The 64,293-nt window shown below is 42.4% G+C and overlaps 2 protein-coding genes across 3 annotated transcripts in view; one reads left to right on the top strand and one right to left on the bottom strand.

Annotated features, from left to right (window-relative positions):
• fam110d (family with sequence similarity 110 member D) overlaps nt 1-1,963 on the bottom strand; it is a 17,712-nt gene extending 15,749 nt beyond the window's left edge. The window contains exon 1 of the mRNA XM_076738195.1: nt 1,834-1,963. The gene's annotated coding sequence lies outside the window, so the exon portion shown is untranslated. The remainder of the gene's footprint in view (nt 1-1,833) is intronic.
• Nucleotides 1,964-26,258: 24,295 nt separating this feature from the next.
• On the top strand, nt 26,259-56,420 carry slc9a1a (solute carrier family 9 member A1a). Of its 2 annotated transcripts, XM_076736926.1 has the most exons (13): nt 26,283-27,398; nt 37,595-38,067; nt 39,935-40,185; nt 41,701-41,918; nt 43,100-43,302; nt 47,137-47,226; nt 50,006-50,076; nt 50,290-50,466; nt 51,286-51,412; nt 51,769-51,870; nt 53,136-53,217; nt 53,486-53,542; nt 54,051-56,420. In XM_076736926.1, exons 1-13 carry the CDS (start codon nt 27,107-27,109, stop codon nt 54,344-54,346), a joined length of 2,439 nt encoding a protein of 812 aa, XP_076593041.1. In that variant the 5' UTR covers nt 26,283-27,106; the 3' UTR covers nt 54,347-56,420. The 2 variants fall into 2 exon arrangements, with proteins under 2 accessions (XP_076593042.1, XP_076593041.1); XM_076736927.1 differs by lacking the exon at nt 53,486-53,542 and having other exon boundaries at nt 26,259-27,398; nt 54,051-56,414.
• The last annotated feature ends 7,873 nt before the right edge of the window (nt 56,421-64,293 follow it).

Below are 64,293 nucleotides of genomic sequence, written 5' to 3' on the forward strand. Positions count from 1 at the left end.
TTGTAGCTTTCAGACAGGGATGCCCGCCAGGTCGGAGTGTGAGATTAAAGTTTGAAGGAAAAACAAAAGCTGAAGCAAGGAAAGGTAGGGAGGAGCCTGAATCTACCTCCTCAGCCCTTACACGTCATGTATGATCTGACTTCATTGTAACACGTGCCTTGAGGGTGATTACACATAAACTATGACAAAAGCAATTATCTTAGATTACTTCATCTTTTAAGCCAACATGGGCGGGAACTCCTTAAAGTGCTCAGAAAAAATGGAGATTTGAGCTGTTAAATGCACTTTGCGGTGAGATTGTTTTGTCAGTTATTTATTTTTATTATCACTGTCTCATGCAGGGAACTGAAAGATCATCCTCTGCCTCTGGAAATTCAGTCTTCATCACTGCCAGCTCATGATCTGCATCAGAGCATGCGAATTAAACCTCCTGCTGCTGCACGCACAGGCCAAACCAACACGTGCTCACCTATGAATCTCAGGGTGATGGTGTTTGGAGGACATGTGTGGTCTGTTTAGTCTGGCTCCTACTTTGTTTACGCTCCTGACCCCACACTGATCAAACCAACTCAGGCTGCATGAGCCTTAAACATATCAGTAGAGAGTGAGGTGAGGGGTGGGAGAGGGAGAGGTGGGTCAAGGTGGAGCTGACCCCGAGGCCATGTGATTGTCTCCTCGGAGGAGACAGTCTTTACAGTTTTAGAGTGGGTGTGTTGCATAATGACCCCTCAGGTCCCCAACTTACTTTTGTTCTTTTCTAAGTTCTCAGGTGACACTGTTTTAAGCTTCATAATGAGCATTTGCTCGAACAACTGAGTACAAAACGAGACATGTATTTTTCTTAAATTAACTCATTGGTAGGAAAATGCTTAATTTAGTTTAAGATCACAAAACCTTTCCTCCCTGATTAGATGTTTGGAAGCCAGAGCCTCATTTGAGCCGTTCCCCTGATTTCATCCAGATGTAAATATTTAGTGCAGAGCAGAGTTAAGATGGAATAAACCTGCTGTGCCGGGTCAGCTGTGTCTGCTTTAATCAGAGCGCAGTGGTCAGTCATCTCTCTCTACAACCCTTTCCATACCATGGAGCTATTACTGACCGGACTTCAAGGCTGAGTAAAAACAGAGGGTCCACATATAGGTTTACAAGGCAGATGATGAATTGCTACACTTGTCAACTTCTCAAAAATAATAAAAACACAGTTCCAGGTCGATCCATAAACCTTGTCTGTTGTTTATGGATTATCCATCTACAAAAAGCCTGACATCCATCACAGACATGCTGCCAAGGAGAATTTGCCTTGTAGGGCATCGGCCATAAACACACCATAAAGATCTCAGGCATGACTCTTAAGAAGACAAACTGAAGTAATCCTGCAGTAAATTTCAAAACAGCAGACACGTGTGCTACTGCGTGGGGTAGAGATTTATCCAATTTAGGATTTAACTGCTTTTTAATAATAGTTATGTGATTTTATACCAGGTAGTGTGGTAAAATCGCCAGTGAGTGCCTTAGACACTCAGTACCACATCACTTTATGATCTTTTTTAATTTCCAGGCTATTGGTCATTTGTCGAGGAGGACAAAAATTTCAAGCACACACTTCAGATGAGATTCTGTTAATGCGCAAACAGTCCATGTCGCTAAAATAGTGCTGCCACACATTGAAAACAATATGGAAGGAAAAGTGAAAAATAATCACGCAGGATCACGGGTCATAAGAATCAATTCATACCCGAAGCCACCCTGATCGGTACCGGAAAACTGCACAAAATAACCCAATCTCGATTTACACCTCCGCTTATAAAACATGAAAGTCCGCTCCTTGCTCACCTTGTCCGCTCAGTTTATCCACTCTTGTCGTGTTTGAAATCCTGGAAAGGTGTGGAGATCCTCTCTGTGACAGACGGTCTGCTTCAGCGTGGCGCTGCGCTCTGCGCTCTGCGCGGACTGCTGGCACACTGACGGACCGCTGCATGGCAGCAGCGCGATAAAGAGGGAGTCCCGACCTCCCCGCCGCGGAGGGGGGTGGGCAGGTATAAGGCTGTGTAAACTGACTCCTGTGTAGCCTGCAGGGAGCTGAGTGGAGCGTCGAGGGGGCTGGGGATTAGGGGGAGACTGTAGTGTCCAATACGACATCATAATAAGTGAGTTCTTACAGTAGCAGTAGTTTTAGCGGTAGAAGTTCAATCAAATCACCTAGCTGACACATAGCTTAAAGTAGTCTGTGGTGAAATGTGTGATTGAAGTAAACATTTCTAAAACTTTCCCATGTAATGGCTGTATTAATATTCATATTAGAAATATATGGTGTTAATGCATTTAGGTTATATAATACATTAATAACTTTGGAGTTTCCAGGCTGTGAGAAGTCCATTAACTCTATATACCCTGATTTAATTCATCGGGAAGATTCCTCCAGTGGTACCACTTAGTTACTGGAAAAGAAATTCAAAGAACACCTGCAGCAAAATGTCTTTATTAAAAATGTATTAACTTAGAATTTCTTTTTAATGTATGCTTGGATAAAAAGTTTACTTGCAATGAAACCAAGAATAAGAGTGTACAGCCATGACAACAGCTTTGTGACGCTGTGCCTTGGAGCAGGTTTCATGTTACCATGTGTATTAGTTTAGCGTGTTAGCATGATAACATTTGCTTAGTGGCACCAAACACAAAGTACAGCTGGTACAGGTACTTTGCCATAAACAAAAATATTGGACAAATACTTCAAAAACAACACATGGCTAAGAATCATCTCACTTTACTGGCAGATTACTTCACTTATATTATTCATTTATTTTTAATGACCAAACTAATTGAGTTGCTAATCCTACACTGAAGACTTTGAGACCAGTTTTGTACAGCTTGTTAAGTAATGCCAATCCAGCATGTGACTGACTGATTGATTGATTGATTGATTGTGCTTCAATCAGTGTTGTTCTCCTGTTGTTGATGAATGAATCTTAACGGTGCACTTCACACATTATCTTATCAGACTTTTAGCTTCAATAGCCTCACAAGTACCACATATCATACGTGATCTGGGCAGCTTCAGATGTTACACCCTTTGTTGTTGTTAAAGTCACATGTGATGCAGTTAGATTAAGATAACACCAGAAAATGTTCCTGTTCCCAAGCATTGGAGCCCTTCACACTGCTCATTTTAACTGATTTCTGTGATGCTTTTATTTCTTCTCCTCTACTTATTGCAGCCTTTCTGAGTGAAAATCATTTGTCCATTAGCTGTTAGTAATTGCTGATTTAGTAACACCATAATGGCACCACGCTGTTGTCCTCAACTTGTGACTGAAAGCGCAGAATAAACAGCAGATATTGCAGCTATGTGTTGCTGTGTTCTCAGGGATCATCCTCTTTTCTCCTGTGTTTTCTCTGCTCGCCCTCCTCCCTTCATCCCCTTCGTCATAAAACACAGCTCAGCACGACTGGCTCAGAGAGGTCGGGGGAGGAGGGCGGAGAGAGAGTGAGAGAGATAAAGCAGTGATCCACACATTTCACACACACCTGTTTCTCATTCCCAAGCTCATCACTCTTGACGGGGCCGACAGGCGAGTGAGGAGGCACAGCACACGCAGAGCCACTGGAAATATTTTACTGAGAATATAAACATGCTCCCAAACAGAGCCATGCTAAGGTTCACATGATCCGTACATAGTGCAAACATCACACATTCACTCACACACACACACACACACACACACACACACACACACACACACTCTTTTCCTACTTCTTCTGTGGTGCCCCTGAGGAACAGTTCACACTTAACTAAAACTGTTCCTGTGAAGCAGCTCTGTAGCTCACAGGAAAAGTGTTGAACTGATGTTTCAAGTTAGGAAAGTGTCTAAATGTGACGTATAAAAATAGCAAGCATGCTCAGCAAAGCCTTGAAAGAATAGAGGTTTTGAAAAGAGAGATCAATACACTCCTGTATCGTAGAGGAATGGCATTTCTCAAAATAGAAGTTCCTGTTTCTGCAGAACTGAGCAAGCAGTCACGCTGCATTTGGGGCACCTCCAGACTGGAGCCACGGCCGTCCTGCGCCACATCTGGGTGCAGTAACACGATCTGCTGATGCCGTTCCCTGACCTCTGCCCTCACAGCCACGACTCAAGGAAGCCACGCTTCCTGCTGAGCACTGTGTGCGAGGTGGCGAGCGACCTCAACCTTGTTTGACGCCATATTTGCCCCCAGGAGGACGCTTCCTGTGCAGAGAGTCCTCTCTCCGCTGCTATGTGCTTTTGGATGGCCGATGTAGCAGGTGGCTAATTCCTAGCACGGTTCCTGGTGCCAGTCAACTGTTTAGGCCCCTGTTAACTTGGGGTGATAATCCTGCAAAAGTTGTGAAAGATCACGTACTGAGAGGGCGAGAGACAACAGGGTTACATCCAGGGTCCAAAAGGATCTGTGATGATTCAACTGTGAGGAATGAGACGAATTAACTTTGGGTCATGGACCTCAATAAATACCTAAAAATGAATATTACACAGATTCAAGTGTTCACATTCCCACATCTTTACATTTTATCTCCAGCACCTCCAACAAGTCTTTATTTGATGAGCAGTAATCTTTAAGTATTGGACTTAAACACTGTTTTAGAAATGGAAGAATGAGGCACTAAAATTATGGAAAAACAAGTGTATTTATATTTGTAACAGGTTGAAGAAAACAATACTTGATAAAAAAAAAAAAAATACCAACCTTTGCAATGTGCATCAACCTTCCTCAGTTTACATTAAAGGATCATATTTACTGAAATGTTGAAATCTGTGTGATGTGACTCACACAAGCAGTTTACGACATGGTATTAAGCAACATAAGTTAATGACACAGCTCAAGTATCTCTCTCTGCCACACTCCGAGGGATTGATGCCCATTTGAAATACGTTTTACATCATCTTCATTCAAATACAGCATTTTCCCGTAAGCCCTCTTTGAACCAGTTTCCTCGGGGACAGGGATGAAGGCCCCTCCATGCAGCTTCTGTTTACACGAGTTATTTAACACGAGGAAACTGGATACCCACAAAAAATCAGGGAAATATTAGAAGTAAGGTTGTCGGAGGTTTTATGTACTTTCTGTCTTTCCATGATGCCTAAAAGCCTCTCAACTATGAGCTTCATGGTTGAACACACATTTGTGTGAGTGCTCTTGCACAACTTTGTGAGGCTTTCTTGAAAGTGAGGACATTTTGACTGGTCCAGACTTCATAGAAGGGCCATTTGAGGGTTAAAGGGTCAGGTCTGAGAAATTAGTTCAAGTAAAACCTGTTCCCAGCGAGCTCTATGGATTATTCAGAGCGACATTCATGGTGGCGGCAAACATCTTAGAAACAGATACCTCAAAACCTGACCAAAATGAAACGTGAAATATCTTTGTAGATTTAGGTAAACCAGCCTTTTGAATCGTAAGCCTTGTGATTCTCAACAAATCCAAAGAGAAGACAAACCAGCAATAGACGTCATTGGTTTTGATCTTTTCATGAAATCATGACAGTAAGAAAAACAATAATATCACATCACGTCAAAATGTGCTCACTCAGGATCTTAAATTCAAATTGGTCCTCACAAAAATATATGCGCGAGAACACACACGCACACACACACACACACACACACACACACACACACACACTCAAGCTTGAGGATTAATGACACTTCAAAGGGAGGAAGCCGTACCGTGGCCAGCTTCCTGCCCTGGCCCATCTTGGACCATTTGCTGGCATCTCCATAGCTGATGACAGCCTTGTGAGCCATGTGGTGGCTATTTGGAGGTGCAGAGCTAATCGTCGAGGTATCCACTGATGCAGTAACACTTTGTCTTCTGTAGGTTAAGTTTAACAATGAGGAGCCCAAGGCATCTTAAACTGTTGTGGTATTACTCGACCTTTATGGAGCCCACTTGTCTTTCTTTCCAATCCAGGAAGCTGTATTTATCATTATCGTTCATATTAGCAGTGGATGAGATGATTATGTATAACATGATGAAACTCATAGAAGAAACTCTGCAGCTCTCTCAGCATCTTTCAGCTGATTGTTTTGGTTTTATGGCCCACAACTTTACCATTCTGGTTCACCATAAAAACAAACTCTAAAAACCCGCAGGGTGCCACATGCTCAACACCAAATGGCAGGCAGACACAGTTAGCAGCTAGCTGGTGAACAGAGTGGAGCATTTAGCAGCTGAAGAGAGCTTTCCCTGAGGGGGTGGAGACCAAAACCGAGCTAAAGGAGAGTGACTGTTGGATGGAAGCTCATTAAATCGACTCCAGATGAATGCTAATGTTGTTCTGTTTCATTCAGACCGTCAACACAGTTAACATATGAACTTTATAAGACAATGATGATAATAGTAATATATCCACAGCTTTGCAGCTTGTTTATCTTCCCTGTCTATAAATACTGTTTTATTGTGAGGGAATTATTATGGATTTTGTTGACACAGGTTGCCTCTTGCTTCCAGTCAGCATTGACCTTTATGAATATTTAACCAAGATCTTTCCTGAACTTTCTCCAACCTTAATCATTAAAATATATTAAGTACTGTTATGTTGATTTTTAAAAATGTAATCCAGGTAGCATTAAGTGTTGTCCAAACTAAATGCTGATGGTTATTGTTCAGATGATTGAGACAGCATGATTTATCTGCAGTCATGTCATTTTCACCACTACAAGTGGATCCAGAAGCTTTTATCCACTATAAGATCTGTCTCAGTGATCGTTTTCTCTCCTCCTCCTCTCATCTCTACATGAGTGTGGTGACTTAAGGCCCAGCCCTGGTGGTTGACCTAAACATGCTCGCACCGCCGTGTCCTCCTCTGTTTATTTTGCCCTTTGTGCTGACCTTTACCCCTCTCCCCACCACACTCCTGCCAGTCACGGCGCCTTTTGTTTGCAGTTTACGTCTGTTGGACGAAAAGCATGCTCCCAAATTGTTTTGTTTCAGTGCCCATAATCTTGCCAAAAGAAGACGAAGAAGGAACAAAAAAGAGAGGGAGATATTTGCAAAGTCCTGAATCATACGTCAGAATTGTTGACCCAGCGCCACAGTTGTTTGGACCTACATGAAGCATTGTTTTGTTTCAGCTCCAACATGCCACAGCTCTGATTGATGCCTGCGTTGCAGCTGAATCCGAGCGAGGTGTGAAGTGCTGCGTTGTGGATCGGAGCCATCTGCTGACATGTCTCTGGACAGCTCTCATTGTCTGCCGAAGAAAATATGATGGGAATTCAAAGTGTACGATGAGAATGGCAGGAATGCAGTATGCAATATTTCCTAATATTAAAGATCAATATTTGTGTGAGTACAAAGACAAGCAGCTCACACATAGGGAGACATTCTCTGGGTAGTTCAACTTGGCTCAGGGATTCATAGCCTTTGGCAGAACATCTTTCCTGAGGCGAAACAATACCAGACGTCGAAGGGCCTTGCCAGAGAAGGAACTGGCATTATGAAAAGCACGCTGCAGACAGACTCAGAGGTCAGTCAGCCAATAGGTCTCCACATAAACAACCCAAACCAACACATTCAGGGTTTCTGTGAAAACAAACACTGGAAAGTAGGGGATTAGGTTTTGTATGTGGGTCAGTGTCTGTCAGCTGGATGGCTGGAGAAGTTGTCATGTCTAGATGGCACCTGCAATAATACTGAACACTGTAAAAGTTGTACCGTTTGTTTGGAACAAGGCAAAAATAAGGACGTTGTGAATCTGGTGTAAGAACTCTTTCGTGTTGACCTATTAAAGTCCTGATATTAAAGTGATACTACACCCGAAATCAAACATTTGTCTATTGATTACCCACCTTGTGTAGGCCTGAAAGGTGGCTGTAAAAGGTTTTTGTAGTTTGATCCATCACAAACAGCAGCAGCTGTGGTCAGGTTCAACTTTAAACTTTAATGTACTGAGGAGAGATTTGCCCAGTAAAGCACAGAACGAAGACTCAAACATGAGATACAGTAAGATAGTTTACTGAATAGATTCGATACATAGAAAAATTGCAATTGAATTTAACATAACAAACATATAGTATTTAAGATGAACACATGGTGTTTTTCGTAGAAGAGGAAAAACTCTTCACCTAAATCACCTAAACTAGTGGCTTTTGAATGCATCAAAATGGTTGTGCCATATTTTTTCATCCAATGAGCTCAAGCACATTTTTCACTCTTTCATTTCTTATTTTGCACTTTCTCAGCCTGAAGACTTTTGAGCAGAACTCCAAAATCATTTTGAGGATGTTTTTTGCTGCTAAAATACTAAGTCCTGTAATGGAGGATGAATCTAGACAGTCAGCGCTTACTGGAAGCAAGACAGACTTCAAAGGTCTTAATCACAGAAGGAGAGCCTTCCCATACATACGGAGAATCTGTTAAACAGCTGGCACAGAACAGATGTGGATCTCGATCCAGGCTAATCGCCTCAGTCTGTGAAACATACAACCTTCCTCTCAAGACACAGCAGCTAAAACCTATAAACCAGGGCCTATTCTACATCTACACCACCAATTAGCATCATTATGGAGCAGTCCACATACTAAGCAGGCCACTTCCACTTCAACTGTACCCCTACAGCAAAGGGCCTAGGTGGAATCAAAATGGTTTCCACATGTATTCTGGTTGCCCGGTGATGTATGGCTCCTGTATGCTAGCTAATGAGCTACACCGAGCGATAGGGTCATCTAGGAGAGATGGTCGGCAGATTGAGCCTAAATCCCATGATTAGCAGACAAGCTAAACAAAGCCTCATCTAAGGACAGCCATGCTCCAGCAGCTTTTCCTGTTCATCCTCAGATGAAGTCGACCGAAAGAGGATGTTGTCCATCTCTTTCTAGTCCAATAGCTGTCTCTGATTTATCCTCATCCCCTGCAGGTAGATACAAGCCTCATCACCTGTCCTGTGACAGAGGTGTTGAGCAGGGTAAGTGCACTATTGTCCCCTCAGGGGTGGAAGTTCAGTCTTCCTTTGTGCTTGTCCCTCAACAGGAGACACAGGCCTTTTATCACGCCGGGGTCCCAGCCTGTGGGAACACACACACTCACATTTACCTCGTGTAGCAGCTTTTTGAACAGCGGGGTGGTCGGATGTGAATAAACTGATGCTTATCAACACCTGTTTTGTCCCAAAACACAAGACTAAGTGGACATATCTTGTAGGGACTTAAGGTGCGGTGCCGTGCTGCAGTTTGCTCGTCTCCTGTTCATTCCTGATCTTTCACGCAGTTGATTTAAACTTTAACAGATGATTTAGAGCAGAAGTCTCTGTGTGCTCAAACTGAGAATGGTCTTGGTATTGAAGACTGCAAGTAAGCATTATGATATAATCTGAAACGTGTGGTATAGCTAAACACATTTCAGATTTTAATTAATGGTGGCTTGCAACTGTTTGGATCCGCCATGTGTTCACCAAACGGTGCCAAAGGCTTCACACTCAGGTGCCAACGTGGTCTTTGCCTTTTTTGACGAGGACGGTAACAAGCAACCAGCATCTGTGCCAAGATGTGAGTTGTAATTCAACCAGTGTCCAAATGACCACGAAACCACAAGTCATGGATCAAAGCTGGGGGTATGGATATGACGGATATGAAGCTCTTTAATGTTTCACTCTTGTACTTGCTAAGGCTTAATTTGAAACGACAGCCATTTATCAAACATACCATTTGAATTAACAACTTTTTATGATGTTAATTCTATTGAGAGAATGTCTGTTTGTCTCTAATGAGCTTGTGGCCCCTGGGAAACAAATTTACAGTCGCTTGAAAGATGTGTCCCCACCCAAACAAATGTTTCATGTTAACTTGTTCAGCTCCCACATGTGAATGCAGAGAGGAGAGCGTTTCAGAGTGTGTCCCAGTGGGGCTTTTGTCGGCACTGTGTGCATCCTTGCAGGAGCTCACCGCGCTCACAGATCTTTGATTCTGCTCTTTGGCAAATGTCATCCTGATGCTGGCAGTCTGTGTGATCCCATGTTTCATGGCTGTCAGTCACAGAGGTGGTCTTAGCTTTCAACCCTGTGTAGTTTCAGAGAGAATGGATTTTCCCAGTGCCATCAGCACTAATCAAAATCACATTGTCTATAGTTATTGGCCCGTGGTGAAACTTGGAGGATTATCCTGAATTTAACTTTGATTAGCCTGGGTCCTCGGATTGAGTTGCCCACCGTCCTAGGCTCTTTGATCTGCTAGGGCTCTTGCAGGAAGCCTTAGTACCCCCTAATCAGCAGTTTGTGGACCAGTCCAAGCTTCCCTGAGGGGTGCATGGGGAAGACTGACCCACGGTGGAAGCATTAAGGGGTGAGACAGGGCCAGATTGGCAGACGCACAGTCTGGCTCCAGCCATGGATAACCTCAGGGTGCTCCCACGCCTAATGTCTCATGGTCATTAAATCAAGGAGCCTCCATTAAACTGGACACAACTGCTTTTGACGCCAGGGTCTGACACACTGACACCCTTTATGTGACCATTACAGGGACCATTGCCCAGTGCAGAGTTCTTGACATGGAGGGGAAGTTTGACAGTGCTTGAGGGCAGTGGTGAATCCACAGAACACTCACCTTGACCAGTGGCTTAATTGTGCAGCGTATTGTGTAAAGTGCCACATGCAGTGAGTCTCGGTGAGAAATCGACTTTGTCAAGACACAAGGAGAGATTGTAGAGTTGCTCAGCTAACTTGAAAAAAAGAAATTGTGATATTTACAGATATAAATATATGTATATCCACTGTATTTAGGAAAAAAAATAAACTCGCAGTAACCATTAAACTACCAGTTACAATAAACTAACTGCACAGGGCACATCACCCATCAACAAGTCCAACATGCTTCTCCTGGCTTGAAGTCCAGGTCACATGGTCACATGTGTAGTTACGATTTGTGAGGTGTATGAGTCGGCTCCTGTGCGAGTCTCAGTCGGACATACAGTTACCCATAATGCCCTTCTCTGCAAAGGTACACCAAGTCGCCACTATCTTTGCAGATAGTTGTAACATCCGAAGGCCATGTGTTGTCATTCTGGGTAAAGTAAGCAAGCAGAGTGGTGAAGATGGATAGTTAAGGTAGAGGATCACTGGCTGAATTGATCAGCTTCTGGTTCTACTACAAATGCAAACTTAACCTGAACTGCTCCAAAAAAACAGACAAAGGGTTAAGAGTTTGATTCCCACTCTGAGTTTTTAATATTAATTTTTAATATTGTGAGCTTCTAAATAAATGAAAGCATTCAGATTTTTGCTGATACCCAGCAGCCTGTACTGCTCACAGTGAAGCATCCTACAGACGTTCTTGGGACCAGACAGTCTTGGACAGGCCTTGATTGGAGACCTGAGACCTTAATGACCTCAAAACAGTGTCAAATGGAGCTTGACCTGCATCTCTGCCTTTTGCCTCAGACCTCCCACTGGCAGATTGCTTTCAAAGGTCACACAAGTCTGCTTTGTTCAGTATCTTCTGTCATTTTCTGCAGGAACTTTGTGCTAATTGACCCTTGTTGCACTGTGGGTCACAGAGGAACCTCTTTTTCTTGTTGTATCTGTTCCTGCTGAAACTGTTGTATATGATTGTCCTTGTATAACAGTGGAAGTGAACGTCTATTTCTTTTTTTTTATACTTTGTTTTTCTTCACCCCATCAATCTTAAATTGATTTGTTGTGCTGTGAGGTGAAAAGAAAGGTAATCAAGCACACACACTTGACAAGACTGTAAAAGACAAGTAGCACCGTGTTTACAGATAGTGCTACAAGATTACTGTTGTGATATCGCTAATCAGAGATTAGCTACAGCAGAAAAACACCATCATAACTTCAAATCTGTTTGTCCTCTTGTTATTCTTAATCCTTCCACTGCTCCTTTTATCAGTTGGGGGCTTCTGTGTTGTCTCCGGGGACAAGGCTTTAACAGCAAAGACGCAACAAACAGGAAACAGAGCCCCTCTCTGGTTTCGTATTATTGCTCCCAGGAAGAGACAGCCCTGTTTCAGTGAGCGACACAAACCAGAACACACACACACACACACACACACACACACACACACACACAAACACACACACACAAACACAAAGTCCTTAGCATCTATCAGCAAGTGTCAGGCTTTATTTACCTACTTGACACCTTAATCTGCCCTCTTGTCGACACGGCGGGTGGAAATTTACCTCAAATTTTACAGTAAGTGCCCTGAGAACATTGATTCAGCCTGAAAAAGTCCAAGAGTTCATAATCCTGTTCGACGGAGACAAACATGGATGTGAGACATACCTACTGCAGGCCGCGACTTCTTATGGTGATCAGAATTCGGAGAAGACATGTGAAAGGGAGGAATTTTTAGTGGAAATCTGGTGATTCATGAATGTGGAAAGTAATGCAGTTCTGTTATTACTCCACTTCCTTGTTCACTTCAGTCTGTTTTCTTTTGATTCTCTGGACCTGATATTTTAGTAGAAGGACAATTACTTAAGCCTGAACAATACCTATGAATCAGTGGGAAACTTTTCCTTGATTATCAAGACTTACCTTTGGAAAAGCCCCATGGAAATGTGCTTCACAGATGCCGATAACACACGTCATATGCATTATTTATTCTAGAAAGTAAACTTTCCACTGAATGATAGCGAATGGCAGATTGAATGCCTTTCACTTTTGAGAGGAAATTGTCTCTCTACCTCTTCAGCTTCTGTCACTTGGACAGACACACACACACACATACAGATGAGGCTCGTCAGAGTGGGAGTCCAACCTGACTGACTTGCAGCTGTATCTGCGGGAGTTGGAAAATTCCAGGAGAGAAAAGAAAACACAAGGGAGAGAAGAGGAGAGAGGGATGAAAGGAGATAAGAGGAGGGCTGGAAAGGAAGTACAAGTGTTTATGTTGGCCCGCCTCCTCCTTCAGTCCCTGGAGTTTGATTTGACATATGTGTCAATACGGGTTTGCATGTCGTGTGTGTTAGAGTATTTAAGTGCGTCGATATATTATTTGGCCATATCCTTTGTGTACCTGTACCACGTTCTTGGGTAAGTGAGTCAGTGTTGCAGGTTAGTGCTAATGGGACTGATAGCAGTGAATGATGCAGCGCCTCTAACTGACAGACCGCTGAGGGCTGATGTGTGCAGGACTGTCAGGCATCAGTAAACTGTGAAATGATGACTCATAACTCTTCTGATAGAGTCTGACTTCATGTGAGGGGAGAAAGTCCTGTTTGCTCTTCCTACTACTTTCTTTTTAAAACATTTTGTAGAGAAGTAGGTCAACATGAATTACATGGTGCAGTGTAGTTTTAGGTGGATTTCAGGGATGTTTAAGCGACTGCACGCAGTCTTTTACTGCCTCCAACTGATCACGGACTCTTACCTGAATTCATCTTTATGCTGAAGAGGCTGATGTGTTCATGGTTGTCTGGTCTGGCATCATGTTTGTATGGCTGATCTGCCCTCGGCACATTAGCGATTGTATATATCTCTTAAGCTGGAACGTTGCATGTTTTATTAATCTAGCAGGTTCCCTTAACTTGTACTTCAGGTTTTAATCAGCATTCCTGCTTGGAGAACACACTGCCTCTTTGCTCATAGTGTAACGTCACACCGTACACAAACACAGAACCCAGTGGTCGATTTTGTCAGTACACAGTTTCTGTAGTTTTATTCAAACAAGATGGACTCTTCCTCAGAAATGTTGACAAAACAAGAGAAAGGCTGTGTTACTTTGTGCAACTCTACTTTTAACAGAAAACAAGAAGAAAAAGAAAAGCATGTTGCAGCAGTCATTTGGAAGACGCAGACAATAATATGGTTTCAAGCACAGTCTCAGTCAAAATATTTGAAGCCATAATATGTAAAATATTACTCCAATAATATTAAAACAATCTCACTGGAGTTTGCAAAGGTTTCTTTTATAGCAGCCATGGAGGAAATCAAATCAGGAAGTGATCAAACTGCAGGAAAGGAAACATTAGCGGTCGTCTGTGCTCACTTACATTCTGTCTGTGTGCATTTGAGTACATGTGTGAACAACCGTGAATCTGCCTCTCGGTTGAAAAAAATCATAGCCTGTAATATTGTAATGCAATAATGAAAGTGAAAACATCCACGCTCTAATCTCAGGTTACCAATAATCATAATAATAAAGATATGGAGGTTGTAAAATGGAAATATAAAGCATGCTGAGCTGATCATTTCAAGGCCCACAGTGCTGCACTCCTACATAGACTCTCCTATTTTCACGCGAAGATGTGGCTCATCAATAATTTTGCAACTGATGGTGGTGATAGACCGAGGCTCTTATTACATACACAGACTTAGTTACAGAAGCAGTGACCCGAGAGCAACAGCTGTCCTCAGATAAACTCTGGACGGCTCAGTGGAAAACTCGTTTATCATTGAATGCAGTAGGTCAAAATTAACATTTTCACACAGTTCACGCGCAGAGCTCACATGGAGCTGGAGCCTGTTCCAAAAAGCATGTTGATTCAATTATGTGACTGACTGAACGAGTATGTGTTGAAGATATGTTTCCAGGTTTTATTCAGATAGAAATAAAATATGTTTTTGTCAACTGTTTAGATTCATGCAGAGGGAAATAGAAGCACAAGCCAGCTTACATGGTGATTGTAGTTTGTAGATGATTCTGTAAAACCCTGTAATCTAAAAAGTGTCTTTTTCTCCGACAGTCCTGGGAATGTAATATTTAAATACTGCATATTGCATGTTTATTCACATTTTACTGTGCACGTATGCATAATGTGCTGCTATGTTAGCCGAAGGGTCTGACCCTAAACCAGTCCCTTTAAATAAATAATAGTGTAGAGAGCTTCAATCTTAGCCTGAGCTCAGCAGAAGCATGCTATATACAGTAATGCAGTGATTTCAAATTGGAGACTAGCTGAGCTTTGTGTCTCCAGAACACGAGGTACAGACATGCATACGTTTTCTGTCTGTCAGCTTCTCTGTTACGTAACGCGAACATGCCCATTAAAATGCGTAATTGCTGTTTTTTGTTATAGCTTGGATTGTATTTATGTGTAAATGCGTGCAGACATACATAAAGCTGAAGCTGACACACACAGCCCCACTCCCACCCATCCGAGAACACACACATGAACACACCACATCACACAGGCCCCTTACTCTCTTCAATATTAGGAACTGCGGTTCAAGTTCTACCCCAAACAGGCACCATGACACGTCCCTTTGTTTCTCTGCCCCCCTTTTCCTTATGATCGCTGACGTGGAGAAACTCAACAATCGCTCACTTTTCTCTCGTCTTCCTAAAACAGCACAATTGTTATTTGTTTCCGTCATCTTCCTTTTTGTTGTTGTTGCTGCTGCGGACCACAGACTCAAGACAATGGCTTATTCAGAGCAGGCCTTGTGAGTGTATCTTCTTGTACGAGACGTAGACGATGTGGTCAAGACAAAAGAAAAGTTCCTGTGTTGCTGCAGCGCAGATTGAATACATCTGGATGACCTCTTTCCCGTTTTCAAAGGCTTTTTCTTAATTCCAGCAAACTGGCTTTTAGTCAGTCTTGTCGGAGCACCTTTCCCGTCTGAAACGGCTTTCACACGCAGTTTGGAGATTGAATACAGCACAAAAGCAGCTCGACTGTGGCTGTTCATGTAACAGATTGTTAATCATCTACTTTTCCTGTCCAGACTGAGTCAGCTGCAGTGCTCCAGTCACAGTCCTGTTTCTCCTACCTTTAGGCTAACGTGTCCTCTGTTTTGCACCAGACTAAGTTCCTGTCAACATTATTGTTTTCCTCGCAGACTCGTGTAGTAGATGACATCTTCATTTGGAATCCATCAGTGGGCAGGGCTGATTACAGAGCCGTGTTTGTCTATTGTGTTGCTTCCCCTGGTTGCCAACGTGTCTGGCTTTCCACTGGGCATTGTTAGTGGCTGTGACTCAAATGAACACTCGACACAATGTTGTTTTAAAAAGCTTTACCGAGCATTACGCTTTACAATGCCTGTTGTGGTTAATGGTTAAATCTACTGCACTTTGGGCTTTGTACTCGTGTTTTGTGGCCTTTTTTTTTTGTCCAGTTAGATCATGTTGAGCTGAGCTGCCAGATGTGCCTCCAGCATCTCTCTTTTTCCCATTTCAGAGGTGGTGAACTCTTTTCCTGTGCCCTACTGTGAGCAATATTAGCTTTAAAATGTTGGTATATTTGCATAAGCTAGCTTTGAATCTTTTTTCCCTCCACATTCACTTGTTTCTGGGTCTGAATATCCTGCGCTGATGTTGTTTCCCTCAGGAATTCTTAGCATCTTCCTGATTTCGCTATGCAGATCCTTATCCCTACTCTGCAATCCTGCAGAGTTCAGCTCAGCCCATGCCTGTGTGCTCCCACCCTCGGCCACTCTATATACTCTGGGCTTTGTGGTTTTGGGTTTGGTCCAGAATGCAACTCTGTGGTCAGCCACTACTTAGACAGGCTGAATGAAACAGGAGCTCAGTTTCCCTCTCCTCACAGTAGCACCTACCTAACATGTCATCACATTCACACAGACAGACACACGTCAGCAAACTGTGGCTCACACTCAACCGTAGAGAACTCTTTGTAAAACACTGAGGAAGACTCTGGTCCGACTCCATCAGCTCCAGAGTTATCAGGTCAACTGAGGCTGAGGCTCTGTGGTGCCTTCCCCCAGAATGAGGGTTTAAGACTGGGTTAGAGCTCCACAGAGCCTTGGGGGTACAGGGAGAAAGCTCCAGTGCTCTAATGCAATATTCAAATCCAGCCTGTGTCTGATGTTACAGCGTGCCCCACTGCTGTAAAGCTGTCCTGTCTCATCACCGTCCATGCTGAGTCACGCTCCCGTCGCCCCCGCTGCCTCCACAGCCTCTTGACATTCTCTGTAGCGCTCGAGGGCCGCGGGGGTGAACACACATGCAGGAACATGGACAAACACACATACGTGCCTACATGTGTTTTAAGACAAACATTAGCAAGCAAGCGCACACTTTGTGCACATACACACATGCATGGGCTTCACATACATGACCACATATGCTTTGAGCAGAACATATTAGTTATGAAAGCATGAATCCTGTTTGACCCACTTGCTGAAGATGTACAATAATGGCTTAATGCAGCTACATACAGTGTATGGGCCTAATTTGAGTGAATTGGCAGTGAATGTAGACACAGATTCTTCATAATTGCATTGACCTTAATATGGAACCTCGCCAATGACGACCGTTTTTAGTAGTGCTGGAAGTATTTTAACTCAAGTGCTGCACTTACATACAATTTTGAGGTTTGTCCTGGAGTATTTACATTTTACTTTACTTAAGACTTCACAACATTTCTGAGAGAAATATTGTACTTTTTACAGCCCAGCATTTATTTATCTGTCCGCTTAACTCATACAGCATTTGAATCATATGTATATAGATCAGTTATATAATATTGGTCAACATCTCAGCATATAAGTGACAAGAAATGTCAATACAGAAATCCCACAAGAGGTGCGTTTGAGGTCATTCAGACGAGCTGTCACCATCACAACAAACTTAGTTTTCTGGTACTATAAAATGATGATATCTTGATCACAATTCTTTAAAAATACAAGTTTAAATGCAGACTTTAAGTGTTTATATAAAAACAGCTTTCCAGTTCGCAGTCATCAAAAGTGTAACAAAAATGCCACTTAAATACTAAAGCATCAGTCATAATCAGCTGGTTATGACTGATGATGTTCATTGAGTTATTTTTTCTTGCTCCAGAAAAAGCAGCTTTTCAGAAACCTCCTGAGTGAGCAGTTTGCATTAATGCTTTTTTGTACTCGGGAGGAAGCATAATTCAGATGTACAGTATGGTGGACAGAGATACAGTGAGAACCAGGAAGGATGTGGCCTCTCCTGTCCCGAGCTGAGCCGGCTCACTCTTCCTGCCTCTGTCCACATACTATATACTGTATGCTCACAGGCAGGGTTCACATTCTCTCTCACTCATAAAACAAGTCATCACATTGTAACAGTGAGTCTATAAACCAGTTTTAGGCATGCCCCTGTAGGTCCCATAGCTCCCCTCGGTATAAACGTGCCATCTCCCAGAAATAGTACGCTGCATATTTTATGAGGACCTGTATTTTTATCATTCCTGTGCTGAAATTGGGGTGAAGACGAGTTTTGTGGTTCTTTCTCTGCAACGGGCTGCTCCTTTTATAGACTCAATGGTCACTGTGTCTCTCTCATGTGGTGTATGCTAAGAGGCACAGCGGCAGTGAACCCTGGAATTGACTCGTCACCCTGTGCTGACACAGTGGCAGCGGTTGTATGACTTAAACTGAGAATTGCTGGACTGATTAAAGAGGGCAGCAGAGCACGGTGACATATTTAGCAAAGCAAAGGTAAATGACGGTTTACTTAAGAGTAACAGGGTTTAGAAAGAAATGTACGCCATCATGACACAGTGACCCAAGACAGTCTGTGTATGGGTAAGACTCACATCAGTCAGAAAAATTCACATCTTCCCTGTCCAATCAGAAAGCACCTCATGTTTGAAGAGAACAACCGAAGTGTAACATTGCTGTTTAATGTTATCATGCGCCAAATTGTGCATGACTCATATGCCTGGAGATATGAATAACGGCTCTGACATAAGAAAAAAATAAAGTAAAATTTACTCTTCCTTTTAAAGTGTAGAGCAGGTTGTCCACCAATCTGAAAGCCGGTGGTTCGATCCCTGGCTCCACCAGTCTGCATGTTGAAGAGTCCTTGGGCAAGAAACTGAACCCCAAATTGCTCTTGATGCTGTGTCATTCGTGTGTGAATGGGTGAATGTGGCATGTGTTACAGAAAGTACAAGCAGTCAAAGTAGATTCGAAAATATATAAATACTATATAAATGCAGTCCACTTACCATATATATATAAATTGAGAACTCCTACAAAACAGTCAGAGCTGTGTGGATGTAATTGCACAGTGAAAACAGTTCCGAATCCAAATGACGGGTTATTCCGTTTAATAATACATGAAAGAGGAATTTTTTGCCTGTGGTAAATTATACATGAAAACTGTGGTGGTGAATTACAGAGCCGCCATGTCAAGGTACAAGCTGGAACATCTCCTCCTGGCTGGCTGCACCTAGCTGAGAGGATGATTTGTGTTCACACTCGTAGATTGTGAGAACGACGGCTGAGTCAGAACGCCAACCACTTTGTGAGTGGCGTTGTGTGTGTGTTTGTGGGTGGAGTGTGGATCCGTGAAGTATGAAGAGAGCAGCAGATAATGGGGGCGCGTATTCGGATAAGAGAGAGAGAACTGATGCTCTTTGTTGTTTTGCACTCTTTATGTGTGAATTTCCCTTTCTCAGCCTGTAGAGGTACTGATATATGGCTCATATAACAACTGGCCTTGACTAGTGTAGTCTGAAGTAAGCCAATCACTGTCTCCCTCTCATCCACGGCCTTGAGGATGAAGTCATAACTCCAGCAGATGTTCACGAGCAAACATCACTTCAGAATTAATAGGTCCCTCTACAGGTTAAATAAAATCTCAGCCTGACAAATTGTGGCATAAACAAACTCACTGAGTAAAATAATCCAGTGGATAATCAGTCTTCTGGTGTGCTCTAAATTCTGCAGGCAGTTAAAATATTCATAGACGGCGACGTGTGCCTTACCTCTCAAGTGCTCAATCCATGCTGAATATAATGTCATGTGTGTGTACAGTGGAATACCTCCAAGCAAATTTTACAGCCTGCTTTGAAGTTCAAAGTGGGCTCCCTTCCCCATCTCGTCTATTCTGGGTGGTGCCAGATGTGACCTGGGCAGAATCGCTGAGCGAGCGCACCTTTCATGGTAATGAGGTAAGAGTTATGGTTTGCCCCGGAGCCAAAAGGTCTGCCTGGAACACAAAGAGAAGAACACCTTGGAAACCTCGACCTGACAGCACGGAGTGAAGCCCGGCTCGGGTGCGCTTAATGGCTTTTATTAAAACAGTGTGTGTGTGTGAGGAAAACAACATGTGATGTTTCATTTTGGGGAAGGCCACATGGCTCCCATCTGAATATGATTTACACCACTCAGATATTTAGTGCGTCTTTGCTCCGGGATTCAAGCCTGTCCTCACTCAAGGAAGGGAAGACATTACTTTTATGATGATAGACAATAACTATTGTTTCATATAAGTGTGTATTTTGTTGCTGCTGTCATAAGCTGTCTCTGATTTCATGTTAACAGAGGATACATGACAGGAAAGTAAAAAAAACATTTAGTATGCTGTGATGGACGATCATTAGGAAACGTTTCAGTCTGTCAAGAAGGCCCAGAGTTTGACCTGTGTGCTGTGTCATGTTATATTTCTGGAACGATGGCGCCACCCTCAGGCAGAAAGTCATACATGCACATTTGCACTATGACAAACAATGACGTCTGGTTGACTTTGACTGCCAGGGGTGGCGCTGCATCACCGGAAGACAGTTGGAGTGAGTCAGGGGTTTTGTTTTTTTTTTAGATAAGAATGTCTGTTGAAATATATTCTGCACTCAGGTGGAAAGAAGTGAGCTTAGCAGACCTCTGTGGGAGACGAGAGATGGAACAGAGAACCAGAGGAAGGAGGAGGGAGGAGGGAGGAGGGAGGAAAGTATGCTATCTAATTAATGAAGCTCGTGCCACAGTGGACAGGCAGTGGGTGTTGACCCACGACAAATTAAGCCCACCAACGTCGACGTCACATCAAACACATTAATTTGGTTGATTTTGTAACTTCCTATTCGTTTGCTGAATTTCCTTATTTGTCATCAAATGGTTTCCTCATCTGGCAATTTCACAATGCATTTCTCCATCGTTGAGGTAGGTCTTACAGGTTGAGCCGAGAACTGAAAGAAATACTGACAGACATACAACGTAAACACAGTTTGTTTGCAGATGACTGCATTCTGATTTTATTTACATTTTATACAGCAACCCAAGTTTTTAGGAATCAGGGTTGTAGATTAAAGAAAAACGAGAACAAGACAATGCAACCCACATTTTTTAATGATTAAAAGAGCACTTCACCAATCTAGCATAGCATTCCGATAACTTTGTCATTGACTCAGTGCATGGATCAAAATCCATGTAACAGAACCACAGATAACATCTTTTATTTCTCCACCTTCTTCCTCCTTGTCAAAACCTTGTGCTTACATTACCCACAGTGCACCTTGACCTTGATGTGGTCAGAGATTCAGGTGTGTTACTCAAGCAGTGGCAAACATACACTCAAATTGCTATCCTCAAGTCAACACATGCTCATATCTAAATGAACAAATAGGTCGATTTCCTTTAACTCTCAAAATAACAAATACCACTATTAGAGAATACCAACGACAAAAGTCTACATTTGTCATACGGGGTGTTTTTCAGCCACAGGGATGAAAAATGAAGCCAAGGCAGAAGTACCAAAAACTGTTGTTTCCTCAAATGGCCACTTGAGGCTGACCCCAAAAGCAAATCCATCCCCATAGACCCCCATATTAAAGTGCCCAGCTTTGAAGCAGAAATAAACACTTTTACAGGCTTGTACAAGAAATGGTTTTGGTCTCTTCAGCTAATTTCACCGTTCATAACAACTGTACGGAGGTGACGGAGAGTTTGATGTGTAAAATCAGTGGAGTTACCCTTTACGACAATGCTACAAAAAAAAGAAAATCATTTTGTCAAGTATTTTTTTTTTCAAGTAATTTTTACTTGGTGTCAGGCTTACAGTTAAGACACAGCACCACACTAATCTGCACACACCTCCTGCTGGGTGTGGCATTTCTCCATGCTCCACATTATGATAATTCCTGGTCATTGAACAATGACTGGCTGCAGCATGCTGTCAGCCACCGTAAGCTGCTGAAGATATTCACGTCACACTGGTAATGTTGATTCTCAGCAGCCACCAAATTACACCAGAGACATTATGTTGATCACTGTCTGACCCTTGGCGTGCTTTGACCACATGGCCATAATTATGAAAATAGGCCTTTGCCTTAATCTAAGATGATGGGAATGATACCCTAAGGACACCAGTGGTCTGCAGGAGATATACTTATTGAGCATGATGTGATCTGGCATTAGTTAGAGCAGTGATATTTGCAATGGCTTAGAGTAAATATGGGTGAAGAGGTTTGCAGCAAAGGAACCTATAAGAGCTAGAGACAGAGAGAGTGAGCCGGACGTTGTCTAGATGCTTCAGTTTCATGTCAGAAGTGACTGTGCCCGGTGAATCCTCAAATGACCGCCTCTGCCAAACAGCCTGTGATTAAAACCGTCCAAATATTTTGCTTATGTCTTTGCTGACAGACATGCTGTCAGAGTGCGTCATCATTTACAGAGCTTATGCGAGGAGGCGTCATGTCACCATTAGTTTTTACAAGTCTCATCTCAAATTCCTGCTGGGTTTTTGTCACAAATCCAGGAGGTGACAGCGCTTGATCCTGCGGTGAGCCTCTAATGAAAAGCCACGCTGATACATACAGCCAGGAACACATCAGTGATGCAGACGGTTTCTGAGCAGCAGACTCAATAAAGCAGTCTGCAGGTAAACTGTAAATTTGGTGGATGATTGACTGAAATAATCTGACCTTGTATGTATATGTAAAGCAGGGTTTAAGGTCCCACTCTACAAGGATTCACCGTAAGAGCCTCTTTTTCCAAATGAAACACACATAAAGACAAACAAACAAATAAAACAGCTGCAAACCACAAAGCTTGTCAATTGCCTTGTTTTTAAGTCCAGTGGAAATAATAAAAATTACAGCCAGCTTTTTTTTCCCCCCTGTAGATTCAAATGCTGCCTGGCAATAATTGACTTGTTTTGCTCCACATTGCGTGGTTTGTGGGAGAAGACACAACGACTACTACCAGATAAAGGCAGAAAATAGAAACTTCAAAGCCGACGTATAAACCATCGGGGTCAGGGTGAGCTTGGTGGAGTTTTATGATCTGAAATTGTGTAATTGCACAGTTCAGAGGAGAAAACGGACTTCTATCACTGAGACTGTACTTTCTTTAGCTTCAGGAATATGAAAGACAGCCTCCCAAAAGCAAAAGCAAACAAGCTTTGGACTGCAGGCTTGGTCACCAGGGTTCAATAAAATTGTTTTGGCCCATTCTTGGATGAATACAAAGCTTTCAACAGGCAACTCCTTCTTCAGGCGGAGGATTTATTTTAGTAGAGTACAATTTATCTTTGATCAAATCTGAATTTCTGGCTTCAGCTGCAGGGTGCAGAGCGGCCTCGAGTACAGCACTGAACCCACTGGGCTTCTGGTTCATGTGGCCTCGGAGCACATATTCTACCTTGCTATAAGTAGTCTTAGCATAAAAACGATAGACCAGGCATGTGTTTAGCCCGGTCCTCCTGAGTAATTTCCCTCATATCCACTAACCACAGCACCATGCCTCCTATTATTTTCTCCAAGGGTTTGATGAAGTTTGGAATCATGTTGTAGAAATCTAAGTTCGTGCAAAGCTCTTGGCATCACAACATTACCACAACAGAGCTGAGGGGGCAGATGTAGGTTCTGTATTTATGTGTTCCAGCAGACTTTAGAGAGGTTACCACATCTTTTGTACGGGGAGTTAATTTACAAACTGGTTCGGAAAGTCATGCTTGGTACGGTGCACGCATACTGTTTCAAAGTCACTGTGCAATAGCGATAAGAGCAACAGGAACCTTCCAGATACACTAAAAGGGCTGAAATGACAATGGAAGCATCTCTACAGTTGTTCTTGTTGTTGACATTTATTATCAAACCATTATCTTAAAATCTTACCCTAATAAACACCAGCATAATAGACACACACACAATAACAAGATGAAATGACAAGATGAAAGTGACGGTATCAGCAGCATCATCACAACATCTAACAGCACCCCCTACAAATGACACGCACGAGTGCAGATAATGAAGGCCTCCTCTCAAACAGTGCAAACTGCTGCTGATCCTGCAGATATATGTTTTAGTTTGAAACCAAAGCATGGACAAATTCACGTGATTACAACTCATCTTGAGGGGGACATGAATGTTGTGTGCCCAAATTTCATGGCAATCCATCTGATAGCTTTACTTTACTTTCAAATTGAACGTCTATCTCAAGTCATTTTAAATATACCCACGCTTAATATACACTTAAACTTCAACTAATCCATTTTAACATGACACAAAACAGACAGACAGACAGACAGACAGACAGTATGAATCCTGAAAACCTCTGAAACTGTGCGTTCTGTCGTGGAAATGGTTGTACTACTCACAGCTGAATAAATGGAACACTGCTCCCAGTAAGCCTTGACAGTGTGACAGTGAGGCTCCATGCACAATAGCAGGACCCAGAAAGTGGAGCAGCTAAATTAATCTTCGCCTCCATTCATTTTATTATTTACACCTGTGCTTCTCCAACTGTGAAATGTCAGAATGTCTTAGGAAGAATAAGATTTGAAGAACGAAAGTAAATTTTGATTTAATAATGAAAAAAACAGTATACAATAAGATCACTATGTACTGTGTATCATCAACCTATGGAATGAAATCGTGACCTCGTCTATCAGAGGAGGTACGTGGCTGTCTACACCCACCACAGGACTTAGCAGTGACCACAGTACAGAGGCACTGGGTGTTCCCTCTGTGTTGTGTTTGCCAGGATCACGATGCAGCATCTCAGTGTGGCCGTAACTATGTGGACCAACAGCAACAGGAAGCTGTAAAACACGAAACACCTTAAGGTCATAAAGAGCGAGAGAGACAGAGAGAGACAGAGATGACGAACAGCATAGATACTGATCGCCTTAACTCTGACCGTGATGGTGTTTAAGTGTGTGTGTCGTGCAGCACACTGTTATCACCACTGACCATACCTTATTAATGCTGCACCTCAGATCAGGCTGACAGACCAGACATTATCTAATTTTTTGCTTAACAGTTTTGCCTCAGAACAGTTAATGTCTTTCGTGTTGCCTTCACTGGCCAGAACTTGTCTAAAAGTCCAGAGAGCAGTTATTTGAGCTCAAAACTGTAATCAATCCATGTGAGTCTTCATTTCTGGTCTTGCAGGCCAAATGGTTGTGGGCTCCAGGCACTTTAGACTAGGTGGAACCACTTCTCAACAGTTATTACTGTAACTCCATGTTACATCACAGTCGAGACAAATTGACCAACCGGAGGTTGTTTGGAGTCTTAAACATCAATGGAGGGAACTGGTTGTGCAAAAGATGAACTTTATACTTGGGCTGCAACTAATGATTATTTTCATTATCAGTTGATATGTCATATATCTTCTCAACTAATCATTTAATATATAAAATGTCCACATAAAAATGAAAAATGTTCACTGCAATCGCTACAAAACCTCATATTTGAGATGCTGAAACCAGCTAATGTTTAGCATTTTTTGCTTGAACAATGACTTGAACAATCGCTTTATTAAATTTCTTTTATCGCTCAATCGAGCAATCATGGCAGCACTACTTCATATACTCTGGGACACCTTTGTTCTGCTTCAGGTGGAGCTCTGAGCAAAGACATCGCTGCCTCCATAAGCCCGTAATGTCACCTGAACACTTGTAAAACAAGTCACTGCCTTTGTTATTAGGGGAATTATATGTTACTAAATATGGAAGGCGCACTTGGAAATTCACCAGTGGGTTGAGTCATAATTTTGAACTTGTAATGCGAGTCGTTTCCAAGGCCACTCCCACAGCTACACACCAGGAACAAACACCAAACAGAAGCTGGTATGACTGTACTGCATGTTTTCTGTGTCAATACATGTGCTGTATTGAAGTGTCCATTAGTAATACTGTGCTCCTTCCTGCTCCAGGGGCCCTGGTTGGTAGCTGAAACTGACCCCTGACCTCTTAACGGAGATTTACAGCCAGTTTTCTATTACAGCTACATTTAATTTATGCAAATGTCTGCACCTGATTCCTCTGTCAGCCATTGTGAATATCACTGCTTAATGTTAAAGCTTTGGTGACAGTGAGCATCTACAGAAAAAATGCTGTATTCTCAGGACTGTGGTCTGTCGTTGACCTTTGACCTGATGGAAGCTGGCAAATAACAACCCAGTGAGGTCAAATCAACATGAACAACACAGAATATCCCATCATTAAAGGACTGTGAATGAGATATTTCTTCAAAAGGCAGCAGTTGTGAAGATGCTGCTCTGTTGGAGACACCTTAAACCTCCATTCCTATAGGTGTCACTATAGTCCCCCATCCCCCTCCCCTTCCACTGTACTCCTCCTCCTCCTCCTCCCATCCACCAAACCTCCGCGAAAGGGTGTGCGTTTTGAAGGTTGTATGTAGCTAAACACCACCACGGAGGAGAGCAGTCGCCACTCGGCTTGGCAGCCTGTGACAAGCCTCTGAACCCGTGGCGGAGTGCAGCCCAAGTCCTCCGCCATCCTCCCTTCAGAGCTGAGCCCCCCGGTCAAGGTCCCGTCCTCCTGGGAGCACGGTGGAAATACCGCATACACGGACTTTAATATCCAAAAAAAACGAAAAAAAAGTTAAAACACGTAGGGTACACGGCAAAATGCAATGTGGCAGCAGTGTGGCTTCTCTTCAAGGTCAGTATCTGAGCACCGCCGCCTCACGGACGAGTTTCTTGGGCAGTCGGAGGGAGGAAGAGGCGTGGAGGGGATGCCGCTGTGTCTCGCTTGCCTCCAGCATCAACAATGACATCTTTCACCGACATGGACATTGATAGTCACTGACAGAGACGGGCAAACTTGTGAAACACCGCTGTAAAAAACAGGAAAGGTTCGCTTTTTACAGCATCGTTGTCTGCCCTTTGGTGAAAAGAAACTCTCAATAGCCTTTTGACATTTCCTGCTTTCTTCCAACGGCCTGTGCCGGTGCAACCGTTTACCTGAGCTACAAGCCTCAACACTGAAGTCAAGCTAGCTAACGTGGACTCACAGAATGGGCTTCTGGTTCGGTTTAAGCTAGTCGAACCGGCCGTTAAAGTCAGTTAACCAGAATGTTCGACAGTTGAAGAGTTGGTTAACTAACGTAACGTTACGAAGTTGCGTCCACATTTCTTGAACTTCCTTGGTTGTCAAGCGGACTTTTAGCAAATATTTTCTTTTCAAGTTACATCGACATTTTTTGCTCGACAACATGCCTTCGATGGCGGGTTCACATCGCCCGGCTAGCTTCGGGAAGACGTTACCGGAGCGGGGACTGCTCCTGTTGATGGTGTTGGTGTTTCTGGAGGGCTCCGTGCTTCCTCTCGGAGCCGCCAGCTCTCCGGATGTCAGACACCAAGCAAAGTTGGACAACAGTTCATCGCCGCACGCAGGGCATAACTTGACTAAAAAGCCTTTCCCTGTGCTCAGCCTCGACTACCATCACATTCAGACCCCGTTCGAAATCTCATTATGGGTGCTGCTCGCCTCTTTAATGAAATTAGGTGAGTATCGTGTCACGTATGTTATGTTTATTCTGCCGGACGCCCGGTGGCATTTGTGATCATTCTTTCCAGGAAATGCTAGCTAAGAGTGGTGTAATGGCCTCAGGTGTAGTCATTCCAGGTAAGTTTGCCATTATTGCAGCCGGTTTATCAGATGCAGAATTACCTGCATATCCAAACATATAAAGGTAAGGTCTGTTCTATCTGACAGCTCTTTGACTCAGTCACATGTTGAAGAGCAGATGGGTCAAACTACTGGTGATCAGATAGTGGACTTTTGACTCCAGCATAGATAGCATAGATACAACAACTGGAATGACAGTCTTCATTCAGATTGCAAGGCTGCAGAAATAGCTATTGATGTGCTCATAATGATTGACAGAAAGCTCAAATCTATCACTTTACAGCTACAGGATGATCTCTGACCACCAGGCTTGCTGCCTTGTGTTCTGCACAACAATTCAAGATGCCACTGGCACGCTGACCTAACAGTTTCACCAGAATCGCTCAATTCAGGCGAGACTCCGAGGGTAAATCTGTATTGCTGGTCACGCAGATTACTCATCAGTTCTGTCAGCCTCGTGTGGAGAGGGTCTCTTTCTAGTACTGTACTTAGTCTCTGCTACAGTGATGACTAAGCAGCTTGATGCAGCAGTCTGGATGTCAAACAGCAACATGCTGGCAAGTTTTCAACACAGGAGAACCTCCTGCTACGCTGTTGTGAGCCTTGCAGCATTGTCGTGAATGGTGTCTCAAAATTGACAAGCGAATTTGAGTTGAGCCGCTTTGTGATTTTCTTCAGAGGCTTTTCCCCCGCTGTGATGCACGCTGAAAGACTTCTGTCCAGCTCTTCATGTTCCTCTGTTGCATTAGCGTCTTCTGTGTTCTCACCTTTTGTTGCGCCTCACTTCTCCACTCCTTCACGCTCTCCTCTCTTTCCTCTTTCTTTCTGTGTACTGTCCTGTCTCACCCTCTTTCATCAATCCATCCTCACATTGTGCTTTCCACAGAACACTGCATTGCCCCCTGCCATCTTTTTCTGAAAGCCAGCAGCTTGTCAGTTGCCTGTGACATCAGAGGCCTGACTGAGCTCCAGCCTGTAGCGAGGAGACGATACTGCCTCACTGTCTGGGCGAGAAGCCCGGTGTCTCTGGGGGGAGGACAGGCAGAGAGGGACCACCTGGCCCTGGTAGCTCTTTGTTGGGACGCAGCTCAAGGGCACGAAGTGAACATGAGAGATGAGGATGAGGAGAGAGAGAGTGAGTTTAAGGAATGATTTAAGTATAGAAAGCAGGAAGGAGGCAGAAAAAAATGAGACTGGAAGAGTGTAAACGCTGACAGCAGCAGCAGACAGTGGTGACCTTAAGCCTCTGATTATCCCAGGACGGCTGAAAATGGGCTGTGGATAATTCAATGTGGCTGCTACACCACTCAGCCTTGGGCCAGCGACTGATTCACGTTCATGGACCTAATATTTTACAAGCCTAAAAGCACATTCTCTGTCTATTTATCTCTTAAGCAACCTTGCCTGTTTGCACCATGCCTTTCTGTCTTTTTCCACATGAGCACTTTTCTTGAATTGATTATACCCAGTGCAAAATATTTTCTTATGAATCAAAACCATGGGGATGTAATTCACATCAGATTATGCCCTAACACTGTTAGAGTAAGTGGCAAAGTCCTTATTTTTATGAGACATCCTCTATTTTGGCTCCTGTAATTAGGCTGCAGATGGGTATTAACCAGAAATAACTATGCTTTATCAACCTATGTCAAATGCTATAATTGGCACTGGAAGCCTGCTACATAGTTATAAAGTGATCCATTTTTGGCCTGTGTTTAGATGGAGAGTGTGTTTAAAAGGATCTGTTTAGTTATAATCAGGAGGAATGAATGCTAGCAAGCTTTTATCTAAATAACATTGTCCCACATTCATTTTGTGAATGTAATATGTAACGAGACTCATAAACAAGATTTAACCTGCAGTTATAAAGAATAATGAGTACATTGTAGTAGGGTGTAGTGCTTATCAAACATCTACCTGGCACTGACATTGACCTTTCACATAGGTTTATCTGATAATCTTCACTAGCAATACATGTGTGGGCAGTGGCTCACACCTTTTGGCAACAACCTTGATGGTTGTGAAGCCGCTTGTGTCGCGTGTTCACCTCCTTCCAGCGAGGTTCCCTGTAACATGTCTGACAAGTCCATTTAGACTTACCTTCCATTTATAATTCACGACCGGCCAAACAATTTGAGGAGAAGGTGTGTGTTACTTCATTGTGACACTCCATGAAAGCCACACACCGTTACCTACAGGGTTGCTGTTATCTGAGTACGGTTTTTGTTGTAGTGGGAGTTGGACGGCAACCTGAATCCTGATTCCTGTGAGTAAGGAGTGAAGAAGAGGGAAGGAGCATCAGCTGAGCAGAGTCAAAGTGAAATGAAAAATATCTTCTTTTTTTAGTTTGTTGGGTAGAGTGTGATGCTGTGATATGGATCTCTCCAGCAAGAATGCAGGATGTGGAAAGAGGAGGGACTTTTCATTTCTAGTACCTTACTTTATGGAGGCCAAACCAGACTCTGCAAAGTTTGCAGTGATTTAATGAGTATGGTAGGGTTTCACAGTATACTGCAGTATGAAAATTGATGATCAACCAAAAAAAAAAAAAAACACTGTATGTTTTCAGCCTTTTAAATATCTACTGATGCTGCTGTAATCTGGAATTTCCCCTCGCAGGACAAATAAAGGAATATTGAATTGAATTGAATTTAAGGGTAATTGTAACTGATGATAAAAATACTAATTGTATGACCATGAAACCATGATATTTTCGTGGATGGTTATCTTACAGTGAAACTCTCATTGCAATGCTGGAATACAGTCATGACAGTGTTATTACCCCTGTTTTACCCCAACACAAACTTTGTTTATTGTAGTGTTTGTAGTTACAGTTATTGTGCTGTGCTCACTGCGTTTGTCGAAAAGTAAAAGCTATTAAAGCACGTCCAGAAAGAAGAATGACCTCAGAGGAAGTACAGATATTTTTAGAATAGTTATTTGTTATTTTGTGTTTTTGTTGTTTATGTAGACAGCAGGAAGTGACATTAGGGGAAATGCTGGAAGACTATACTCATTCCAGAGGTGTGGCAGTGAACCACTCGACTGTGAGTGGGCATGTAAGTGCAGACTTTGAAAGCCTGAATGGTGAAAAGTGCCCTTTGTCATTATTGTGTAGTAAGATACATGGCAGCCCAGAATTGCAACTTCAGCAGGCATAGATTGACCATCTGTGTTAAACATTGCTGTAACCTGGTTTTAACCAGATAGAGTGGAACCCCTCTCAGATTTTATCAGTTGTGTTAAGAGTTAGAGATATTTATTGAATTCTTTTGCCCATTCTTTTGGTTGTTTCTGGTTCTCTCACCTGAAAAACTGCAAAGCTTAAGGCTGGGTTTCATCTTAGAATTACCAGACATGAATCTGTGATCTTAAATCTAGTTTCACAGTGTGTACTTTAATTTTCTAAGATCCATTATGTCTTGATTAACATTATTTCAGAAATGCTGCAGTTGTTTCACTCCTTTGTTTGCTGCCCATTCCTTTAAGGACTGCTTTATCTACAGTAAACGATGGTAACCCAGGTTGGAGATATGTTATCAGTATCACTTGGTTGACCCACAAACTACCTGTATAATCATTCTTGAACCAAACGTGTCTGCCATAGCACTTCCTGCTTCAGTTAATATAGGTTTTAAAATTGAAATAACATTTTGTTGATGAAATTGAAATTTTAAAGAGTGCACCAGAATCAGCCAAGGGTTGACTTATTGTGAATTTACAGTGTAGCACTCAGTGTCTGGCCATACTTTGATTGTTAAGCATGATGATTAATTTACAAATTGATACATTTGTTGTTTTGGAGTCCTGACTTACAGGATTTGGCAAACCCATTAAGAAATATGAGCCTTGATATTGTCCTTATCTATAAGGCCTGCATGGGAAGGATTCCAGATCGGCCATCAGAAACCACACCCTTGGCAAAGCTCAATGTTCCACAAGCTGTACACATTTTTAATGTGTTACTGATGTTCTGACTTTGCACACAAGTTTTTCCTAAAGAAAACTGACATACCCCTCATCTCATATATAGATATCTTTGCCTCACATTTAATAAGACTATTCGATTTAGTCAATATCCAAGATGTTCAAGTAAGTCACCTTTAAATCAATAACAGCTACTGATTGGTTTCATGGTTCTCCTTTCTGTGCATGTGTCACAGGGTTGCAAGCAATAATCATCATTTTAGGTGTCTTAGGCTAAGGACATTGTAGCTATAAGTGATTGCAGTTGATGCTATAAAAAAAGGCCTTATGGGTAGATCATTGGCTTGGACTCTTAACCATCATAGAAATAACTGCCTTATTTAAAATATTGTTCTTGTCTCCATGAAACAAGACTGTCTCCTGGCAGTCACAAGACAACCGTAAAGGTAGATACAGTGTTTGCACTAATGTTATTTTATCCTTTTGTTTCCTTCTGAAGCCACATCTTTCTCCCTGTTTGCCTTCACTCCATTGAAAACATCAGACGCTGATCACTAGAAGGCTTATGTACAGTACTGCTTGAAAAAGACATTTGATACTGTCACTGAATAGTACTCCATTCAGTAGTTATAGTGGAGGATGTGCTTGTGAAATGTAGTAAGGATCAAACCTCGTGAGAAATCACCCATATGAGCCTGTAGTATTGTGCAGATATGGCATCTGGGATCATACTGGAATATACCAGCAGCAGGCCATTATTAATAATTTAAACCAGCGCTGGTCTTGCACAAGCAACTTGAGAAGCACAATGATCTGCATCACACAATCAAACAATGCCCCACAAAGGCATGTCTTTTACACAGCGCTGTCGTCGGGACCAAGGCCTGCATCACTCTGTAATACAAGTGTTTCTTGTCCTTCCTGTGAACCTCGATGTGTTGCACTGTTGGCGAACTGTCCAGCCAGTTACACATCTTGATTTCTATGAAAAGGATCAAACAAATGTATCATCAATCACCTTTTGTAACAATGGGACTGTTTAAATGTTTTCTCTCTTTTATGTTTGCTTGATACAGCAGATCTGGTTGCCAGAACTATACAATTAGTCACCTGGCAACAGGACACACTTCCTGGCTTTGGAAAAGATGGTGTGTAGCCAGTGCCAGGCTGTTCTGACACTGGGTACACAAGCAGAAGTGAAAGAGCGGTTACCCTTGGGTGATTTTCAATAACCTTGTTGCATAAAGGCTCTTAGGAGCGAGTGGGGCAAAGACACAGCGCATGCCATTATTGATAAGCAACCAAGATGAACCGTCTGGTCTTAGAGTTCAAGAATTGGTCATAAAAACCTTTCCATGCATTACATTGTTTTTTTCCTTTTTTACCCAATATATTGTTGACAGCACTGCATATGTGTGTCATGAGTTACTCTTTGAATTTCCCTGCCCTCCTTTTCACTATCTTATCTCCCTCCCTTGAAGAGCACTGAGGGCCATAATTGGAGTCCTGCAGGGGAGATATAAGAATGTGTTAACTGTCACCACTTGGCCGAGGTTGGACCTTTCAGGCTTCCTCCACTGAGCCTTTTGTCCCTAGATCCTGGACGTGTTGAGATTTTTTCCATGTAGCTTTTCATTTGCTTCCTGGTTTTCCAGCATGCACAGTCTTCACTTGTCCCTCCTGGTCAGCCATGAATGATAATGGCTCATTTAGAGTGTCACTGTTGGATTCAGTGTTGAGTGTGCGACTGCTCGAGGCGCCAGCTGTAATAATGTTTAATCCGTCCAGTCATGAGCTGTTTGCCCTTTCCTCGAGGACAACACTGCCCATCTTCTTATTGAAGGTTTGGCACAGAGCATGGTCATTAGACCAGTTTAGGTATTTTCTCCCTTTGGCAATGGAAAAAGCATTCTTGTGACCTGCTGCCCATTGCACAGCTTCTGCTGGGATGAGCAATATGTACAGTGACTGATATGGTAATCACTGCAGTATTCAGACTTACATGATAAAAACTAAAATTCATTTCCTGTAACCACTGATCAATGGTTATAGGCCAGTGTTTTCCTAGACTAAAATACCACATTTTTTGCAAAACCTACAGACTCAAGAATGTAAGATCTCATGCTGTGACAGATTTAAGATTAAGCTTATCTTGTATTTAAATATTTGTGAATTGCGAGGCTTTGCTATGACATGGAAAGATGATAAGTGATATGTTGAATTTGCTGGTGTTTTGTTTGGAAAATATCTGTCACCATCCTCATATGCCTGCCATTTTTTCCAGTTTATTTTGGCCTATTTATGAATCATGATTGAGGGAGTGAAAGCTGTGAACCAAAAGTACCCTTGCTAAGGTTCATTACTTAATGTCACTCGGAAGGACACTTCACACAAGGGATTATGGGACTCCTTGTCATCTAATAATAGCCCCACTTGGTTCCCCATGCCACCCTTTGGATTCAGTTATGTTTCTTTTTAGTAGAGCTTTGAAGTATGGGTAGTTCCATTATGAGTATTGAAAAACTGTGTGTGACCAGATGGGCTTTCTCAAGTCAAATGATCTACAGCAACATTAAACCTGAGCTGCTCAGTGGCTAACAACAGAAGAAGTTTGTGAAACTTGGCCCCTCCCAGGTATAATGGTGTTTGGATGTAGGAATTCTTGAAACCCTGCCCACCATTGCAAGTAGTCCCTGTAGGCATTGCTGAAAATAAGCATGTGTTTCTAGTCAAGTCGCTTATTTAAATAAAGTTGTAAAGAGCATTCCATTCTCTGTGGTTTCCCAGTCACATGCTGTAGACATGAGGCTATCACTTCTTGGACAATATTAGTGAGCCACTGTCCTCTTGGCCTTCAGTTTCTTATAGCAGTGCAGTAGTGCAGCCATACTGTCCAGCATCATACAGGTATAATTTGTTTGCTTAGAAATTATGAGCACATGTCCTCTCATGGTCTGACTTTTAGAAGTAAATTGTCTTTATTTGCAAGTCTGGTTTCTTTGGATCCAGTAGCACCTTGCTGTATGCACTGCCATCTGCTGCCCTCTGTCCACTTGCAACAGGATGAACATGCTTGTTTTCCATTAAAAGAGAATGTAAAATACAACATTTTCTTTGTTAACAAGGGAATCTTCACTACCCACATTTGTAATGACGCAGGATGATAACAAGCTGATATAAACTCTCAGTTGCTTGCAGAATTTGTGTGGAAGGCACTGTAATCTATTCTGTTCATCTTGGAACCAATTAGTTTACTGGAAGTGGGCAGGCCCTCTCGTGTAATCTGGTGTCCCCCACAATGAACAGAGATCTCTGTGGTGTTGACGTCACTTTGAGACACAGCGTTTTAATTATCTAACAGTGTCTGTAGTGGGTTGAAATGTTGTGAACATTAATGAGCTAATTTATGGTGTTAATTTAGCTTTCATTTTGAAGCCTCCAATAGACCCACAGATTGATGCTTCCTCCTGAGGAGACAATGTGCTTTGGATCGTCTCAGAACTAGCTGTGGAATTTACATCCTGCTCGCCACATCAGCCTTTAGGGGGAATCGCATATGGTTTCTGTTTCCTGTGTTTCAAGCAGCTATCACAGAATATCTTTGTTAACCCACCTGGCTGCTAAACCTTTGCAGAGTTGTGGGTGGTGCCTGTTTTCTGCTAAAGTGCATTGAAAAGAGAAGAGCATTCAGCCCGTGACATCCTGTTGTAGGGAAATTGGGTCTCGTTAGACCATTAAAGATAAAGGCTTCCTCACTGTCTTTCCTCAGAGCTCCAGCTGCATGCAGCTGTATAATCCACAGACATGCATTTGTTGAGCTTGTGTGCTGAAACACTAATAGTGTTGTCCTCAAACTGGCCGAGCATAAACACCCCTCCCCCTACCTCAGATGCCTTGTGTTCCTGCAGAGGATTTCTCATGCTAAACTTTCACACACTGTTAAGACAAAGCCCTACTACATTGACATGATCAAATGAAAATTCAGAAAGATTCCAGTTCGTATTTGTCAATTGTCAATGATCTATTAACTTGCAGTGGTAATTCATGTTTACTGGCAGCGTATTTGCAAGGACTGGCCATTGCGTAACAAGCTGTGCAATGTCCTAATGAGTGAATATTAATTAGCTTCTCAGGGATCCTCATTGTGCAAACATAAGCAAACTGGACCAGGCTGTTCACCTGCCTGCCCCTCCCTCCTTGCTCAGGAGGGAACGCACCCTGTGGCTACTGTGCAAGGTGGTGTCTGCACCGTCCAGCCTTGTCCTGAAGAGCTTGAATTTTGTAGCTGTGGTGCTTATTGATGAGTATTCTTTGTGCATGTTACCATTTGAATGTAAAATTATCGGGGTGGGTGGACAGCATATTTCCATGTCACAGCTGTAGCTTAGGGCGTATGTGAAAAGCGACTTGTTGACATGGCCCAATTAACATGTCAGCCCCTCTCTCTGTGTGCCTGAACGCACAGACTTATTGTGTCATTCACAAGGGCATTGAGTCCTTATGGGGCATATAATGTAAAGCAGGTAGCATTTCTCACAGATGAGCTATCAGATGCGATTGTGTTTGCGCATAATTTTATGTAATTGCAAAAATGTGTCATTCAGAGTGTAAATAAAGTTTCATAATTGTTTGCAGTACTGCCAGGTTGTGTCTCACCATGATCCATTGATATGATCCATCATGTGTCATCTCATCCACCCCTATGAAGTGGTTAGCCGGTGTGTGGACATGTAGCCTTATCTGGTTCATATTTCTGTGTGTGTTTGTGTGTTATTGTTATTGTGTTATTGCACCGTGTCTTCAGCTGGTACAATGCCAGCTGGAAAGAGACATGTCCCTGTGCTGCTGTCGTGTACAGTAAACATAGCTGAGGAAAGACTTGTCACTATGGGATGGACATAGCTGTCTTGTTAAAGTTTTCATCCTCTTTTGCTAACCACTTATGCACAGGCCACAGTTGTCCCCTCACCTCTCTGTGTGTATGTATTTAGCCTTGTCCGTGTTTATAGTTTCATGTGAAACTTCACAGCACCTTGGGGTGATGATATTTGTGGCCCCAGCCTGTTAGAGTCAAAAGGCAGCCTTTTATAGTCAAACAGCTTTTGTCGTTTGTCAGACAGTAAGTCTTGCTGCTTGTAAAGGCATTACTAGTCTCTGGGAGCTCCCCTGCAGAGCTGCTTGTGCTGTGACATGTCAGCCACGCAGGCTCAAGTAATAGCAGATAATTGCAAAAGTTTATTCCAATCACGTGGAACTCCTCAAAAATTGGATTGGTTCGTAAACTAGACAACAAATGGAAGTTAAAAATATTCTCTTTTCATTTCACTGGCAGCACTTTTTATATAAAACTCATCTCCTGAATGTGGGTTCATGGCAAATGTACTGAAATTGCAGCCTCAAATGGGGAACTGTCATGTGAGATCTGTCTGTAATAAATCTTTTGCATACTATTTCCATTTTGTCCTACAAGAATTGAAAAGGCCATGGTGTTGGTTATGTGTCACACCAGTAACTACACAACATACACAGTACTCTCCCTAACAACAGCATCGAGACCGAAGATAACACTTTACTCATACATTAAACTCATATGCAGAGAATATTGCCTGTCGCAATAATCAGTTGGGGCCAGGCAAGCTCTGATATGTCTGCACAGCCTACACAAAAATCACAAGTGTTTCCCTCTGCATTTCTAACAAACATTAAGTCTGCAGAATACTGATATGTATGCTGAAATTGAAAGTGATGTGAACAAGCCCTGCATACAGTAATGCTTTTTTTTTTACCTGAGAGAGCTCTGCATCATCAAACAAGCTGCTAAATCTAAAGCAGAGGTTAGAATTTGTTACCTGGGTGGTGCTAGTACTCACCGAAGTGTGGTATGTCACTGCTGATTGCTCTTGTAATATTGTGTTAGTGAGTATTCTGTCTGCTTTCACTGTGTTACCTTAAATAATGTGAGAAAAAAGATGTCAATAATTCAAGTTAATCTCATCGCTCAGGCAGAGACACGCACACACACAGACAGACAAATACAGACAAGGCCTAAAGCTGAATCCTGCAGTGACTTCCAGATACAGAAAATCACGTCCTCATTCTTGTCCTTTGTCTCCCTCCATTCCTTTGCATCCCTGCGTTATTCCAGGCTTCCACCTGATTCCTCGGCTGTCCAGCATTGTGCCAGAAAGCTGCCTGTTGATTGTGGTGGGCCTGCTGGTGGGGGGGCTCATCAGACTAGCTGGAGAAAAGGTCCCTCCAGTGCTGGACTCCAGACTATTCTTCCTCTGCCTGCTGCCTCCCATCATCCTGGATGCTGGCTACTTCCTGCCCATCCGTCCCTTCATGGAGAACCTGGGCACGATCCTGATGTTTGCTGTTGTGGGGACCTTGTGGAATGCCTTCTTCATCGGGGGCCTGCTGTATGCCGTGTGTCAGATCCAGCCAACCAATCCATCCAACCTCCACCAGCTCGAGCTCCTGCCCTGCCTGCTGTTCGGCTCCATCATCTCAGCTGTGGATCCTGTTGCTGTGTTAGCTGTCTTTGAGGAGATCCACATCAATGAACTGTTGCACATCCTGGTGTTTGGCGAATCACTGCTCAACGATGCTGTCACTGTGGTGAGACCTCCATGCTACCATTTGCGCACATAAGCCTGTCATGATAATTACATTACGGACTTGTCGTACAATATATGACCTTTATCATTTTAGCTGCCCTCGATATTTCCCTTTGCGTTTATATGCATGTTTGCTTGCATAAAAATGTCACCAACATTTTAGGCGACGTGATGCCAGAATAATCAGCAGGGTTTTCCTACAAATTTTGGGCGCAGCACTAGAGTGTTTTTTTCTCTAAACTGAAAGAGCCGAAAAAACTGTGCTTAGACATGTTTCACTGACATTTCTGGTCACGCTGCTTCTGCCCTCTCGTCTGCTCTCTGTGGTTGAGTTTCACCATGGGCGGGGTTTAGGCATCTCTTTCACACACATACACACACACAGTGAACTGAAGTGAAGACAACGTGTTTCCTCAGGCTAATGGGCGCTTTTCCTGATGACTGCATGACTCCAGCCAGAATGTTTGGAAGAATAAGTCCACATGGACTTGGTTTCAAAGCCACACTCTGTAACTCCATTGTGGGAATATTTTGGGTTTAAGCCTAATGAGAGAGGAGAGCCCACTAACGTGTTCGAGCTGGTATGTCGACTTTGTTTAAAGTTGACATAAAGTAAGTGGCAACGAAAAGTGGCAATTCAACTAACCTAAAAGCTCATTTAAAACATAACCATGATGGATTTTTTTAGATTTTCTTTCACATTCCAATTCCAGTGTCTGAATATCTTAATTAACAGTTTATTGCTCTTTGAAAGGGTGAACATGCACTATTATGCTATCATATTATCATGATATCAGTGGCATATAATGATCTTAAAATAACAATAATGTTGCTTATTGCAATTATTTCTGGGATGATATATCATCCAACAAAAGTACAGTAGTTATCATGACAGCTCTATAAAGACAATGCTGAGGTGTGAGGCCTTGGTTGTAGTTCCTGTATCATTAACCATAACTGGGCGGCACTTGTAACTCTTCAGAGAAACAACATTTTCTCCATCTGTGGAGGATCTTGACACAAGTTGAAACTTTTTAGCTTAACATGAAAGCTCTTTTTCATGGAATTTCACTTTTAACCTTTGCTTAAGCTGTCCACACACAGCTAGTGATCAACTGACTAGCTTGATACCGCACAATAATCCTCAGCACACAGCACACAGCACACCAACTGTTTGCTGGCCTGTTCCCAGTCAGCACCATCTACATTATAAATTGACTGTTAATGCTAGCATCATAGCTACCTCAGACACCAACCTGAGTTTTAACAGCCAGTGTTTTGGACAGCTAACACTTGCCAGTTGAATACCGTGCTAAGTATTTCCATTTTCCCAATTATTCCTCAGTGTGTTCGTCAAACACTCATTCACCTCGGGCTATTGTCTGCAGGTCAGCTTGGCTTCAGTGCACACTAAAACAAGTTGGACTGCTGTGTGCTGTTGTTTACGTTAGCCTCTGGTGAGAGCCAGAGCAGAGCTCATCAGCCTCGGAGTGCTTTGCAGTTGATCTGCACCATTAGTCTGTCATTACAGGAGGCTGTACATCCCCATGGTGAAAATGCGTGATACAGAATTATAAGTATCTTTTTATCCATTTGGTACCAGCCAGATTTTGCAGTTGTCCTTTCCCTCACCCAGTTCATGCGATGTGCTCTGCCTTTATATATTCGATATATATTAGTGATTTAGGCCAGTCTTTATTCTTTGTTCGTCTGTTGAACATAGCAGGTGGTGTATAGGAGTATAGCAGGTGCACTTTTCACTACCCTTTCTTAACAGACCTTTTTTGGCTTTTGTTTTAATTTGTTGGAAATCACTCTATGTCCTAGTCTCATTTCCTCCCGTCTCTCTCCCCCTTCTCCTTCTTCAGGTGTTATACCACCTGTTTGAGGAGTACGCAGGTGTTGGCACAGTGACAGTGATGGATGGTTTCCTGGGAATCATCTCCTTCCTGGTAGTTGCGGTGGGTGGTGTTCTAGTGGGAGCCATTTATGGAATCCTGGCCGCCTTCACTTCACGCTTCACCTCCCACACCCGAGTCATCGAGCCACTTTTTGTCTTTGTGTACAGCTACATGGCCTACCTGTCAGCTGAGATGTTCCACCTCTCTGGCATCATGGCGTAAGTTTGGGATTGAAGTTTTAGGAATGAAAATAATTGTTGTACCTGCACAGTGCCCAGAGAACAAATGACTGCATATACTGAATAATTACTGTTCTGATCCCCTGACCTTTCCTTTAGCACCACCATGAGGTTAACATTTTTGGTTTAGATGGGCTGCCAAGAAATTTGGTCCATCCTCGCAGAGCCGCTATTGTGGCTGTAGACTGCTAATCTTGTCAAATCAGATTTATTTCTTTCATCTGAACCAAACATTTAAAAAAACCACTAATGAGTTACCTGATTTTCTTAAGCTCTACAAACTGAAAATGAGGAATATACTTTATCTTTCTTTCACACATGTAGTATAAGCATTGAGGCCAGACGTCTTAAAGCATGCTAGAGCATTGACACCATGTATTTTGTAGCATGTGGCCATGTATGTGGGATCCCTAACGTTGGCAGCACTGCTGCATTTGTCTGCCCTGTGAGCCACTTCAAACAGGTTCAGCATTTAGAAATTGAGTATCTGGTTTATGTCTGCTCTCTGGTAGGTGTGAAATACTCCAGCTGTTTCAGGGACGTCCCTCTTGTATTGCATGTTTTTGATATATGGGTCTATCCGCAGTGATTGGATGACGTGTTCTATATGCAACCTTGCCACAGCAGGAAAGATCTATTTCAGTCTTCCCCTATGACAGTAACTCAGCGGTGCATCTCTGTATAACCAGTGATATAATGAATTAAACTGATCTAAAGGCACCTAAACAAAGCCTGAATTTACCGGCATGCCAACATGCTCTGAGGTGTTGTTTCTCATCAGCTCCTCCAGTACATGTCAATTAATTTTCTGTTTAAGGTGCTGGCAGTTATTGATGCTGCAGACAGGAGGTGATGATATACTGAGTCGCCCCTCTGTGTCAGGGCCAAAGGATGTGTAGTTTCAAGGACATTCTCTTCCAAAGCCTATGGCTGTCTTCTTGCACCTCACATCAAAAACTGGATTTGTCGAGATGTTTTTTTTTTAAATATGTATATGCATTATCAGTCTAGAAAGGGGAAATACAGCTTACTGGTGTGAATCCCTTTCATTGTTTCCCTATAGGCTTTAGAGCCAAGCTAATTATGACTTGGGGGAGGAATGGGGACGGGTGAATGTTGAGCAGCTGCTGTGGGTTATGGGGCATGGATGGCGTTCGTTTCTGGCCTCCACGTTTTTCACATAGAAGCATTGCATGACACCAGAATGGAACAGAGAAGTGGTCACCAGGCAGGGATGGAGATCATGTTTCCATAATCAGTGTGGAACTCAAGCTGGGTAACTACAGTGCTCCTTTAGTGGAAAACTCTGATGTCACCGTTAGTGACAAGTAAAGTCAAACTACAGCTTCTTCTAATTAGCTTCTCCCTGTAACATTTATAGATCCATCTTACTTGGCTTCATTTTAATAATATGTTCAATAATGTTTCATTTTGGGTCTCCTCCACACGCACATGTCTTTGAACTGAGCAAACGTTTGCCTCTTGTCCCCCCAGGTTAATAGCATGCGGAGCAGTGATGCGACCTTATGTGGAGGCCAACATATCCCACAAGTCCCACACCACCATCAAGTACTTCTTGAAAATGTGGAGCAGCGTCAGCGAGACACTAATCTTCATCTTTCTAGGCGTGGCGACGGTGGACGGACCTCACTCCTGGAACTGGACCTTCGTCACCGTCACTGTCATTCTGTGTCTGGTGGCACGGGTTATAGGTCAGCTCTACTGCAGTTTTTCCTTAATTTGTTTCCCTTGTGTACACTATTGCTGTATAAAACGACTGTCAATATGCAGCAGAGGACATGTTCTTAGAGGATTTTTGATAAAATGTTTGAGCTTTGTCGATTAGTCTTTGCATGAGAGAGTCACTTTAGATTATCTCTTAAAGTGCTTTTGAACACGTCATTAACAAGGCGTAAATGCAAGTCAAAAAGCACAAAAGTGAAGTTGCATAGCGTTTATTGCCAAAGGAGGTAAAAGTATTATAGTACACTTTGAAGGGAAGTTAATTTACACAGCTATGTGTGTAAAAATACGTTGTTCTCAAAAAGGGAACTGGGAACGCTGACAGGAGTAAATGTTTCCACTATGTTTCATTACACAGCTGTCGGCGTGTGAGGAAGTGCCTTGAAGGATTTCCATGTTGACTTTAAGCCGTCACAAGTCCTCCTGTTGATGATTTGTCATGCTAGTTAATAGTCTTGTTGGAATAAGAAAACAAAAGAATGATGAGGTGTTCAGCCACGTCACGCTTAGATCTCATCTTTAGTTCACATTTTTAGGAGCTGATGAGGCTTTCAGCAGACTTTCTAAACACAAATATGTTGTGTGTGACTGAATTGTTGCAGTCGATAATGATGCAGCACTTACTTGCATCACATGATACAAGGTCTTGTGATGGAAAGCAGTTCAAGTTGTTGTGCAGTTAAAGGGACATTCCTGTGATTTTGACAAGTTTTAGGCTGTTTACTATAAATCACTTCTCTTTTGCAGTACTGCTGGTACTTTCCAAAGCGTATTTCGTTTATCTTCCATGTGTTCATACATACATCTGTACATACGCATCATTCTCCTGAACGTGATATCTCAGGAATGCTCAGAAGGAATTTTTTCAAATTTAGCACAAAGGTTCACTGGCAGTCATGGATGAACTGATTAGACTTTGGTTGTCTAAGGTCAAAAGTCAAGGTCACTGTGACAGCAACTGGTGACTTGACTGGTTTCATTTATGTCAACATCAGAGTCTGTGTGAAAGATGAGGAAAAGCACACTGAAAAATCCCAAACATGTTACAGAAAGTTTATTATGGTGACTTTCATGTATTAGAAGTCTGTAACATTTACAGAAAATCCCAAACAAATCCAACCTCAGTCTCTCCTTGCATTGTCCTTCCCAGGTGTGGTTGGTCTAACCTACGTGATCAACAAGTTCCGCATCGTCAAACTGACAACCAAGGACCAGTTCATTATAGCCTACGGTGGCCTGCGAGGTGCCATCGCCTTCTCCCTCGGCTTCCTGTTGAAGAGGGAGCACTTTCCCATGAGAGAGATGTTCCTCACCGCCATCATCACTGTCATCTTCTTCACTGTCTTTGTTCAGGTACAAGTACCCTGTGTATCCTGTTTTGGTCTAAACAGACTTTAGGAGGTGGAAACCTCTTGTTCTGCCTGGATTACTGTGTTGTAACCTTCTGCAAGCCTTATCATGGGATGTTATTGTGATCACAATCAATGCACAAATACAGTTTTTGGTAAATTAAGGCCTGTTTAAGCAAGAGATTCCTGTACTGTGACTCTTCATTTACAGTGAAAACATTACAGATTAGACATTCTTCATCCTCTTGTGCACTTTTCAAAGTAAGAGACAGTGTGGATTTTAGTATGTTTCTCTATGTTACCCGTTCATTTGCATAAGTCATCACAATCTATATAGGTTTGCAAAAAAGCTCCTTTTTGGTGGAGTGTATTTGCCTGATAAGTCTAGTTTGAATTTTCTCTTCCATCAGTGTTTAAGTTCGCACTGACAGTACACTAACAAACCCAGTCTGTCTCAGAACAAACATGTTATTTGCAACGTTCAGTTAAACGGGTGAATCTTGTTCCTGCTGGTCAAGCTGAGGACTGAACATCAAAGGAACCCTCATGTATAAGTAGGAAAAGGTCAGTTTATTACTTTGCCTATAAAAAAGGTCTCATTGATGTCACATCAGATCCTCAGCCTCAAGTGGTCAGACTTTTCTTGATGTTTTTTGTCTTGAAGTAAGCAGCTCCAGATGGTTTAGGAAAATGCAATAACAGCTTCAGCTTTGAAGTACACAGACAGACAGACAGACAGACAGGCAGGCAGGCAGGCAGGCAGACAGGCAGACAGACAGGCAGGCAGACAGGCAGACAGACAGACAGACAGACAGACAGGCAGACAGACAGGCAGACAGACAGACAGACAGACAGGCAGGCAGGCAGACAGACAGACAGGCAGACAGACAGACAGGCAGGCAGACAGACAGACAGACAGGCAGGCAGGCAGGCAGGCAGGCAGGCAGGCAAGTGAGCCAATTCATTCATGGAATGTGAAACCTATGCAAAAGAAATACATACATGGTTTATGTAGAGGCACATTCATACTGAGTGAACCCCAAGATAACATACAAAAACATTACACGAAGGCAAAATGAGGAGAAACAGCCACTGATTGCATAAATATATTGTGTGCGTCCGTTTTCAGCACCATGTCAGACAAAACAGTGTCTTCGTGAAACTGTAGGAAGAACTTTGGATATGAATTGAACCCAGAATGAAGACAGCTAAAATAAAACCTTGACACGACATGTTCTCTCCTTCACTGAGGCTAGATTAGAAACATGTTTTATTCATGCTGCTGGATCCAGCAGTGGCAGTCTGATGCTGAGACAGATGCAGACCAGGAGGCAGAGGGTAGAGGCCCTTTTCCCCTGCAGCGTGGAGTCAGTTAAAAGTATGACTCTGTGAGGAAGAATGGATGGAGTGTGTGTTTTAATGGATGTCGTTTCCTTTCTTGTGCAGGCTTAATTCTGATATGATTGTCCTGATTAACTGCACTATTCCAGTTAAGATTTTGGTTTTCTGGATTGCCTGTAGACTGATTGGCTAGGTGAATGTCTTAGGTCTGAGTAGCATTAGGTTGGTAAGAGTCAGTCATAATGTCATTTTATGTCTTATTCAGCCCTCATTCTGTGTTTCTGTATTTATGAGGACCAAACAGCCTCACGGCCATACTGTGGAAAGATGAGGATTTATTGTCAATTGAACTGAGGTCACTGGTCTTCACTTCTTTAAGAGGCTGGATTTTGAGACTCAAACACTCAGCATGAACATGAAACATTAACTTTCCCGCTGTTTAGGATGAAGGCGTACATGTAGACGTTGAATATCCCAGTGTCATGTTGTGTGTGTTTGAGTGGATGTGATAGAAGTGTAGGTTCCTTTGCATGTATGCCTGGTCGCAGGACTGGGTACAATTAAAGAGCATGAATCTTCTGTTATCCACTTTAGGCTATTACAGTTAACCAGATGGCCTGCTTAATCTCTTTAAGAGGCAGAATGATACCTTTGAGCTTTTAGGTGCAGACAGGCACGAGCACACACACACACACACATCAGACTGATGTTTGATTTTGCATTCCAGGAGCCATTCTGTTGTGTCTGTTGGTAACTGACTGAAATAGACCTCTATGAGTTAGAGACACATTTTCAGCCATTTTAAATAAAGTAAAAAAAAAAAAAAAAAGAAGAAGAATAGGCTCTGTGTGCAAGCCTCGTGACGTACTTCCGATTCCGCCTGAAATCGGCAAACCAGTTTCCGGTTTACTTCCCTCTCCAGTCAAAACAGCGCTAAAATAAATACAAGGAATGAAAAAGGAATCGACATCCACGAAAGAAGACGAAGTATAATGTGAGAGGGACTTTTAAGTTCCAGAAGACGGTGGGTGGCTCTAATGAGCACTGTTGTGTGCCACTTTGTGCCGGCTCAAGTCGCTATAACAGCGAGCTTAGCTTCCACTGCTTCCCGAAGGACACCGAACTTCGTGCACAGTGGCTGCAGAAAATATGCGGGACGGGATTTTCACTAACTCAGCATACGAAGGTATGCAGCCGACATTTCGAAAATGCCCAAATTCGAAATACCCCCAAAGGTAGACGGGTTTTAGCAGCAAACGCAGTGCCAACACTGTTTGAATGGAACAGTTACACAGCAACCAAGACAAGAGCCGGTGTTTGGGATCGCCGCCCTCGACTGACATTAAGCCCAGAAACATCACCTGTGCCCTGATCTTTGTCTGACACTGAAATGGACATAAAGTCAACACAGTTAGCACAACAAGTAACAGTAAGGAACATACGAAGCAAACGCGAAACTAAAAAATTAGCACGTTGCTAACGTCACCAATACATCACTTATCCTCGTACTGGTGAACGTAACTAGAGATGTAGAGAGGAAACCCTTTTTCCCGTTTGCTCTTCGGAGCAGGGGAGTGGGCATCCACGATACGATGAACATCGTTGATAGATATCTTTGACAGATTTTGCAGGCATCTTGTAAAGTTCATTGTGATGCGGATGAAGCTAGCCGCAAACCGGAAACTGGTTTGCCGACTTCAGGCGAAAAACGGAAGTACGTCACATGGCTTGTGCACAGAGGCTATTGTTTGCTTATCAGCATGAGATGAGTGTTTAGTAGCCCTGCTTTACACCTGCTTTATACACAGGAACAAACACAGTGTATACACACAGTTAAAGTGGTTCAGTAGTTGATGTGTGCACTCACCAGTTTTGTTTATGATCAAAGGTCTCTTAAAATTATAACCACCGTGATAATTTTAGCAGTTCAGGATTCATCATCAGCTGAATGTGTTGTGCTGCCTTACTTACCCACTTGTATACTTCAAAGAAAGTCTGTGCAGGGAACAGTGGAAACAACGAAGGATTTCGTTGTGTCTGTCTCACTAAGACGTCGATTTGCACGTTGGCTAAAATGTTGATTTTTCAAGCAGGAATCTGTAACACTGTCACCCTCTGAAGTAGGTGAGAGATTTGCAACAACAACAGGGTTGTTGTGAAAGGCCATGTGAAGGCCTGCTGTGTTTGTTTATTAGCAATTACAAAATTTGGAAAACGTGCCAGATAGTGAAGTGTGATACGACCGAGCTTATGCTTGACTTTAGTGAATGAAACTGCAAGCGTGGTGGCCTCTTTTTTTTGAAGTTATCTGTAATGGTGTTAGAGAGAGCTGCTGTTCCACATTACTACATTACACAATGAAAGATTGTAAAACACGACAGATACCAGCTAAACCACATGCAACCTCCTCATTTCGCTCTTGCCTCAGTCTATCTTTAGCTAATGGTCAGGAGGTGTTACCGTGAATAATGTTTTGCTCCTCCCATCCTTCTTGCAGGGCATGACCATTAAACCCCTGGTGGAGCTGCTGGCAGTGAAGAAGAAACAGGAGGCCAAGCGCACGATTAATGAGGAAATCCACACCCAGGTACAACTTCTCCCCCTCAGCCGTCCTCAGCCGTCACGCTCAGAATTTGATGATTTCTTGACAGGTTCATGCATGTTAATGATCCAGAGCTGTTTGGTATGCAGTCGATAAATGAAATGTCAAAATGGTTTGAAATGTTTTGAACCGCCGGTCATCTTGGGTATGGATGAATGTGATGCATTCAAAAATACTCATGAATTTATCAGTCTCCTCTTTCACCAAGCTACCTTGTTGAGCCATAGCAATGCATTCTCACTTCCTGCCAATTTCACGTATTCACACACAGGCAGAAATGCCACTAATAGAAATAAAAAAGACTGAGAAGTGCACAGCGTTTGCACAAATAATTACATTTTCATACTGAATTGATTTTCTGATTGTATGACACATTCATTTCAGTTGTACTTGTGTAAAAATTGACATCCTTTTCCATCAAATTTTGATTGCTGCTTCCACCTACTGGCTGTGTGGTGGTACTTCATCTCAGTAATTGAACTGTACAGTGTGGTGGTGCAGCGCAGCCAACGTCCATCCAAACAAAGGACGATTGAATGATTTTTACTCTGTAAAATGTAACTTGAACACTCTCTCTCTATCCCGCTCTCTCTATGACACACACACACACACACACACACACACACACACACACACACAGAGGTTTCCAGTTTCCAGTTTAAACACACCCATGACTGACCACCATGGTCCACAATTCCTCAGTGTTTTAAAGCTTTTAATACAGCTCAGATAAGTACATACATACGCCCACACACACACGCACACACACACACACACACAGCCCTGTCTGCGCCTTCGCGGTAAGTGACCAGCGCTCAAGGCTAGAAGAGGGGGCTGTCCTAATGGCTTCTCCTCCTCTGTAAAACACCACAGATTAGAGTTAACAGCGCTGGTCAGTCATAGCTACAAAGAACAAATAGAGTGCTCCCCATTTATGTATTTATTTTGGTAAGCAGTGAGGAGGCATACATATTCCACCTGTTACACACATGCTGCAGATCTTTTAGTGATTTTACTGATGTTATTTATAATTTAGTGGAAATTACACAAAGTCGCGTGTCGAGGTTCATTTTATGTCATTTTACAACACAGATTTGTACAATGAAATGGAAGTTTTTGCCCCTTCATGCTTCACACACAGAGTATACATATATAGTATATACAAATATTTAAATGAGAACAACAGTCACTTACATACATATATAACTATGAACATACACACCCAGATAGTAGTAGTAAACTTCCGTGCCATTCATTTGTGGTGGAGTGTGGGGGATGACTTGAGGAGTCTCACAGCTGCTCTGTAGTCTGGTGGTACGACAGCGGGTGCTTCTTTATCGCTTGCCAGACGGTAGCAGCGTGAACAGGCTGCGGCTGGGGTGGCTTTTGTCTTTTATTATCCTTTGGGCTCCGTGCAAGCACCTCACTGCTGTCACTGATGCTCAGTGGATGGGGACAAATGATGTCCTGGGCGATCGTAATCACCCGCTGCAGAGTTGATGCTCACAATGACAATGGAATCACGATACAGGTGATACACTACTATATCTACTACATGCAAATGAGGTGCATTACTGTCCTGTATGGATCGTGCTAGTTGTGCGACTGAACAGGAAAACGTAGCCCTAAACTATTTTTTCAGAAATTAGCATTAATCCTATATTTGTTTAATGAAGGATTTTTGGATTTGTGTGCTTTAATAATTGGGTTAAAACTAAAAGATTTGTAAACAGAATGAGCCTGAGCCCTTTTTAGCACACATACAGCAGCATGTGAACCTGTGCCATCATGTACGCACAAGAAACTGGTGAAAGGAGAAGCTGCAGAGTCAAGATGTCTGTAGTAAAATAAGAATTCATCTGTGACCCAGTATCAGTATAACCAGAGGAGAACGCGTCATAATCTGTTGCTGTCACGTCTCCTTCCTGATCCTCTACCATTAACACTCTAGAGAAACCTTTCATTTCTGTCGCTGCTTTTTAAAATTAGACTCTTCACCCCCGCCCCCGCAGCGCCGGGCAGTCTTTCTATAAATCAGTCAAAGCAGACGTAAATTCTGTGGCTCGCTTAATGGTGTGTTCCCATAGCAACGCTGCCTGTCAGACTGTCATCTGCAGGCGTAGAACACCGGGGCGACCCGCGGCCAGCTGCAGCCTGAAGTCCGTCATTACATTTCTCTGGTTCTGTCAGCCAGTGTGCTGCCACTGTTAAGTGAACAGCGTCCAGTCAGTCACCTGGCTGCTGCCGCTGCTGGTTTTCTCTCATGCCTATCATTTTACAGCTTGTCACCCGCTGCTGTTGTTGATTATGATGTCGGTAGTTTTACCTGGGAGCAGTCTTTACTGTGAGCAATGGTAACTGCGGTGAAGCGAAAAGCTACAAGATGCAGCTGAGGAGTGTCTGCTGCCAGATGATTGCTGTTGTTAATCATAAATGATAGGTTACACGCAAAAAAAATAAGCTCACATTTTGCCTCCCAGGTGGTTTGTTGTATGGACATTAGAAAAACAGTAAGTGTTGCAAACATCAAAGAAATAAGCAACAGTTACATTTCTCTAAATGATATTGTGCTACAGCAGCGGGGTCCTCGAAAGTCATGCATATTAGATATAGGTTTGTTCACAGGCAGATGACTTTTTTATAGCGTGCTAACTCTGTTTCATAATGGATGAAAATACTTCACGGAGGAGGCCGAGGGCCAGGCTGAGAGTCTGATTCACTCTAGTCTTTTTTAAAAGGTGATTCCAGCTCTTTTTATCCACAGTTCCTGGACCACCTTCTGACAGGGATTGAAGACATTTGTGGACACTATGGACACCATCACTGGAAAGACAAGTATGGATGTTACAGTGATCTGACATTATCATTTGCTATAACCAGACAATGGGCAGCATTATTTCATTACTAATAAACCATTTAGCAGTTTTTTCCAGTTACTTTGCACCCCATGTCAGCACTCTCACAGCGCTCTCTATCCTCCTCTTACCCCCATGTCTGTCTTTTGTCCCTGGTCTCCGTTTCCATCTGTTATTCCTTCCCTCCTCCCAGACTGAACCGCTTCAACAAGAAGTACGTGAAGAAGTGCCTGATTGCAGGCGAACGCTCCAAGGAGCCACAGCTCATCGCCTTCTACCACAAGATGGAGATGAAACAGGCCATTGAGCTGGTGGAGAGTGGAGGGGGAGTCAAGCTGCCTTCTGCGGTGCCTTCCACTGTTTCCATGCAGTAAGTACTGAGTCTCCACTGGCTCAGCATACCAGACTGTCCACATTTAAGGCCTTAAACCTGAAATAACAAGCAGCAGAAACAAGTTGTGAACACAACATTGACATATTATCACCCAGACCCCATGGACCGCGGTGCTTTCCATCAGAGCTCTAAATGGATCACAAGTAGCAGTTTTATTTTCATGCATAGTTTCACATAAGCTGCAGTGCTCTTATAGTCTGTCATGTCATGAGGATATGATGATAGCTTTAGTGACTTCCTAAGATTAGTTTCTTTTTTATCGTTCATTAGTCTGAAAATCTCTCCTTGAAGAAGATAGCACAGCATTACATCATTTGCCAGTTTGCTTGTATGTGCTACACAGGCCTCATTAATTTCACATCTGCAGTACTGTCGAGTTGCTAAATTTAGCCGTGGTAGGTCTTAATATTCAGTGTAAGAGTCCTTCTGTACTAAATGTAAGTAAAAGCTGGGGACCGGTGGGGATCCTCAATGCTCACACTTAGTTTGTGTAAATGACACTTTCTTTTTTCACTTTACCGCTCTTTACAGGTCACTTTCTTATTAATATTGAGTGTCACAGAATCAGCTAATGTCAGCTCTGACACTTCCTGGTTACCCATTTTTCCAGGTCTCTTTTGGTAGCCACGTTGGCTGTTCATTCACAGGAGCTGTAACTACCAGCCAAAACTGATCTGATGGTTAGACACCAGGAGGAAATAATTAAGAGAAATGGGATATTCAATGGTTTGATTATTATCACAACAGATTGTCATGTGTTTTGATGAAAGCAACTTTTTCCTGCATATTTCTCAGGAACATCCAGCCCAAAAAGCCTCCTCCTGCCAAGCCAGTAGAGAGAGCTCTGCCCCAGCTGCCCAAAGGTCGAGAGGAGGAGATCAGGAAGATCCTCAGGAGTAACCTCCAGAAAACACGACAGAGGGTAACACTCCTATGTGAATAATTGGAAGCATTATTACATGTGTATTTCTTATTGAACAGCTCTACTGTGTTACAGTTTGTTGCAGAGTTAGAATTAAATAGCACATCAACTCATGCATTAACTATCACTGACTTTAATTTGTAGGGACACAGAAAAAGACTGCATTGATTAACACAGGTTAATAGGTGATAGTTCTCTTGGGGCAGTAAATGAGCAACAACAGCGCTGTAGGAGTCCAGCTTCTTTTTCTTCTACCCGTCTTTGTGTTTTTAGTGTTGCATCTTCAAGTCTTTGAGATAAACAAAAGCAAAACAGTGCAAAAGCCTGCTTTTTGACTTTCATCTTTTCCTTTTCAGCTGCGGTCCTACAACAGACACACTCTGGTGGCTGATCCGTACGAGGATGGCTTCGGTGACTTGCTTATCAAGAAGCAAAAGATGATTGAGCTGGAGAAGAAGGTACGATTGGCAGTCTCAGCGAGGGCAGCGCCTCTTGAATGAAGAATCAGCCCGAGCCAGCTGTCGGCTTTGTCAGACGTTATTGACACGATTGAACAAAAAAACACGTCTTGTTGATTAGTCAGCGCTGAATAAGACATTTTGTAATACCACAGCAGTGTGCCCCAGAGACTGTTGTGCAATCTGGTGTATAAGAAAGTAGAAGTTATATTGCAGGAAGCAGCTCGTGATAAATCCAGAGAAGGACAGTCGACTCAAGAAAACTAACAGATGAAGATCAGCTCTTCTAATTTCATTCCAGGCCTCCAGCAGTTAAATGATTCAGCCAAAATTATGATTTGTGCTCTAATTAGAGTCCACCTCCAGTCTCCTAAATTAATTTTCTCGACACAAACGGAGGCCTGATTTATTTGCTCGATTGAGTGGCCCTTCCACAGACTTCCATTTCATCAGCCTGTAATTACATAATCAAAAGAGACTCTTGTTTTGGGTAAATCGAATGTACTAGAAGCTGCTGCAGACTCGAGAGGATTTCTGCTAACAAAGCAACACATCATTTTAATGAAGTTTCTCTAAGATACTGATCAATGCTGAATTACTGACTTATTTTAGCTGAGCTTCAGTTGTTTCTGAAACGATTAAATGAGGCACAGTGTGTGTTTCTTGTTATTTTTCTGTCATTTAAGCTTTACACAGTAAAACTTTGAACACTGCAATAGAAATCAGATAAACAGACAAAACATACTGATCCGGAATATTTCTGAATGTAGAAGCATGAACAAAATATTTCTGAGCGTTCCATCAGTTCAGTTCAGAGTGCAGAGATGGTTTGATGGATTCATCTGCACTCGAAATATTTCCCCTGTGCCGACATATTGTTGTTTGTTGTGATGTCATTTCTTGGAGTATCTTTAAATTCTTTAGATACAACCTAAGATAAAAGGTTATATAAGTTCATAAACCATAATAATTGATAAAAGTTTTGAAATTGTGTCACTCTGTTTTGCACTGAACATAAAGTAGCATAATGACATCATCACAAGTGTGCAATGTGATGACTCGAGCAATTATGGTTCTTATTTTACATCGATTAAAAATAGGATCAGGCAAACAACGGCTTCCTGCAGGGGGCCACCTGCGGGAGATCTGTTTTCATGAGGTTAATGACTGTGGATGTTTACAAAAGTTGCATTGTATAACTGTTTTTACTGCATTCAGAAGGCTAAATCACCCCATAAACAAACAATATCCCTGTGTTTTCCTAGATAAAAGACATGAGTAACTACCTGACGGTGCCTGCTGCTCCTCCTGACTCCCCGACCATGTGTCGAGCCAGACTGGCCTCAGGTAAACACATCCATCTTGGCCACAGCCAAATGCAAACACTCAATAGCTACCGCCATTTCACTGAGAGGTACCACGGGAAGCAGTAGAAAATTCGCCGTGTCACTGATGGCACTAACAGGGATCAGACATATTTTGTTAGGCTCACAAGACAGCTTTCACCAAACAATAAAGAGACTGTAGAAAGCACTGCTATTCACAGCTGCAGCAGTAGATATTTCCCCGCTGATGGAAATATACGTTTGCAAACCAGTGTGTGGTTTCATTTTAGGCAGAGAAACTGATTTCAAACCCGCTCAGCAGCAGAAAGGGAACACAGTCTGTCCAGGTATGTAGTGAGTGTAGAGAAGATTCCTTTTGCGTTGTGATAACCCAGCAGCAATCCTAACATGCATGCGTCCGTTATGTTGCTTGTTAACATTAATTATTCATCACTAATGAGGGGGTCTCATGACATGATTGACAAGGTCAAATTCAGATTATTACAGCAAAGGAACTGATTCGAGTCAAGCATGATACACGTATGTTGGAATTTAAGCTTGCGTTTTTCATATAGGTTTTAGACAAAAGTGGAGTCATTCCAGCATGTGTTGCATTATGAAAAATTTTTGCGTTATTTTTGTTGTGTTGTAAAGTATTTGGAAAGGTCTTAAAGCCTGCTGTTGCTGAGCTTGTGCAGTGACTGTACTTGTAGCGTTGTCGACCTTAATATTTGTTGATCACGTTCTCCTCCCTGTGTACATCGTATGTTCATGCACGCTGAAGGAATGACAGGCTGATATTTGATCCCTATTTAAAGCTAATTCCTTGATATTGTACCCTTGTCCTGCCTGTAGACCCCCAAGCCTACAGCACGAAGCCAGTGTCAGACAGCGTGCCGACCATCCAGGTAGACCTTGCCTCTCCTCAGTCTCCAGACTCTGTCAACCTGATGGATGAGTTCAGACAGGCCGGCCAGCAGCAGCAGCAGGAGGAGGAACAGGGCCTGATGATGAAGCCTCCCTCTGGGCAGAGTGGACCTAACAAGCCAGGTGAGGCAGATGGATCCAGAGAACAGCAGAAGCTGATGAGGTGCCTGAGCGACCCGGGTCCCAGCGCAGACGAGGACGAGGATGAACCCTTCCTGCCTTGATATGGCAGACTGGATGTGGAGGGGTCAGACTGTGTCCCACCGTCACTGTTAGATGAGAGAGGGCTGCTTCACTGCTCTGCTCTAAATTATTTTCTTGGTTCAGAAACCAAACAAGCCAAAACTGCTAATGCTGTACAAACCAGGAAGAGAAAGCAAAAGAAGAAAAGAGAGAAAGAGGAGGAGAAAAAAAAAAAAAACATTAGTTTGTTATTGTCATTGCTTTTTATTTTTTTTAGACAGGATTGGAACAGCAGTCGCTGCTCTCTGAGAGATGATGGAGTTTATGATTGATAGTCTGAGACATTCAGGAGAGAACTATGCATTACCAAAGGTTTGGACTGTTTCAGTGTCAGACAATGTCATTTCTACTTCAGTGTCAGACATCTTTCTCAATGACTGCGTAGTTGCTTTTTTTTGTTTGTTTGTTCATGATTTTTGTCTTAAAGCTACATTCTTTGAGACATGCTGGGCCTCTAATCCTAAATGTAATCAACAAAGCAAACTACTTCAATCCGGTTTTCACTTTCAAACATTGAGTTTAAGCCGTTTGATTTAATCCAGTATCTCACTGAAACCTTCTTTCGTTCTGTCACTTGAAATCGCTGGATATTCAAACATTTAGAGTGTAGCTAGTTGAAGATATTTGGCCTTATTTTATGTCAAACCCTTTCTCTCGGTGCAGTTTTACCTTTATTGTTTTTAAAAAAGGTATTTTAATTTCAGGGGTACGAATGTCTGTTTGCAATCAGTTTGTTACAGTGTTGGTGGGATGTGGGTTGAGAGCTGGATGTATTTAGTCACTGTGTAAAAGAACCAAAGTTCTTTACAGTCATGCTTACCTTGTCCTATGGCTGAGGAGGGACTTACCGCATTTCCTCAAATAGTGACCGGGACCTTTATTACCTCAACTGCAGAAGGTACGAGGCCTTAAATAGAAGCAGGCTTGTATTAGAGACAGGCCTTTATTCCCTCTCTTTGCTCATATTTTACTATGAAGCCCCATTTGTCCTGTCTTTGCATTACGCTGTTAATACACACTCAGCACTTCCTGTGTCTGTTTCAAATTAAAAGCCCTCTAGTGTTTCAGTGGGTAGAGACCCCTCGTTTCTTAAAAAGGTTTTATTGTGAAACATTTGCAGGAACGTGTTAAAGAATACTCGTTGACTGGAAAGGTTCCCATGCAGCACTTCCATCTTGTGGTGCCTGTACGTTACTACAAAATACTACAAAATCACCTGCAGTGACTGAAATTGGGGCAGTAACACTTAAGATGAGTCAAGCAGAACAAGAAGGTGTTAAAATAGCCTGGTTATATTTTAGATACATATTGTTTTTAGTTGGCATGCACATAAAATGATAATCACCGGGTGTTTGTCCAGTCTTGTTTTTTGATTGGCTGATATTTTAGCAGAGCCTTTTATTTGTTTGTGTTGACCACGCCCCCTGCCAATATTCAAAACCTGGCTTTTATTTGACTGCCAGTTTTTATTGGAGGAAATGCGGTATGTGAAATCCCTCACTGTGGTGTAAAGAAGGTTTGACCTACAAGTACAGAGTAAAGCTGAGCGAAGCGGAGGCTCGTGAGACAGATGGTGATGCAGCACAGATGTTTTGATGTCAGTGATTATGCTTGAATCCCCATCCAAGTCTTCTGAAGTGAAATCACACTTTGTCATGTCACATTTCTGTGTATATGTTTTATGTTTTACCTCAATTTTAGAACCCCCTTTAAAACTCACTCAAGTAGGGGTCGAGTTGTTAGAGTAAATATATCTCTCTATATGTATACAGTATATATTAATGTAATTAACAAGTGCCCATCTGAGTCACCGTCACACTCCTCATCACATGAGCTGATTGTAACATACCAAAATAATCAGTGATCACTTTCTTGTACATGCCTGTTTGCATTCTTCAGTTGTTTTTTTTTTTTACTGGCGTTTAGAAGAAGCGTTTTTGTCCGACATCACTGTTTAGCTGATTACAGGACACAGGAAGTGGAGGTTAGTTTGTACAGGAGTCCATCCGCACCTCTTAACCTTCTTGAAATCTAAGACTGTAAGCATGTCATGGCAAAAAAGAAAAAAAAATCGAATTCTATGCAGTATAGATGTGTAAAATATGTAAATGAATTATAATATCCTATATTTATGAATACCCTTTAAAACTGAAGTCTTGTAATCTTGTTAACATGCAACACATTGAAACAAACCACTGCGAAAGTCAAACACGGGCATTAAAAGAAATGGTCACAAAAAAAAAGTGTTTTGCACATCTGAGCAACACTTAAAAGTTCACTGCAGCCACGAAAAAAACAATCTAGTGTTTCGTTGATACTGTAAGTCGTTCTCTGCTGCACAGTGTGCAGGACAGCCAGTGTAAAACACATCGCACGTCTTTTTTACACGGCCGCTCAGAGAGTCAGAATGTGACATAAATGGAGATTTGCTGATTCAGATCCATTTGGACGTCTTAATAATAATCACACCTTGTTGTTAGAGTTTTTTTTAACAGAACAGCAAAGTGCCGCAGCCAATGACTGGATTGTAAACCCACGATTATCCCTGTAGGAGTGTACTTTCTCCATACAGGCCTTTCAAAGAACAGTCCCTCTGAAGTAGGCCGAGTGATTAGCTGTTCCAGCTCCGTGGCTGTTTTTTAGGTGTCAGTGACCTTCCTGATCCTCTTACATCCAGCAGGCTCACATTACAGCTGAGGGGAACTATCAGAAGAACTTGACAGGCTCATTCATTTTCCTCAACTCTTCTTTTCTTAAGCGTCTATAAATGGATTTCTGTGCTTATCGTAGCGACAGTAGGAGGATGTATTGTGAGTGCGAACATGCGCTCATGTAAATCCGGATGTATAGACATGTAAATGTGACCGTACTTGCACTACTCTCCAATTTCTAAAATGATCATTACAGCAGAGAGGTCAAACCACGACGCATCCCATTTTCCTGCCTCCACCAAACTGAATTTACTTTCTGAAATGTCTGCATGTGTGATGGAGTGTCGGCGTGGAGACGTGTGCTGAAAATGTCAACGAGGACAAGGTCAAATAGAGAGGGGCTGTTCCAACCCAGAACTGACGAGCCAAACGACATGCTGCACGTTTACCCATCCTCAGATCCTCCTTTTATGGTTGCCTAAAGGATATTTACATGCAGCATTGAACTTATGAGGCTCTAAAATGGTTTTTAAACTGCCACCACAGAAGCCCTGAGAACTGTTTCTCCCCGCCTGCGAATGGCGGCTAATGTTTTTGCCGTGGAGACTATTTCTCTGTCATCTTCCCAGATGCTGTTTGATTTGACTTCCATTTAGCGGCAGTTTGTCGCTGTCTTCACCCTCAGCAGCTCTGCGGAGACTGATAAGTAGGTTTCAAGAAGGTTGCGGCAAGTAATGCATTTCTTAATGTACTCCGCGTTGTGAATACATGGAACTGTGTGAATGCAAAGCAGGCGGTCTCACACGGAGAACGTGCATCATTCTCTGGATAGATGTCGTGTGTTTCATATCAGAACTCGTGCGCCTGTCAGCAGAACTGAGTGATGTGATCAAATAGAAGAAAGCCAAAAGAAAAAAGGGATCGAAATTCATACAGTCCTCCAAACTGAAGGTCCCTGATTACTTCACATCAGTCCAAAAGAAAACAAAAGGCTATTTTCATACTTTTTCCTTTTCATACCAAATGCAGCTTTTTGGGCAAACATTCTCTTTGGAGGGAAATGTTTGGTGCAGAAAACCTTAATCTGAAGCCATACAGCCTATAGAAGAACCTGTGTCATTACGTTCACATACTGTAATGTGTACACGCATCATGTCTGCCTTTGTTTTGCACAAAGCAATCAAACCTTTACGTTTAAATCGCTCGTGTCTTCAAATGAATGCGTGCTGTTGTTTCAGTGGTTTTTTTCCACAGTGCTGAATTGTTTGATGTGGCGGCGGTTGTTTTCATGGAATATGTTGGACTGAATTATAATGTCAGCACTGTTGCCTCACCAGCAGTCACATCAGCTTTAAGGTTGTTTTTTTTCTTTGCATCTCTTTGCTGTTTAAAAATCATGTGCTTTAATTGCTTTACTGCTGAAAGACTTTTATTTTGGCTTTACAGGGAAATCTAATTCCCTTGCTTTCATTGTCAAGTGCTTTATCAGGATTCATGTGCATTGCATCGTGTGCTTTACAGAAGGTTTTAATCTTCACTGTGGGTTTTTTTTTTTCCATCTCATGTTAACCTTTAACCTCACTCCAAAGTCCATTTGTCACTCAAACTTTAAACTGTGGAGTTCAAGTCTGAGTAGAAAGAGACTGAATTTACAGCTATAAATGATAATCAGTGCAGTTTATAAGCTTTACACTCAAATTCAGTGTTTGAAAGTTAGTTTGTTCCACTGGGAGTCGTGAGATGAAGGCATCAATTATAATCAGACTCTACTTTAAGGCCGCATTGGGGTTTTTGCATGTTTTAGATTTTTTGTTTGGGTTGTTTTTCCCGGTATCCAGGCAGCCATTAGTTTCCATTCACTCACTGGAGCATAACATCATCTTATCATATCTTAAAACATTATGAACATGAAGACAGAAACAGCTGTGGCCACAGTATTCGTTTCTCGTGTCCATACTGGCCTGAAGAAAACCATCCTAAAGGACTTCAGTCTAAGCGATGGGGGACAGAATCCACAGTCCACAGGATTCTTCATTTCAGCTGAAGATCACATGAAGTTTAAGTCTTTTTAGTATAAGATGTCCCCTTTGTGTAACTCTCCCTCCACTGCAGCTTGATAATGAAAAGCTCTGATGAAACTTAAAAAAGGGTTTTTGGACTAAAACAACCATAAGTCGTTTTAGTGTAACTGTAACTGGAAGATACCCTCTTTATTTGTTGACCTCTCTCTGCCGAAGCCTCGTATTAACTGCTGTGGCAGTGCATAAAATGAGGACTTTTGTCCCCGTCACTTCCACTGAAATGTCTTTAAGACGGGGTCTTTTCAGGGTCAGTATGAACAGGAGGAACAATTACAGCAACCTTTTCAATGTATCCTTAAAACTGCAACAATGAAATGAATGGAAATAAATGGTTACCAGTAAAGACGGTGAAACAGACACAAAATCCTCGATACTACAGTATGTTTTGGGAAAAAAAAAACAACTATTTGCTAAATGGTTTGTACTACATGGGCTGAAATGTGCAAAAACAGCTGGCGTGTTCCTTTAAGTACTGTACGAGTCGACCAGCCGAGCGATGCGAGCTGGACGAGGCCGGGCACTGCGGATGAACATTAGACACATACTGTGCACTTTTAAAGGCAGTAATCAAACAATGACGCACACGTGCACGTCATCAACATAATGAGCCTGCAGTGTCATTACTCCACCACCCAAAGACTGTTCTCCACCCTCCTCCACCTCACCGCTCTCCAGTATGCCTCATCCGCTCCGCTTGCACTCCACCGGTTTCCACCACACCGAGCACTTTAACAGAGCTGTACTTTTATCTCACAACACCGAAGCTAGAAGGAGCAATAAGTGGCTTTAATGTAGTGTACACGTTGTGCTTGATCATCAGGTGACACGCCATCGGGAAAAGGAATGTACTTTCTGATGGGCCTTATAAACAGGGATGGGATGACAGTGGATTATATTTCCCTTTTATTCATATATTGTTCTGTTTTTCATTCATTTCACGTGTTTGATGAATTTATGTCGGTCAGTTGTTTTCAAATTTCGCAATAATTAAGAGGTTTTTTTTATTTTATATACACATGAATGGGAATATATACAACAAAAGGAAAAAAAAAAACATGTCTTAGAGATTTATTATATTGATGTACAAATCAGAGCCTGAAAGGTGACAAGTGTGCACTTTCTTCTTGATTAATCTTTAGCTTTCAGCATTCCATTCCTGTAATGACCAGTGAAACAACCAGAAATGAAACTACGTCAGATATTATTATACCAAATTAAAGTTTTACTTTATAGCAATGCTGTGTCCGTGTCTCACGATTTTGTCTTTCGAGCACATTCTCCCACCTGATGACCACATTCAAGTTCACACACATGTTGGAAGAGTGTACAGATCCATTATGGAAGTAAAAGTAGTAATATCAAAATGCAAAAATACTGTATTACAAATAAAAATCCTGATTTGCAAATAAAAGTACAGAGATGTCACAAGCGACTGTAAATGCGTTTAAGGCATTAAGAGTACCTGTGATGCAGAACGGCCTCTTTCATACGGTCATATGGTGTTACTGCAATAGAACTTTAGACACATTAATGTGAAAACACCATATTTTATCTTTTTTTAGATGATATATATACAACATATATGATACAGACAACACCTTATTGTATTTGTTAATATACAAATCTGAATCGGCAAACTGCAGTCACATGTATATGTACATGTATGTAGCATGCAGTAGAATTTATCCAAAATATCATACAGAACATAGAAACCATCAAGGAAAGCCTGAGGTGCTGCTTATGTTTTCATATCCAATTTAAATGTACTAATGTTACTGTATTTTAGTAAGATGTTCCTGTTGCCTCTTTCTGCTGTGCAACTGCGAAATAAAGAAGAAATGAAAATGTTTTGGTTAGCATGTTGTCAGACAATGACGAGGATCAGGAGCCAAACAATGTTGGTCAGGACTTCCCTGTTTTTGTCTGAGCTCCATGATGAGAAATGCTAACAGTCATTTCATACAGAGGATCTGACTTCAAGGCGCCTTAGAGCCTGATCTGTGCCCCGGAGGCCAGGCTCAGGAGGCAGACCTATTTTACTATTTAGCATTTACTGTATAACAATCCATTACATCCTGTGTACCTGTGGATTATTGAAATCTTAATCTGCGACTTGTAACCACAGCTGTGAGATAACTACTATAGAATACCATAAAATGCAAACACTCGGGAAAAGTAAGTCATGTACAAATAAGTGATAAGTGATGTACAAACATCACACTCGCAGGTATCTCCCCCTGCTGATGAGTCCAGTGTGCAAACATCTTCCTGCAAGATCAACAGAGGGGTCTGAAGCACCTGCAATAACCTTTTCTGACCAGAAGGGAGAGTGCTGCACAACAAAGGAGGAATAAAATCAACCAGCATTCAGAAAACGGACACAAAAGAACGGCTCCCAGAAATGAAATATTAGGGGAAGAGTTGAATTTATGGACGTGGAACACATTTTATAATTGGATACTTTGTTGAGTGGAAGTCTGAGTTGAGTCAGAGTGAGCTGTCTGCCCTGTGAGAGTGTAATGCCATGACTCGGCCTGAAGAATGTGAGACATGCAGAGGGAACGCTGTGACTGCTCTGCCTGAGATGGTTTTTCCTGTTAAATGGAAATCACAATGACTTGTGTTCTCTTTAACCAGCGTGGCCTCGTGATATGTCTGGATATGCTCTATTCAGGATTTCCTCTTCCTTTTTTAATTGTCGGCTGTTGTTGCATTCCGGCATTTTCTGGCGGAGCGTCTGGGTGGCCAAGTTAATTTTACATCTGAAGAGTCTAATTTGAGACTCTAATTACTCGAACTGCTGTTGGCTGAAAATCCTCTTTTATATTTGCATTTGTAGGCATTTAGCTGATACTCATCCAGAGGAATTAACTGTAAGTAAACAGTAAAATGAGCTTAAATTCCCAGATCACCAACATTACAAGAAAGCAACAGCTAAGTTGTGTTTGGGGAGAGTTTGTCCTGTCCATGAATCAACTCATGATGTCAGTGATTGTTAATGTCTGTTAATCAGAGTGTATCTTATCTGGATGAAATAGTAAATGCCCTGACTTTTATCAGTATGTTGTGTTTCTCAGGGGCAGATTAAATGGTATCAGAAACCAGCGTCTTAAATCTCTCCAGTTTCTATCTCAGGGGTCAAGTTGCCGTGTTTACTGCAGATTAAAGGAGTAGTGGACTGAACATGGACAAGAAATAGTGCGACACATAGCACTTTAAAATCACAACATGTCATTTCTACGTCTTGGTTACACAAACAAGACATAACATGTCCATTAGTGAGCTCTAGAGGTGCTTGTACATATATTTTGTAACCTTTAGAGAGAGCCTCGCTAGCTGTTTCCCCCTGTTTCCACCCTTTATGCTAAGCTAAGCTAACTGGCAGCTGAATAAATGTATTTCTCAAAGCGTCAAACTGTTCCTTTAGGCTGTGACTATTTTCCATGGTTTTTAAGGACTAGAAACACCTAAAATGATCCAGTAAGTCACCAGAAAAAAAGCAAATATGAGCTGAAAAATTCCCATACTCATGCGAAGCAGAGATACTCCTGTTCTTATGATCCATCAGATTGACCTTGAAACTCTTCTAACCCTCTTGACTGGGAACCACAGAGTACAGGAAACCATAAAACCGACACCTGCACAGTGCAGCTACTGAAACGTAGCCCCGTACAGCAGCACTGCAGTAAATACGACAGAAATAAGACTTGGTTCAGCTCTGGGCTGAGTTTTGATCGAGGTTCTGGGCCTGCTGTGAAACATTTCTCACTCCCTCTTCATCCTCATCGCTTCCTGAACTCTGGACGTCGCCTCTTTATCTGACCTTAACTCACGTTGACACAAGCAGTTTCCGTCCCACCTGTTTTGTAACCAGCCTTGACGATTTATAAGCACCTTCTTGTCTCCATGTCCTTCTTCTCTTATCTCAAGCTTTATTGGAGCTTTTGTTCCTGGCTGCATGTTCCTGTGCGCTTCATTAAACTTCACAGCCTTCGTGAACTGAACTTCCTGTCACTCGGTGGTCTCTGGGAGCTTCCGGAAATCACCTCTCAGGGGTCACAACAGTGTCGAACTCAAAACTTTCTTGTAAATTAATCAGGAGCCACAGACAGAATTCTGCATATCAAATGGAGAGAAGCAAGTATTTGCTGTTGGCTAAGTGACTGCCTTCATGGGTCGATGTTGTTGCACTGGAATAAACACACAACGAACAGACGGCAAATATTTAACTGCCCTTACCCAGTGCTGCAAATTTATATGTGGAGTGTGAAATGAGCCTGAAAGCTTTTCAAATGGACTGGTCCGAGTGTTTATTCATTTCTATTTTGCTGTAGTTAAATCAGGGGGCCTCGTTTGTCAGCTGGGGTCTCACCACGGTGGAGCTGCTTAAATTGGTCTGGCCTGCATGAGGGCTCTTCTGTTTATTTTCTCCTGATTGCTCTTTAATGTTTAGAGCGGCTGCCCTTTACATATAATGATGCTGTTTGTTTTGAGTATTGGAGCAGTCTGACTCTCTCTCACCTCTTAATACGTGGAGGGTTTTCGTGGTTGTTAGCCAGCTTTCATGGTAGTCGTTCAGTGCAAAATCTGTGCACGGTCAATCTAAAATATAATCATTTTTAATGTTGTTGCAAATGAGCGAATGCTAAATTTTACACCAATCCAAATTCAGCCTTGATGACGGCTCAGGCCCCTGCTTGCGATGCCTGGAAGCACCAGCGGATGGCACTGTGCAGCCATAAACTTGCAGCTCCTCTCTAAGTGCTGTCATCAGAGAACGAGCTTCTACTTTTTCACTTGTAATTTCACAGTAGGAATGGTTAGTGCACTGAAAGCATACTGGCATGTTTAATCAGTGTGTTGGGGAGGGAGTCAGGCTTTCTGTGGCCCCGTTCCATCAGCTTAATGGTGTGTTTGCTATTGCATTCGCTCTCATTTACATGGCCCATATACCCCCTCTAATGTATGGCTAATTGTTGTGTTTAGCCGATAAAAACGCTCTACTTGTACTTTGCATCCATGTTCCTCACAAGCGAACGCTCTGCTTTTCAGCGTCGGCTAATGTGCTTTGAAAATGTTTTGTTACACAACAAGAAATGTTTTGATTATGAATCTGGTGGAGACGGGTCACTCGAGGGCCGCGAACACACAGCAGTTTGCTGTTTGTCTTGTCTATAAAAGGAACAGACAAATATA

Source organism: Chaetodon auriga, chromosome 8 (assembly GCF_051107435.1).
Source record: "Chaetodon auriga isolate fChaAug3 chromosome 8, fChaAug3.hap1, whole genome shotgun sequence".
NCBI classification, from domain to species: Eukaryota; Metazoa; Chordata; class Actinopteri; order Chaetodontiformes; family Chaetodontidae; genus Chaetodon; species Chaetodon auriga.

What these genes read in the sequence shown, in the direction of transcription:
- slc9a1a (XM_076736926.1), top strand. Translation starts at nt 27,107, where the DNA reads ATGCCTTCGATGGCGGGTTCACATCGCCCGGCTAGCTTCGGGAAGACG. An exon ending in ATGAGGAAATCCACACCCAG is followed by an intron (nt 47,227 to 50,005) that starts GTACAACTTCTC and finishes TTTTATCCACAG; the next exon opens with TTCCTGGACCACCTTCTGAC. An exon ending in AGGGAACACAGTCTGTCCAG is followed by an intron (nt 53,543 to 54,050) that starts GTATGTAGTGAG and finishes TCCTGCCTGTAG; the next exon opens with ACCCCCAAGCCTACAGCACG.